The 72,089-nt window shown below is 34.7% G+C and overlaps 1 protein-coding gene, 1 long non-coding RNA gene and 1 other non-coding gene across 8 annotated transcripts; 2 read left to right on the forward strand and 1 right to left on the reverse strand.

Moving 5' to 3' along the window:
- The first annotated feature begins 10,154 nt into the window (after positions 1–10,154).
- Positions 10,155–30,452, forward strand: LOC107899494 (uncharacterized). Of its 6 annotated transcripts, XR_005912008.1 has the most exons (6): positions 10,155–10,296; positions 10,575–10,744; positions 10,862–11,365; positions 11,472–11,581; positions 26,354–30,137; positions 30,334–30,448. It is a non-coding gene; the product is annotated as an uncharacterized lncRNA (long non-coding RNA). The 6 variants fall into 6 exon arrangements; XR_005912007.1 differs by lacking the exons at positions 26,354–30,137; positions 30,334–30,448 and adding an exon at positions 16,485–16,756; XR_001684700.2 differs by lacking the exon at positions 10,155–10,296 and having other exon boundaries at positions 10,581–10,744; positions 11,472–11,591; positions 30,334–30,452.
- On the reverse strand, positions 26,998–27,104 carry LOC121216601 (small nucleolar RNA R71). Its single transcript, XR_005912782.1, has one exon. It is a non-coding gene; the product is annotated as a small nucleolar RNA R71 (small nucleolar RNA).
- A 16,153-nt stretch (positions 30,453–46,605) lies between the features above and the next one.
- Positions 46,606–49,562, forward strand: LOC121216025 (ras-related protein RABC2a). Its single transcript, XM_041091159.1, has 6 exons — positions 46,606–47,073; positions 47,176–47,244; positions 47,741–47,806; positions 48,229–48,350; positions 48,706–48,834; positions 49,187–49,562. Exons 1-6 carry the CDS (start codon positions 46,932–46,934, stop codon positions 49,295–49,297), a joined length of 639 nt encoding a protein of 212 aa, XP_040947093.1. The 5' UTR covers positions 46,606–46,931; the 3' UTR covers positions 49,298–49,562.
- The last annotated feature ends 22,527 nt before the right edge of the window (positions 49,563–72,089 follow it).

Here is a 72,089-nt window from a genome sequence, read left to right on the forward strand (position 1 = left end):
CAAGTTGCTCTCTATAAAGAATCCTGCTTTTACATAATTGATTCCACCATGTTAGTGCATAATTAATGAACTCAGCGACAGCGTATGCTACCTTTTTCTCATCAGAGTAATTGTAACAAGCAAAGACTGCTTCCATCTTTTCCTCCCAATCAAGGTAAGCATCAGGATCATTCTTCCCTGAGAAAGAAGGAAATTTTGGTTTGGGGGTGTCATTGTTTCGTTCCAACCTTTCTCTAGGTACATACTCGGACTCAAAGTCATCATCAAAAACATGGTCCTCCCTTCATTTAAAAGTTTGATCTCATGAATTTGATCGGCTTATAAAGGCTTCGTTCAACTTCTTGTAATTATCGGCAATGTATCTCTCTTGAGTTGTAAGTTTTGTATCAAGATACTCCCTTTGCTCTTGTAACATCTGGGTTATGCGATGTTCGAATTGAGTTTGCAACTTTTTCATCTCTTTTTGTAACAACTCGACCAAATGATCGTTCTCTCTTTTTTGCTCATCCTCTTCATTTTTACTAGTTTGGGATCTAGTGAGCGGCATGGTATCTGTGAAAGATCAAACAAACAGGAACAAGAAAGAAAAAATAATAATAACCTCACTCGTTAGCTCTCAAAAGAATAACTCTCTGAATGATTCAAAACTTGTAAATATGTTTGGAGAGGGTTACTAATCAAGATCAAATAACGGAGGTGCAAACTTCAAAGAAACAATGATGACCCTAATTGCTCTAAGAGGCCAATAAACTTGACGAGGCAAATTGTAATGGAGGCTACACGGATGAAGGAATTGTGCGTGCCTTTAGTATCTGCTAACACAAGAAGAAACAAAGTGCTAGAAAGCATAAGAGAAACAAAAAACGTAGACCTGCAACGATCCCTAACTCTAGAGTCAAAGAAAAGCTTTAATAAGAAGAACACTTAAGAAAACTCTACCCAATTTAAAAAAAAAATCGAAAACGTTTGGTGTCTTAAGATTTTCAAAAATTGAAGCTTTAATTATACTTGAGTCAAGAAAAGAAGAAGGAAAAGAAATTCAATTTTGAGAAAAATAAAATAAAAATAATAACAATAATAGGAAAAGAAGAAACCTACGTATGAAAGGTAGACAACTTTTTTTTGCGGTTTTTTTTGCGCTTTTTGCTTTTTCTTTTTTTTTGCGCTTTTTGCTTCTTTTTTTTAAAGAATAAGAGGAGGAAAAAAAATATCGACGAAACCGATGAGAAGTGTTTTTGGTATTTTGACTCGTTTCGGATATGATTTTAGCTTCAAAAATAACACCGAATGGCCTGAAACTGATATCAACTGATATCCCGGATCTAGACACAAGAGAAACACAAATTAGAAATAAAACTAGAATAAATAAAATTAGTTAAATAATAATAATAATAATAAAACGATAGATTTGCCCTATGGAACCCTTGGTTAACTTGTAACCAAAAACGCCAATGATTGAGCGGCTCCCTACGAAACCCCTAGAAGAAGAACCTCTAGAAACACCGATGAACGGGAAAGAAATTTGAATATTTGTAACTCCGAAATACCCTCGAAAGTAACAAACTCCAAACTAAATAGCAAGAGAAGAATCACTCTACTCTCAAAAATTTGCCTCACACAAATTTGGAAGAAAACAAATACTTTCTTTTTATTTATCCTCAATGTGTAGAAAGCAAGCCTATTTATAGGCAAATTACAAGAGTAATTGAATCCTAATAAAACTCTTTCAAGAGTAATTGAATCCTAATAAAACTCTTTCAAGAGTAATTGAGTCCTAATAAAACTCTTTAAAATTATCTAAGAAAATAAATAAATAATAACCTAACCAATAAAATTACTTAACTCATAAGTGATGTGTCCAACCAATGAGAATTAAGTAAATAATAATAATAAGATACATAAAAGATTAATCCACCAATTCATGGCTTTCACTATTCCAACATTGGTCCAGTGAATTGCATTCCCGTATTTGTCAATGTCACGAACATGATGACTTAAATTTGTAGCAACAAAATCTTGGACAAAAGCATTCACCTTTGATTTTAATTGTCGTGCCTTGCTTCGAGTGATTGGACCACTAGGAAAAACAACCCCTTGAGTGTCACCTCATTGGCTCGTATCAGTGGCCGACTCCTAAATTGGTAACTGAGGTAAGATCTTTCCATGGTTTAGCTAGTTTTTATAGACGATTTGTGAAAGATTTCTCTACTATTGCTGCCCCATTAACAGAGGTTATAAAGAAATCAGTGGGTTTTAAATGCGGTGAAACCCAAGAAAAGGCTTTTAGACCCTAAAAACTAAGTTATGTTCTACTCATCTTTTTAAATTACCTGATTTTACTAATACTTTTGAACTTGACTGTGATGCTTCAGGAATTGGAATTGGTGCCGTTTTAATGCAAGATAAGCAACCAATTGCTTCCCTTATGTGATAAAATATAAAACAGGTAAAGATAATGTAGTTGCCGATGCTTTGTCTAGACGATATGCTTTAATAACTATATTGAATGCTAAAGTCTTAGGTTTTGAACATATTAAAGAGTTATATGATGATGATACTGATTTTAGCCATATCTATAAGAATTGTGGACATACTACTTTTGAAAAGTTTTATCTTGTAGATGGCTTTCTTTTTCGTATAAACAGGTTATGCATACCAAAGTGTTCCATGAGAGACTTATTGATTCATGAGGCCCATAGTGGGGGTTTAATGGGACATTTTGGACTGGTCAAAACACTAGACATCTTTCAAGAACACTTCCATTGGCCACATATGAAGAAGGATGTCAAAAAGGTGTGTTCCAAGTGTATTACATGTAAACAAGCAAAATCTAAGGTAATGCCTCATGGCCTTTACATTCCTTTACCGATTCCTACTTCACCTTGGGTAGATTTATCCATGGATTTTATTCTAGGTTAGCCTCGAACTAAGAAATGAAGAGATAGTATATTTGTTGTTGTTGACAGGTTTTCAAAGATGGCACATTTTATTCCTTGTCACAAAACAGATGATGCTACACATGTGGCAGACTTATTCTTTAAAGAGGGGGTAAGACTTCATGGCATCCCTAAAACAATTGTTTCTAACAGAGATGTCAAATTCCTTAGCCACTTTTGGAAGGTATTGTGGAGTAAGCTTGGTATGAAATTACTTTATTCCACTACATGTCACCCCCAAACTGATGGCCAAAGTGAAGTAGTTAATCGGATCTTAGGGACATTATTACGATCTGTTGTGGGAAAGAACATTAGAAATTGGGAAGAATGCATACCATTTGTTGAATTTGCATATAATAGATCTATTCATTCTACAACTGGTTATTCTCCATTTGAACTTGTTTATGGCTTTAACCCACTAACAGTACTTGATCTTGCGCCATTACCACTTGAACACATTGTTAATTTAGATGGCGAACAGAAAGCTGAGTTGGTGAAATCCTTACATGAGAAGGTTAGGCAACGAATAGCCAAAACAAATGATGCCAACACCAACAAAGCAAACAAGGGGCGCAAATGGGTTATCCTAGAACCCGGAGATTGGGTTTGGATCAATATGAGGAAAGATCGATTTCCTACAAAAATAAAGTCCAAGTTGGTCCCAGGGGGCGATGGGCCTTTCCAAGTACTCGAACGAATCAACGACAATGCCTATAAAATTAATCTACCTGGTGAGTACAATGTAAGTTCTATTTTTAATGTGGCTGACTTGTCCCCATTTGATTTTTCAAATTCGAGGACGAATCTTTTTGAGGAAGGGGGAATGATACGAGTCACAAAGGCCCAACCCAAGCTCAAGAACGTGATGGACTCAAATTACCACAAGGCCCAATAACGAGGTCAAAGGCCCGACAAATACGTTCCAAACTAAATAGGACCATTCAGGAATTTGTTAGCAAGGCCTTAGATGTGTACACGAAAGAAAGAGAAAATCAAGATTCACTTTCTTGTTTTCAAGAAAATCAAGAAACCGAATCTTGGCCCAATCTTGCTGTTTGGAGCGATTTCAAGAATCAAGAAAATCAAGATTTCAAATCTTGGAAATCTTGGTCCAAGAAACCGAATCTTGCAGCCAAAACGCATTGGATCTCCATTACGAGCATCAACGAACCAATTTCGGAAGGAGATGGACTACAAGCCCAAGTTCTTGAAGGCAAGGCCCAATAAGAGGATTCCAAGTCCAACCAAGAAGTCAAACCATACTTAGTTGAAAATCAGGCCAAATTGTTAAAGTGGCCCAATTTGTAAAAAATTTAATTGTTGAATTTAATTTTTAGACTTTAGGAGTATTATATGTAAAAATTCGGCCCAAGCAGCCCATTAAAATGACTTTGCCGAATTTCCCTCTTAAATTTGTTAATTAGGTTTTCCTAATGAGATTAGGAAATAGTTATAAGGCCTATTTATAGGCATGGCATGCCACCCTTGTAAAACACATTTACAATTACATTACATTAAAATTTCAGATTTTTCCGAGTAGAAATTCTCTTTGAGTTTTCTCCAAGAATTCTCTCTTGAGTTTTCTTTAGAAGTGGTTTTAACAATCTTTTTGATTGTGGGAGCCATCTTCAGACTTCTTCTTGCCATTGTTCTTCATTGGAGGGGAGATTAGAGCTGTTTGAAGGGAGTTGTGAAATCTTTATCGATTTCAAGGCTTCGTAGGAGTTTATCTTTTATCCTTATTGCTTTTCATTTTCCTTTTAATTCTTGTTTGGTGTCGATTTCATCGTCTAACTTATTGACGATTTCTTATTACATTTCCAGTTTTTTCTTCAAAATTAAAGAGGCTGATCGACACTCTTTTGGCAGCAAGAACCATTCGTTCGTTCATCTTTTCCATTGATCTTGCTGACTTTTCCTCTCAATTCTGATTAAATTTGGTTTGTTGCAATTTAGAGTTTGATTTGCTATTTTGGAATTTAATCTTTTCAGATTCGGCTTGGAAAGTTCATAAATGTTCTTGATTATCGAAGATCATTCTTAATCCATAATTTCCCTCTTTCTTGTTGCACGATTCCTCATTCTAATTCATTTTTCATTTTTTTTGTGGTCTGCTGAATTAATTTTCTGTTTTGGTTCAATTGACAGAATCGGCTGAATTGGAGACTTTTTTGAAGCTTATTCACGAGTTCTTGACTTCCGAATTCCCTAATAATAAGTGTTTTGATTCTTGGTTTATTCTCTGCTATTTTAGGGTTCTTTAATTTCAGATCTGGGAATTCTAAAAGTTAATCTTTCTGCTTCATTTCAGATCTGATCATCTAGAGTTTTCGTAGGAGTTTCCCGTGACTTGACAACTCGATCTTGCTCCGCGCGCAACCCTCTATCAATTATGAAACAAAGGAATATGCTCTAAGTTAATTTATGTACGTAAAGTATCATAATTAACATGTCCGTGCCTATTATGCCATAAATTAAATGACTTAAGCATATAAACAGAAAAATAACAACATTCTTATTCATAGTTTTACTTTTACAAAGATAGCATTTAGTTTAATACATATCTCATTCCCACAAACATTTACCCTTTTTAAAGAATATTCTTCTTCATAGTTCTTGTGTATGTTAGGCACATAATTCAATATCAGACACTTCCTTGGAAATTTCTTTCACGACATTAGCCTCGTTAGCTCTAACTTTCTTTGAGATCCTACAATCGGATGACTTGTACCCCATCTTGTTGCAATTGAAGCATTTTCTTTGAAATTTTTACTTCTTGGAAACACCACCTTTTGGTCCTAGTTTAGACCCATTCTGCTGTTGTTTTCCCTTCTTGCAGTTTTTCTTGACTTCTATGATGTTTGCCCTAACAACATTGTCATTTGCTGCTTTGTTGAGCCTCTTTTCTGTACCTCTATTGTCTTCTTTAATCTGAAGTTTGACAATTAGGTCTTTCATTGGCATTTCCTTTCTTTTGTGCTTTACGTAATTCTTGAAGTCATTCCAAGTAGGAGGCAATTTCTCAATAATGGCTGCCACTTGGAAGGATTCACTTATTATCATCCCTTCAGTAAGAATTCCGTGAATGATCAGTTGAAGTTCTTGCACTTGATTCAAAACTAATTTAGAATCAACCATTACAAAATTCAAGAATTTAGCAACTAAGAACTTTTCAGTTCCAGCATCTTCGGCTTTGTATTTATGGTCCAACGATGTCCATAATTCCTTAGCTGTTTTCTTAACACTATACACTTCGTACAGTGCATCCGGCAATCCATTCAAGATGTAGTTTCGGCATAAGAAATCTGAATGTTTCCTAGCTTCAACAGCAGTGAAAGCAGTAGCTTCATCTACCTCACCCTCTTTAACAGTAAGAGGGTCATCTTTCAAAAATTTGGCCAAGTTCAACATGGTCAAATAAAACAACATTTTCTGTTGCCAAGTCTTGAAATTCTATCCCAAGAATTTTGCAGGTTTTTTGTTGTGGCTTACAGCAGCCGCCACTGGCAATACTGAGTTTTGGATCGAAGAATGCGTTTGAACCAAAGCTTCAAATTGCGAGTTAATTGAATTGATGGGAGTCTCCATTTTTTCTGTTCAGAAACAAAACTAGAATTAGAAAACTTATCAACTTTTGTTAAACGGCATGAATAAATCCCGAAACAGATTTTATTTTATTTAATTTCTCATTTTTGACAACAAAATCAAAATTTAATAAATTCGTTGAACGACGGGAATCAATCCCGAAACAGATTTTATTTTACTCGTTTTTGGAAATAAAAAAATTTGAATAAAATCGTTAAACGGCTGGAATCAATCCCGAAATGGATTTTATTTTACTCGTTTTTGGAAATAAAGCAAAATATAGAATAAAATCGTTAAATGGCAGGGATCAATCTTGAAACAGATTTTATTTTACTCGTTTTTGGAAATAAAACAAAATATGGAAAAAAATCGTTAAATGGCGGGAATCAATCCCGAAACGGATTTTATTTTACTCATTTTTGGAAATAAAATCAAAATAATGGAATAAAATTCATTGAACAGTGGGAATAAATCCCGAAATGGATTTTATTTACTTTTAATTTTGGAAACAAAATCGAATAAAATTTGTTAAACGGTAGGAAAAATCCCGAAACAAATTTTATTAGTTTTAATATTCATTTGATAAAAAAATAGAGGAAAAAGAAATCTGTTGAACGGCGAGAAATATCCCAAAATTGATTTATTTAATTTTTAAAACAAAATTGATTTTCAAAAAAAAAAATTCTTCGCCTTGGTGTCTCTTTTGTCTCGGATTAGAAAATTGTAAAAATAATTGGATCTGTCTTAAGATTGTTGGACAATACACATGTTGGTGAAACAAAATAGATAAATATAAATAAAATGTAAATGGAATAATTTATAATTAAATTGTGAAATATGAAAATCAAACAAAACCGTAAAACAAGGTTGAAATAAAGAAGAAAGAATAGGGATTTTATGAAACGTTAAGGCCTGTGAAACACGGTTTCCTTAATACAGATTCAATCGCTCCTATGGTACTTGGATTAATGTTAGTCGTGTAACACCCCTAACCCGTATCCGTCGTAGAATTAGGGTTATGAGGCATTACCGAACAAAACACAGTTTCGCATAGTCATTTATCAGTTTTATACACATGGTTATACCAACTTCTATATCCAATATCAATCATCCACCAAAATCATGTTAATTAAATTTTTTGCACATAGAGAACACGTAACCAGATAAAATTTTTCATGCTTTATTAGTTATAACACATATACAAACTAGCTTCAAAATTTCGACCATATTAATATAATCTATATAACCACATATTTGAATTTAATTAATATGCAACAAAGCCAAATTCCATGTATTAATTCAAATTAATGTTTGAACCACATAACCTTAATATTAATGGCATTCGTATATTCATTAGTTAAATATCAAACATAACATTTCATAATTTATGTACAAGCAAATAATAAGGCTATCCGAACCATATTACAAAAATTATTATGCAATTACATATGCGACTTTAGTAACATTACAACCTGGCCAAACATTCTATTGATGTATATAAATATGTATCATGCGCATCTTACCCTAAAAAAACAAAAAAAAACACATTAATCTAATGAACACATTTAACATTCCCTTGCACACCTAATTCGTATATATATATGTATATATATTTTTCATTGCAAACCAAATCAAAATAGCCAAACCACAAATGACCATATCATAAGTATCCCAAATTCACATGTTCAATGACTAACCAAATAACATATATTCAATCGTTTCAACATTCATATATTCGGTCCACAATTTCAAACTCATATGATCAAACCAAGCTACCAAAAAATATATCCATAATTTACCATCATCATTTGTACCTAAATAATCAATCCAAAATAATGACATAACATTATTTAACCTATGTTTCATATACCAAAAACACACTTTTAAAGTGAGCTATTTTCATAACCGATTATAGACCAAGCTTTTAATCACCTATTACGGAATTATAGTTCAAAACATTACAAGCATATATACAATGGAACCTTTCTCCATAATAAACTCAAGTAATAAGCAAATACCTAAGTGAACTAATCATAAGCCACATATATATATCTTTACTTCATACCGAAATCAAATACTAAACACACTACATAACATATACCATGATCGAAAATGCATAAACCTAAACATCATTAACAATCCACAATCAAAACACATTCGTATATCAATATTACCACACACATATATCACGACCAAAATTACTTAAACATTAGAACATTAGTATTAAGATTGAACCATTTTCGCATGGCTAAATATATACAAATTTGAAAACCAACCAAGACAAATGCTAGCCTATACATGCCATATGTTCAAAGTTTTAAGCTTTTAAAATACCAAAATAGCATTCGATAGTGTGACGGATTTCCTTGACGATCCCCGAGCTCATATCTTTCAAAATCTATAAAACACCAAAAGAACACACAAAGTAAGCTTAGAAAGCTTAGTAAGTTATAAGCAAATAAAATTATTTCAATAACATATATAATTCAATTTAACAAGGCCAATCAAGAAAATCTTTACCACATATACATTTATCATGCTTGCAAATTCATATAATCATGTAAGTACTTTACTTACCTTTACTTTCATGAACATTTAAATCGTATACTTTCCTGAGTCATTTAACTCAAATTCACATTCGGTCTCATCTTGACATTTCCCGTTGAACCGTTCAGAATCAATAAGGATACTTGGACAGTTCATAAAGCTCGTACAATGCCAACGTCCTAGACAGGGTCTTACACGAAAGTCTCAAATCAATGCCAACGTCCCAGACTTGGTATTACACCAAATCTCATATTGAAATCTTATGTCACGACATATGTATCCTAACTATTCCTATGGTTCGTACAGGGCTTTCGGACGTCGTAATTCGATCGATTCGAGCTCGATACAAGTCACACCATGCTTATAACAATTCAGTAATATGTAAAATATATGTACATTCCAATTCAGCATATTTAAAACATATACATTCAAAATTTACAACATTTATTTACTTATGAACTTACCTCGGACGAAGACGAACGGACCGGGATGACTATTCAACCATTTTTTATTTCCCCCGATCCAAATCCAGTTTCCTCTTTTCTTGATCTAAATTAATACATATTTGACTTGTTTAATCATATATTTATTCAAATTCATCCAAAAACACATAAATGGGCAAATTGCATTTTAGCCCCTAATATTTCACATTTTTCACAAATTAGTCCCTATTTCACAAAACACAAAATATTCAAAATTTCACCACACCCAAGCTTGGCCGAATTTCACTAAGGTCCCTAGCAACCCATTTCTTTCATTTATTTCACATTTTGACCCTTAAATTTTTGAAATTTACAATTTAATCCTTTTTTTGAAATTTTCGACTGGGTTAAAATTAAATTTGAAACAAAACTGTCCCTCGGGCTTCAGCCCAACAACTGAATCCTAAGAAAAAAAGAAAACCGCAAGAAACAGGCTAACAAACAGTTTAGCCCACTTAAGAGAAAAAGCAAGAAAAAAGAAAAATCAAAAACCCCCAGCCGAACGGTACAGTTGTCCTCATAAATTCTACTGACTTTTCTCTGCCCAAGACAACTGAAAAGTAAAAGCAAATCCCCTCAAATCTTTTGCTTTCTGAATGCTTTTACTACTGGCATTAACTCTTTCATTTCAATCGTCATTCCAAATGCCGACCCCCATCATCTTATCCCTTTTCCTTCTACTCTGAATAACCAAGGCGATTTGGCTCTGATTCATCACAGATCGATCGTGAAGTCTTTCCCACCAGGTACTGCTCCTCTCCTTTATGTAGTGATCTTTTTGCTAATCTATGCGCCTCCACATTTTCAGACCTTGGGATGAAATAGAATCTGACTTTTTGAAAGAACTTTTTTAAGCTTTGAATGTCACTGATTATTGCTCATATTTCTGATCTGTCTCGACTTCCACTTTGACATTTTGTTATCACTGTTCTTGAGTCTCCTATATTGTCAATAGTATGATATCCCAACTGGATCCCTAACCTTGTTGCTTGAAATCCTGCATGTGCTTCCGCTGCAAACGGAGACGCAACATTGTCATGAAGGATCGATTTTGCTTCAATGATTCTACCTTCCTCATTCTTAACAATAAGACCCGATGTAGATCTCTGGTTCTGTGAGTCAAAAGCCGCATAAAAAAAGATGGACTTATTTTCCCTTTGTACCCTCTGTTTGGGCCTTGCGCTGACTTCCAAGGTGATTACCCTTTCCTTTATACCTTCCAATTCGGAAATGTAACTTTTAATTTGTTTTGATATATCCCAACTGGTGCTATATTTATCTTCATATATTAGCTTGTTCCTACTTGTCCAGATTCCCCACAACCCGCAGCAAAATCCCATGCACTGTTCATTCGTCCCTACGCTGAAGATCCAGGAAAGCCAACTCCATAAATCAAAATGGTTATTGTTAAGTACCCAGGAGAAATTTAACTGACTCCAAATTTCTTTCACTATAGGGCACCTTTGGAAGACGTGGAAATTGTCTTCTTCTTCCTGACCGCATCTCGGACAAGGGTCTTCCGTCATAACTCTTTTCAGCTTAAGATTAGAAAAAGTAGGAATGTAATTCCACGCTATTTTCCATACTGTAATTTTAATTTTTGAAGGCATATGCAGATTCCATAGTTTCTTGTAAAAGTTTTTAGAATCGGCCTGTAAATAATCATTAGGATCCAGTGTAGACTCTTGTAATAGTTTATAGGCGCTTCTTACTGAAAAAATCCCAGTTGCCTCTCCTCTCCGTACTTGGATATCTTCGTGAATAGTCATTGAAAGCGGGATCTGCAGTATCTTCCTTGCAATATCCCTATTAAAGGTACTGATAATCAAATCTCTGTTCCATGTTCTACTTTCTTCATTTATTAAGTCAGCCACCACTCTAATGCTTCCACCACTGTTGTTGTTTTGTAATCTGTCTTCAGTCACTCCCGGCACCCATCGATCATTCCATATTGAGATATGGTCTCCTACCCCTACCCTCCAGCACAATCCATCCATCAAAAGTTTTTTTGTCGACCAAATACACCTCCAGGTAAGTGAAGGTATGTTACTTAACGAAGCATTCATGAAGTTCGTTCTCGGAAAATATTTAGCTTTTAAAACTCGGGCTAACAAAGAACTCGGATAATTAATAAGACGCCAACCTTGCTTAGCTAATAGTGCTATATTGAACTTGTCTAAATGTCTAAAGCCTAAACCACCCGATTCTTTTGGTAAGCAAATATCCTTCCATGCGCACCAATGTATCCCTTTTTTCCCCTTTTTTTTCGGCCACCAAAATTTTGCAATAATACTCTCTAATTCCTTACAAAACGATTTAGGGAGTAAAAAACAAGAAATTGCATATGTTGGTATAGATTGTAAAACTGCTTTGATGAAAATCTCCTTACCTCCTTATGAAAGATATTTGATGCTCTAGTTCTCAAAACGTTGCCTGAATCTGTCTTTCAAAATCTGAAACGCTGCCTTTTTCCTCCTTCCCACCAAGCTAGGTATCCCTAAGTAATTCTCCATATCATCTGATCTTCGCACCCCAAGAATTTGAGTAATTGTCTGTCTTTCTTCCTCCTGTGAATTGCTGCTGAAAAAAATCGTAGACTTCGAATAATTCACTTTCTGACCTGAACAAACTTCATAATGACGGAGAATCTGTTTTAAATAAATTGAGCTCATCTCTGTAGCTTTCCCAAACAACATACAATCATCTGCAAAAAGTAAATGTGAAACCTGTGGCCCCCTTCTGCTTGCTTTAACTCCTTTTACTTTGTTCTCCTGCCTTTCTAACTTCATGAGGCTAGATAAACCTTCTACACAGAATAGGAATAGGAATGGACTCAATGGGTCTCCGTGTCGTAGTCCTCTAGTGGGGGAAAAGCTTTCTCCAATATGTCCATTAAGAACCACCGAATAAGAAACTGAATTAACGCATCTGAATAGTGAAGCCACCCAATCAGCATCGAATCCATTTTCATCATCTCTTTCACAAAATTCCATTCAACCCTATCATACGCCTTACTCATATCTAGCTTGATTGCCATAAATCCTTTCTTCCCTACCCTCTTCTGTTTTAACGTATGGAGTAGTTCGTAAGCCAACAACACATTATCCGAGATCAACCTCCCAGGCACAAAAGCACTTTGTGCAGAATCAATGCACTTGTCTAGTACTTTTCGAATACGATTCGCAATAGCTTTAGCCATTAACTTGTATATGACATTACACAAACTAATGGGCCTAAACTGTGTCATATCCACTGGATTTGAAATTATAGGGATTAAAACAATATTTGTTTTATTGATAGGGCCAATCTCTATCCCTCCATTCAAATGATTGAGACAAAAATTAGTTACCTCTTCACCAATAATCGTCCAACATTTCTGATAAAATAATGCAGGAAAACCATCTTCCTCTGGTGCCTTTGTGGCTCCTAATTCCGATAAAGCCTGCTGTATCTCTTCCTTTGTATATCTCTCTTTTAGCATTAAATTGTCTTCATCTGATATACACTGAGAAACTCCAGATAAAACATGCTCATAATTAACTCTTCTCCCAGCCGAAAAAAGTTTTGGAAATATGTTCTGGCTATCATTTCCATTTCATTAAGATCATCCGTTTCCCACCTGTCATCATACTGCATTTTACATATCAAATTCCTCTGCTGCTTCTGTGCTGCTTGTTTGTGGAAAAAAGTTGTATTTTTATCCCCAAGGTTCAACCAGTCGACCCTCGCTCTTTGTTCCCAATACCCGTCTTTTTCAATCCCCAAATTCAGTTGGATTTTCGTATCAATCAGATCGACTAAATTAACTTCATCTCTTTCAGCCTCTAATAATGTGACCAATTTTGAGGATAACGATTTTTTCCTTCCTTCTCTAGATCTTCAAACTTGTCTGGCCCATTGCTCCAATCCCCATTTCATACTATTTAACTTGCTCAAGAACTCGCCCTCAGGATACTCTCAAATACTTTTCACCTCAATTAAGAATGATTCCTCTAGCACCCACCATGCTTCAAACTTGAAATCTTTTTGTATTCTTTCTCTACATTCCATTTTTGTATCAACCAATAAAGGACAATGATCAGAAAACGTATGCGGAAGGTGTTGAATCTAAAATTTAGGGAATTTTTGCAACGATTATTCATTCGCCACTCCCCATCTAACTGTTCTTGGATATTATTTTTAGGAAGATTCCCTCTTTCCCATGTAAACCAATTTCCAATGAATCCCAAATCAGATAAGCTGCTGTCCTCTAATGTCTTACGAAAAACTTCCATTCGTCCTTCCTCTCTTGGTAATGGACCTTTTTTCTCAAAACTATACATAATTTCGTTAAAATCTCCACAAACCATCCATGGTAACTCCCCAGCTGTGCCTAAGTGTCGTAATAGATTCCATGCCTTTGCTCTTTCTTATGGATATAGAGACCCATAAAAACCGGTAAACATCCATTTGCACCCTTCTTCAACTTCATCAATAATCACATCAATATGTCATTTTGAAAAATTTTGAAGCTGAACATTTTTCCCTGCTCTCCAGGCCAAACATAGCCCACCTCTAAAACCATCTGAACCAACATCAATGCCATTAAGAAACCCACAACTTCTAACTTTTTCCATATGACTGCTACTAATTTTTGTCTCCATAAAGAAGACTATATGGGGATTATACAACTTCAGCATATACCGAAGTCTTCGAATTCTCTGTGGACTCCCCAATCCACGGATATTCCAACTTAAAATTTTCATTGCGATCGGTTGGCTTGCCTCTTGGCAGCCGCTGATAAATGATGACTAACCTCCACAATTCTCTTGCTCCTTTACGCCAAAACGTTAGTCTCATCTTTGGCCAAGGCATCTTCCATCTCCCTTCTATATCTCTTTTTGCCCTCCTCCCCAACAATCACCTCATCTTCAATATCATGTTCCATTGAACTATTCTCCAAATTACCACTCCAGTTCCCATTACCTTTTGCTGTGTAATATTCCCTCCCCGTCAAATTTATTCCCAAAACTGGATCAAGAAATTCCCTACTGCCCCTACTTTCCATTAGACTGCTGTCATTTGCCCCCTATTATGCCTTTCCCCAGTACTTCCTCTCCCTTGTCCCTCACTTTCTTCTCGCAACCATACACTTGTCATTGTTTGAGCTCGACGAGATTGCGCTCTAAGTGATAAATCCCACCCCATCTCTTTAGCTTCCACACCTAGCACCATCCTTGCTTCATCGAACATATGAGCATTTTCCATGGCGCATTACTTGTTTTTTCCTTTTTAATGGACGCCTTATATCAATTTTGACACGAATCCTCATGAAGTTTCTACATTCTATCCCCATATTTGATCCATCATATTCCGTAAACTCCCCTATGGAATTCCCCATTTGAATTGCCAAATTTTCCGATACAAAACCGTTTGGGACATCATGTATTTGGACCCATGAAGGTGAGTGTATTAAAGGGATCATTAAAGGATCCTCTCCCCTTTGCAATTTATGGATGATCAATAAATGATTGTTAAAAGTCCAAGGTGAACCATTTAGAACCCTTTCGAGATTCATAATGTGAAAAAAATTGAAATAAATACCTTTTCTCCCCCGGATCTCTAATTTGGACTCCCTTCAGTGGATGCCACACGTTTGCCATTGTATTTCTCATTGCTGGAAAATAGACAATGCTCGCTGTTAAAAACGTCCTACCAATTGCGAAACTTCCACTTCTCCATTCGTTTCCACATCAGATTGAATTTGGAGAATTTCGTCTTCCTCCTCCAGCGACAATCCCACAAGTTCTCCCTCCATACTAACTCAGAGCCTTAGTAGAGTACGTAACAAGAAAACCTGGATAAAGCGATACCGTCACAACAAGATCAGAACCAAAAAACCAAGAAAACCCTAAAACTGCTAGAGAGAGCAGACAGACGTGCTAACTTAGCAGACTTTTTATTTCATCTTAATTAAACTTGACAATTTAACAACTTATATATTTTTTTCATCATCAAACAACAAAAACCACAAGCTATCATCAATTGAAAATCTTAAATACATCAATAAATTCAAAAATTTTAACATGGGCTAGCTAGTATACGAAGCAATGATCTCAAAAATATAAAAATTATCAAAACCGAGCAAAAACTAACCTTGAATCATGTTTGAACCAAGGTCGAATGTTCAAAAGCTTTAAAACCCGCTTTTTCTTTTCTTGTTTCGGTGAAAGAAAGATGAACCAATGCATGTTTTTTAATGTTTTATTATGTTGACATATTTTGCTAATTTTACAAAACTAACCTTTATAATTTAATATAAAAAAAGCATATATTTTAAACCCAAAACCGTCCACTCAAATAACCAAGGGACAGATAAACACTTAAGGACTTCATAATTAATTAATCATAGCAAATAAACACTTATTAGTATGCCACTGTTGCATTTTACACAATTAAGTCCTGTTATCAAATTAACTATCCAATCGATAAAATTAAATCACGAAATTTTTACACATCTCAATTAACATGCTATAAACACTAAAAATAATATTAAAATATTTTTATGACTTTAGATTTGTGGTCCCAAAATTATTGTTCTAACTAGGGTCTAAATTGGGCTGCTACAAGTCGAATGTCCCCAAGAATACAACAACAACAACAGTGATCAAAGTAGCAACATCTCTACAACAATTGAACAAACAAAGCCTTTTTCTAACAACGAAATGTTTGAAAATACGAAGAGGAAATGGAAGATTTTTGAGAGCAACAGAGTTTCGGTTCTATCTAAGCATGAAGAATGTTGAAATTTTGGAAAAAAAATTCCACAAAATTTGCCATTAAATCAATTTGATTAAAAGATTTAATCAAATTCATTGGAATCAAATTAATAAGATAAGTATCCTTATATAAGCAGAGAGGAAAATAAATTCATGTTGGGCTAAAATTTTTGTAGGCTTATTTGGGCTCGACCGATCTAAACATTTTGCGTTGCTTATGTCGTGCGAGTGTAGCATAACCCCGTCCGGTTTGGACCTGCAACCCCCTTCCCTACGCACAAGGCAAAGTTACAAACTTAGTCATTCAATTACCTTTCAAAAAGGTTCACATATATTAACACATCAAACTCTTTGGTATTTAACCAATGAGGGATCTAAGCTTTTATTTTTCCTCAACAATATTTTTAAGTTGTTTACTTTGAGCATCAATTTCTCATTCATCTTTCAACCATTTTGAGCATATGATATACCGTTATAAAGGTATTATGGAGTAGAATATGAAACTATAATTTAATGATTCAACTCTCTATCTTTACCTATTGAAAATATGCCTCAAAGTTCCAATAAAAGCATTTTTTTCTAACAAATTATCTTTTTGAAGCTTCACTTCTCTCTCTAAAATCACATAAACCCTAAACCAAAAATGATGGAAATAATGGTGAAATACATGAAAGAAGGTTGATTTCAACAAAACTTAAGGTTAAGTGTTAAGATTCTTTAAAAATCTTTTAGGGAAAAACATAAAAAAATGATGAAAAAGAAGAGAACTTCCTTAGGAAGAAGGTTGGTTGGCCAGCAGCTAGAAAAGGCTGATGGGGTTGATTTCCATTCTTTTCTTTCCTTTAAAAATCACACAAATGTCCTCCAAGAACACATAAAATTTCAAGTCTAATATCACTAATTGAAGCCCAATTTACATATACCCTAACCCAATGGTCTCAATTCAAGTCTAATATATCCAAGTAATATTTCCATCATAAAATATTTGAGAAATGGCCAATTTACTCTTTTGTGGCAAAATTATCATTTTACTCATTTTTTATTCTTTGTATGATTCTTTTCTCAACAATATGAATTTATTAATCTCAAATCTCATAATTCACTTATAATCTTTAATATAACTCCACATATGGTGAAAATTGCATCTGTTCTCTTTTCTTGAAAAAATTAAGAAATTTAAAATTTAGTCTTTATACTTTCCAATTTTCTAATTTGGTTCCAAAAGTGATTTTCACCCTACCAATACATATTCCAACTTATCGTACCAAGTCATCACTAATAACTTTTCTCAATTTGGTCATATTACACTTTAATCCCTAAAGTTTTTAAAGTTTACAATTTAGTCCTTTTTATGTTTTCATTTCTAAAATTCTTTTCACTAATTCCTATATCCAAAATCACTTTACTTCTATAAAAAAAGTACTTTATCTGACAACTTTTCAAATTTTCGTGGAAATTCACTTATTTAAATAGTGACACATGTCCTAAATTTTTGGATGTTACAAAAAAAGTAAAAAGAAAATGTCAACTAAGCATATTAAGTTGTGGTAGGAAGTTGTGTTTGTTGAAGTGGTCCGAAAGACCCCTACAACTGCCTCGACAACATTTTTCTTTACAATTTCCCATTTTGATATTTTGGTAAAACATCAAGTTACAAAACACTTATAATTAAAGTCTAAAAGTTGAAAAGCATCAAATCCAAAATACAGAACTCCCCTAAAAAACGAACTCATAAAATTAAAAATCTTTACTATTGCATTGCTCCCCTTTTTGACAAAACCCCAAAAAAAGGAGAGTCAGGCATCTTCTTCCTCTAGATCATGAATAAATTGCAAGTTCTTCAGAATTTGAGCTGTTCTCGCACGAGCTAGAAAAGATGTGGCATCTGAGGTACGCATGCATTTTAATATCCTCAATAATTAATTAAAAGAGAAACAAAAATAACAAAGAAAAAATCTCATCAAAACAATGGAGAAGTTCATCTTTTAATCTCTATTTATCATCTTCTTTTACCATTTAAACTAACTGTTTTTCACAAGTACGAAAATTCTAATAAAATTATTTAATTCTCGCCACTAAGCTTCCTCTTGATTCTTTTTTTTTCCACGGATTTTTCCTTGAACATTTTTAAACATTGTAAGTAAAATCTAGCCCAAAAATAATCATAAGTGTATTTAAATTTAAAATTTAAAATTTCAGTTTAATGCATGTACTAATCATAAAATAAAAATTGTTATAAAGGAAAACCTTCTTCCATTAAATGGATGCATTAACTCCTAAAACTTTTTTTTAACATTGATTTTCACTTGAAATAGCAATGAGGCGAGAATTAATCCTTTGAATGGTAATGGTGAAAAAAGAAGATAAATTTAGATTAAAATTAACTTGTCTCCATTGTTTGGAAAGAAAGTGGACAGAGTTTGTCGGCAGTTAACAAATGTTAAGCTCTTAATTCATGTTTGGTAAAAAGGAAAAGGAAATACAAAAAATAAGGCATGTTGTAATCTTAAACTGTAAATTTAATTGTGAGCAATGGCTAGAAAAAACGTGTACTCCCCTTTGGAACATATATATATATAAAAAATCAATTATTATTAGACAAACTTATAGTAGTTTTAAACATCTTAGCAACCATGGTGCATTTAATGGAAACAATTTCTCAGTTAGTCCTAATACGACTTTGTTTGTTCTAATTCCCAAGATTGTTGGCCCTAAGCGTCTCTCACAATTTCGTGCCATCGTCTGTGTAATATGCTCTACAAGATAATTACAAAGATCATTGTTAATCGGTTGAAAAACATCATGGCAAAACTTATCGTCCCACTCAAGTTAGTTTTGTATCAGTTAGATCCATAACAGTTAATATAGTAGTTGCCTAAGAAATGATTCACTCGATGCGCCTAAAGAAGGGTAAAAGGGGTTGGATAGCCATCAAGGTAATTTGGAAAAAGTTTATGATAGGGTCCGTTGGGATTTTCTAGAAAAGATTTTTATGGAAGATGTGCTTCTTAGCCGCTTGATTGGAATTGTTATGTATTGTGTTACTTAGATGTGCTTCTTAGCTGCTTGATTGGAATTGTTATGTATTGTGTTACTACCAGCTCTATGCAAGTGTTTTGGAATGGTTGTTTGGCTGATGAATTGTCTCCGCCTAAGGGGATACATCAGGGAGATGTTATGAATCTTGGCGTAGGATCTAGTCATAGGTTTAGACTTGAGAGAATTCTTGCTCTGAGCTATGGATAATCAGAAAGGTAGATTCGTCCTTGACTGAACAGCTTCTAAGAATAACATTTAGAATAAAATAATTGTTTTTTTTTTCAGTATTGGCAGGCTTTTATAGACTTTTCATAACAAAGGAAGGAGTCTTGATGACATAAACTAAATATCCCTAACTTATAAGATCTTGACTACCAAAACTAAAGTTTATAAATGAAACAAAAATAAAAATCTAATATAATAGAGGAAATAAATAAATTCTAATTTGATGTCGCCTCCATTTCTATTCCTTCATTCTCTGATATTGTTTTCCAATAAAGGCATCCACATCAATACTCCTCCTCTCGAAGTTGAGCTTATCCCAGGTGGCATCTTCTTGAGGACAACCTAGCCACTGCACTAACAGTTCTCGTCAACCTCGATTGAGCCTCCTACCGCATCTGGTTGAGGTCCCCTGTATTCTTTGAGCAAAAAAACATGGAACATATCATGTATCATATTGCATGCAGGTAACTCAAGCTGATAGGCCACTATTCCTATCTTGTTCAAGACCTTAAAAGGGCCAAAATACTTCAAGAGTAACTTGTGATGCTTCTGTTTAGTTATCGTTAACTGTCGATACCGCTGAAGCCATAACCATACCCAATCCCCGACTTCAAAATTCAACTCTCTATGCCCTAAATCACAACTGTTCTTCATTCATTGTTGAGCTCGTAAGAGCTTATCCCAAGCATTTTATAGAAGTGCACCCTTATCTTTTAGAGTCTTATCCACAACTTCAATCCTAGAAGAACCAACAAAGTAAGAGAGAAGCCATGGTGGATCCCTACCGTATACTAATTGGAAAGGGGTGGCACTTAGGGCGGTGTAATAAGAGTGTTTTAGCAATACTAAACCCATGGAACCCAATCAACCCACTATCGTGGATGATCACTAGAAAGGTATCACAAGTACATCTTTATTTTTTGATTAACAACCTCTATCTGGCCATCAGATTGGGGATAGTATGCTGAAGAAAAAGCTAGCTTAAAACCATTTTGATGAAATAATTCCTTCCAAAACAAACTGATGAAAACCTTATCACGATCCAAAATTATGGATTCAGGCAAGCCACGAAGTCGGAATACCTCTACAAAGAAGACAGTAGCAACAGATATAGTAGTAAATGGATGAGCCAAGGATAAAAAAATAAGCGTATTTCGATAGTCTGTCCACAACCACCATAAGTACAAATTTCCTTTTAACCTTGGATAAACCCTCCATAAAGTCCATAAAGATATCAACCCAAACTTGTTGTGGAATTGGAAGAGGATAAGGATATCCTCGGGCTGTAAATTCTATCATTTGTGGCGTTGGCACACTAAACAATTCTGCACAAGTTCTGAGGTTGCAAGCTTCATTCCTTTCCAATAAAAATCTTGATAGAGACGAGGCAATGTTTTCAGTCCCCCTTCATGAGCCATAGCATTTATGACAAAAATAATAGTGGAAATAAGTGGAGAGGTAAATTTGAAGAAAATCAACCCATCTTGCACAACCCAATCTAACCCCAATTCTCGTTGTATAATTCATTGTTGGAGTTGTAATAATTTTGGAGAAGCTTTCATTTCTTGTCGAACTGCATCAAGAATTTCAACTTGAGTGAAGGAAACAGTCATGAGATACGGTAATTCCTCATCGCTTCTATATAAAGCATCAGTAGCTCTATTCAACTTACCCGCTTTATACTCCACTAAAAATCAAGCCACATTAGTTTACTGATCTAATGTTGTTATGGGGATGCTGCAAATCACTAGTCTAATAGGTACTTAAGGCTGAAGATAGGGTCTTCAATAGGTTACTGTCTTTTCCAAACTACTGAATTATTACTCGTATGCAGCCAACTTAAGGTGTCAATTTGCAATATTGCGACTAAAACAGGCAATGAGGTATCCCTTTTGTTGTAGTACAGCCCCAAACCCATTCCTAGAAGCATCACATTCAACCCCAAATTCCTTCATAAAGTTGGGTAATTGCAAGATCAGGGATGTTGAAAGTGAAGTTTTTAATTAAGTGAAAGCAACATCAGCTTCCATAGTCTAGTTGAAGGCATTTTTCCTTAAAAGAGATGTTAAGGGTGTAGCCACTTTCCCATAATCCTTAATGAATATTCTATAATATCTTGCCAACCCAAGAAAGCCCCATAAAGCCATGGTAGATCGAGGAGTTGGCCAATCAGTGATAGCTTTAATTTTAGTGCAACTAGCCTCTACCCCATCACCATGTATGACATAACTAAGATAGGTTACCTGGAACTCACCAAAGAAACACTTGGATTTCTTTAAGAACATGTTATCCCATACGAGTTCAAAAACTAGTATTACATGATACATATGTTTAGTCCATGTTTTATTATATATTAATATGTCATCAAATAAGACTAAAACAAACTTACGCAAATAAGGGCAGAAAATTTCATTCATCTAACTCGAAATGTGGATGGGGTATTGGTAAGTCCGAACATGACAAGAAACTCAAAGCACCAATGGTGGGTTCAGAAGGTTGTCTTTTCCATATATGTAGTTGCCATTCTAATTCGACCAATAGTTTGTCCAAGACTGTGGTAGTTAAATTTTGTCCTTGCATCAGACTAAGTCATGGAACTTCATCTAGGAGTTGCCCTTGCCATAGTATCTCATTTCCATTTACTGTAAATTGCATAGTCAAGGAGTTGAAATCCCATAAAAGTATACTAAGAGTACACAATCATTTTACCCCTAAAATCTCATCAAACCCCTCTAGCAATATGATATAAAATAAGTTTGAAAGTTGTCATTTGCAACCACAAACTATACTAATTTGCAAATGCCTATGCTAGGCACTCGTTCTCCATTTGCGACACAGACTTGCAACCTAGTTTCTTTCCATACTTCTAATCCCAACTTTGGATTCAAACCTTCATGGAGGAAGTTATGCATATTGCCTGAATTAACAAGAACTAACATTTTTATTCTTGACACCTTTGCTTTCAGTTGCATAGTAGATGAATTACAAGTTCCGTTGATAGCATGTAGAGAAATTTCAAGATTATCTACCTCATTTTCATCTTGCTCGCCTTCATCACCTGGCACTCCTACCTAAAATAACCTTTTATATTTGTGTCCTATGGAATAAGACTCGTCACAATTATAGCACAGCCCTTTAGCCCTTTTTTCTGCCATTTCTACCCGTGTCAATCTATTAATAAATGGTATAGAAGACCCTATTTTGTTGTTTTTGTTTGTCCCCCTCCTTTTGCAAGTCTCTTATTCGTTGGAATGATTGAATTGTTGCCAATGCTTTAGGAAGTTGGCCAATTTAGGTTGGTTTGAGACGACATTTTGGAAGAGACCTTTTGTCTACATTTCAATGCTCGAGCCATATTTATTGTAACTCTAAGGTTTCCTGCTTGTTGCATCTCAATAACAATTCTAAGTTCTTCTGCCACCCGGCAGTAAAGAGGTCTACTTGTTGTCGAAGTTTAAGATTAGTAGTTCTGGCCAATAGTGATTCAAATTGGCGTTGATATTCTTCTACAATCCCAGTTTGTTTCAAGTAGGAAAGTTTCCTGAATGGGTTATTACTCATAGGTTGCCCAAACTTCACATGATAACACTTCTTGAAACGCCCCCAATCAAGACCACCCTCCTTTTCTTCCATTTGATCAAACCGCTGTTGCACTTCTTGTAAGAGATGAAATGCAATTGAGCCTACTTTTTTTCTTCATTAGTCCATTGATTGCCAAAGAATTTCTTGCATCTTTTCAGCCACCCTAAGGATCTCCAACACCATCATAAGTAGAAAATTTTATCGTAGAGTATCGTTGCACTGTGGATCCACCTTGTTACAAGTCAAAATTCCCCTTTTGCCTTCGTTGCCCTGTTCTTCACTATTTTTTTATATACCTTTTCGTTGTCTTTTGGACTGAAAGAGATAACTCAACCATCTGCTCTTCTAATGTTTGTTGCCTTATAACCAATTGTTCCATGAAAGCACCTAGTTTGGCTGCCAAAGTCTCTTCGTCACCCATGATAAAAGGCTTTGATACTAAGATGTTATGAGCCTTGGCGTAGGATCTAGTCACAAGTTTATACGTGAGAGAATTCTTGCTCCAACCTATGGTTAATCAAAGAGGTAGATTTGTCCTTGATTAAACTCCCTCCAAGAATAACGTTTATAAAAAAATTGCTCATTTTTTATTTATTCAATATTGGCAGCCTTTTATAGACTGTTAATGACAAAAGAAAGAGTCCTGATTGAAATAAAATAAATATCCCTAACTTATAAAATCTCAAGACTAAATTTTATAAAGGAAACAAAAATAAAAATTAATATAATAGAGGAAATAAATAAACTTTAATTTGTTTCTGTCTCTATTTCTATTCCTTCCTTCATTGATATTGTTTTCCAATAAAGGCATCCGCATCAGGAGATTCATTATCTCCATGTATTTTTATGTTGGGCAAAGAAAGGTTGACTCATAGTATATGTTAGGCAACTATTGATGGGAGTTGGAGATCTATTCTGCTTTCAAAGGAAGGTTATTGCCTTTCACATTCTTTGTTGTGGATATTTCTCAAGTTATGAAGGTGATAGAGATTTTCAGCAATTTTACTTGCTACTTTGTTCATAAAGTAAATGCTTAGAAAACTTAGATACTTTTCTCCCCAAACACTAGTAGGAATGTCCAAGATTCAATTGTATCTATGACAGGCTTCAAAAATGTCAACAACTTGGGCATCTATTTGATGATGCCATTGTTTCATGGATGGGTAACTACAAGCACTTGTCATTTTTTGGTGGATAAAGTTAGAGGTTATCTTAAAGGGTGGCTAAATTACTCTCAATGGCAGAGTGTGTCACCTTAGTTAAGTCTGTTTTGTTAGCTATTCCTAATTTTTTCATGCAAGTCTCGCTACTTCCAACTAGCATTTGTAAAAAGATTGAAAGAATAACTAGAGATTTTATTTGGGAGTTTTTGAATAATCAACGTAAAGTATCTTTAATTAGTTGGAAGAATGTTTGACAATTGATTAATAATGGAGGACTCAAGTTAAGGTGTTTGGAGGAGCAAAAAAAATCTTTGTTGATGAAATTGAAATATCAAATGGTAACTAATTCAGAGGTGTTATAGGTTCGGGTACTCAGAAACAAATGTAAGATGGAATCCCTTTGTCCATAGAGTGTTTTCTGCTCGAACTACTCTTATGTGTGGTGATTAATAACTCTTTAAAAGAGTTATACTTCATTCATTTAGACCTAGCTAATTGATTGTACTCAGGTACATTTAGTGGCATATTAGGACATTTTAGTAGTTTTTTATTATTTACATTAGGAGTTTGGACTGTGTTTACATGTTAGATACTTTTAATTGCGTATGGAAGGGTTGTGTTTGGTGGTTTGGTAGGTGTAGGATGAGGTGAAAGAAATAAAAGAGTGAAGGTTTGTCGTGACAACAGGTTGGACAATTTACCAACTTGTATGTCGTAACAATTTAGAAAGATGACTGAGTCAACACTCAACGCATACCAGTCTTAGCCCAACTTTACTTGTACCAAAAAATTCTGCCTAAAAAAGGGGGGAGAGGATATTGTGGGCTGTTGGAGCTATCCTAGAAAAAATGCTTATAAAAAGCCAAAGGAGGAAACCCTAAAAGGTGTGGAAATCCAAAGGCAACAATAAAGGGTAGTGGTTGAGTAGAGACAGAAAAAAGAAGCTGGAAGCAATCCCTCTCAGCCACCATAGGACACTGTACTACTGGATTGTGGATTGGTTTGGCGACAGTCATCTTCTTAAGTTCTTCCATTATTTCTTAATCTATTCTCCATTGAATTGAATTGATAAAAATGATGTTGGATGTTATTTTGAACTTGAATTTTAATCACCAACCTATGAATTAAATATCATAAGGTTGGGATTACATGATAAAATTTTATTTTTTTAATGGTTGAAGCATATATTTGATTTAATCTACTGTTTCATTCAATTTCTTTTATTTCCTAATTGTATACGTACATTCTTTAGATATAGATGAGTGTGCAGTATGCCCATAAACTGAATCTAATTCTGAAAAGGTTAGATTAGTTGGACTAAAATTGAATGATACAAGTGTGTATTCGACCGGATACCTATAGTAGACTCTAAATAAAGTAGTGTTTGTATATAATGAAGACAAAATAGTGCAGGATATTGTGCTAAGGCCTATAGACACTGGCCGGGTAACTTGAGATCTTGCTCTCGAAAGAAACAGGTCACTTTAGGTCTCTTCTGAGTAGCAGGTTAAGGACGATTTTGTTGAGGCATTATTGAAAGTAAAGGCAGAGTCTAAGTAATCTCAACTTTCCAATCAACACTGTATAACTTCTATCCTTTGCCGTAGTATCTTTGCCATAGCATTCTTAGTTATTTATTTATTCGCTCGCGTTCTATTCACGTAATTATTCTCATAATTGCCATTGTATTTTTACTCTTGCTTTGCCTTAACATTTTTCAATATTAGTCAGTATACATTTTGCACTTATCCTTATTTTTTTAATTTACCACCGCATACTTAACTCAATTTTTCCATAACATTAATTATTATCGTAACTTGACCATTTCTATACCTAATCTGATCCCTGTGGAGACGATCTCACTTATCACTTTATCACTTAATTCAACGTGTATACTTGTACAATTCGCATATCATATTCATACGTGATAATTTTTTGGCGTCGTTATTGGGAATCAACAATTTCGTGTAATTTAGTTTGGTTATTTTACTTAATTTCATTAGTTTATTTAACTTAGTTTAATTTAATTTCTACAGGTTTGCCATCAGTGCATGAGAAGACGTATTTCTGCTAACAAAGAATATCTTTTTGACCCAGAGATCGACAGAAATTTACGAATAAGGCAAAAAGAACTGCGAAAAATGGCTAGGAACAGGAATGATCTTGGCCTCAATGATAATTCAAATGGTCAATATGCTAATCCTCCTGTTCATAGGGTGATACCTGGTCTGAATGATAATTTGAATGGTCAGGGTGCTAATCTTCATGTTCGTGGGGTGATAGATGGTTGAGATAGACCAATTCGAGAGCATGTTGTGCCAATTTTGGATGACCTAAATCCAGGGATACTCAGACGACAAATACAGGCTCAACAGTTTGAGCTAAAATCGATAATGTTTCAAATGTTGCAAATAGGAGGACAATTTAGACAAGATGCTCTACGACTTAAGCTATTTCCACTAAAGATCCAAGATTGCATTTGTGACTTTTTCTAGAGGTTTGTGACTCGTTTAGACAACAGGGTGTTCCTGAAGATGCTCTACGACTTAAGCTATTTCCATATTATTTAAGAGATCATACGAGAGCATGGCTAAATACTTTGCCATCGGGAATAGTAGCCTCATGGAATGATCTTTGTCAGAGTTTTTTGCTACGGTATAATCTCTCAAATATGAATGCCAAGCTTAGAAATGACATCACATCTTTTCGGTAATTGGAAAATGAAACACTATATGAAGCTTAGGAACGATTTAAAGATTTAATTCAAAAATCTCTGATGCATGGATTTCAACACTAGACTCAAATGGAGATATTCTATAATGGGCTGAATGCACATATGAGGATGGTAGTTGATGCTTCTGCCAATGGTACCTTTTTGGGACGGGCAAGAGAGCTGTTGGTACTATGGAGTTGGATGCAATCACTTTGTTGACAGCCTAAGTATATGATTAAAACAATGAAAAGGCCTACTACAATCTAGAAGATAAAATATGCTAAACTATCGTGTGTTTTATTTTCGTAAAGATCATGTGTTTGATGAATTCCCATCAAATCCAACATCCGTGTGCTACATGGGTAATTTCAATCGGAACAATAACCCTTATTCTAACATGTATAATCTTGGGTGGAAGCAACACCCAAACCTTTGTTGGAATAATTAAGGTGTAGGGAATTTTAACAATACAACAAGACAGAATGTCATCAATGCACTGCCTAGTTATACTCAACCTATGCCGAGGCAAAATGTCCAGCAAGGTCAAGCATCGATTTCATCATCATCATCATTTATTGAAGCCTTGCTGAAGGAATATATGGCCAAGAAAGATGTTGTAATTCAGATTCAGGTTGGGTCTCTCCGACCTTCTGAGAATCAAGTGGGGTAGATAACAAATGCTTTAAATTCTAGACCACAAGGAGCATTGCCAAGTGATACCGAGAATTCAAGATCACAAGGGGATGAGCAGTGCAAGGCCATCACTCTTAGAAGTGAACTCAGATTGATGACGATGCTCAAGATGCCATGGCAGAAGAGGATGATTTTAAAAACAACTAGGTAAAGATCCCAGAGTCATCTGAAAAACATACTGAACCTAAAAAGGGTAAGCAGCAAAATGCTGTTGTAAAACCAGAACATGTTGTCAATAAGAATCTCATGACAAAACAATATCAGCAACCAGAAGGACGACCACCTTTACCTTTTCCTCAGCGATTTCATAATTCTAACTAGGATATTCAGATCAAAAGATTTTTGGAGGTTTTAAAGCTTCTCCAAATCAACATACTACTGGTTGAAGCTTTGGAGTAAAAGCCTAAATACGTGAAATTTATGAAAGATACATTGTCAAAGAAGCACAGATTGGGAGAATTTAAGATTGTCACTCTCACTAAAGCATGCATAGCAATGTTGACAAATAAATTACCTCCGAAGTTGAAGGACCCAGGGAGTTTCACTATCCCATATTCAATTGGAAATCATTATGTTGGTAAGGCGTTATGTGATCTAGGAGTGAGTATAAATCTAATACCTATGTATACTTTTAGGAAGCTAGGAATTGGAAAAGCAAGACCTACTATGGTTATGTTGCAACTGGCTGACCGATCCTACATGCATCCGGAAGGTAAAATTAAAGATGACCTAATAAGAGTAGATAAATTTATCTTTCCTGCGAATTTCCTTATTTTAGAATGTGAAGATGACCAAGAAGTCTCAATTATTCTTGGAAGACCTTTTCTTGCTACTAGTAGGACTTTAATTGATGTATAGAAATACGAGCTGACCATGAGGGTAAATGATCAATAGGTTACCTTCAATGTGTTTACTACTTTAAAATGTGTTGATGTTAATGATGAATGCCATGCCATTGGGTTGATAGAAACAACAATGGATGGGTTTACCAGATATTGCCACAATAATTCTGACAATGACGAAGATTCACTTGAGCAGAATGGTACACTAAGTTTTGAGGAATTTGGTGAATTTATGGAAGCCAAGAAAATAGTAGATAGATCAGGGAAGAGGTTTGAACCCTTGGATTTATCAAATCAACCTTTTAATCCTCCTAAACCTTCTATAGAGAAACTTCTTACACTAGAGTTAAACCCTTTGTCGCGGCATTTGAAGTATACATTTTGGGTGAAAACATCACTTTATCGGTAGTAAATTTTACGGAGCTAACACCCGAGAAAGACGTAAGGTTTTTAGAAGTTCTTCAGTGATTTAGGAAGGCATTGGGATGGACCCTACCTGATATAAAGGGAATTAGCCTTGCATTCTACATGCATAAGATTTTTTGGAGGACTACACTAGCAATTCCATTGAACAGCAAAAAACATTGAATTCGATCGTGAAAGAAGTTGTCAAGAAAGAATTTATTAAGTGGCTTAACGTTAGCATCATTTACCCGATTTCAGACAACTCATGGGTGAGTCTTGTGCAATGTGTACCCAAGAAAGAAAGTGTCACAGTGGTAAACAACAATGAGCTCATACCAACTCGCACTGTCACGAGATGAAAAGTATGTATGGATTACCGCAAGCTTGCCAAGATAACTAGGAATAACCATTTTCCCCTATCATTCATTGATCAAATGTTGGATAGATTAGCTAGGAAAGCTTTCTACTAATTTTTAAATGGTTATCCGGGATATAATAAGATTATCGTATCCCCCAATGACTAAGCGAAGGCAACATTCAAATGTCCATATGGTACTATTGCATTCAAACGGATGTCGTTCAGGTTATGTAATGCCTCAACAACTTTTCAACATTGTATGATGGTCATATTCTCTGACATGGTGGAAAAATTTCTTGAAGTCTTTATGGATGATTTTTCTATGTTCGAGAATGATTTTGAAGATAGTCTAAAAAATCTGGAATTGATTCTATGCCGCTGTGAAGAAACCAATCTTGTTTTAAATTGGGAGAAATGTCACTTCATGGTTCGTGAAGGAATTATCTTGGGGCATAGAATATCACAGAAAGGAATTGAAGTGGATAGAAAAAATTGAAGTGATAGAAAAATTGCCATCTCCCACCAGTGTCAAGGGTATTATAAGTTTTTTAGGACATGCAGGTTTTTATAGAAGATTCATTAATGATTTTTCAAAAGATATCTAAACCTTGTGCACTTTGTTGGAGCAAAATAGACCTTTCAAATTTCATGAACATTGTTTGGCAGTCTTTGAAGAATTAAAGAAAAAACTTATAGTAGCACCAATTATAGTAGCTCCGAAATGGACACTGCCTTTTGAACTCATGTGTGAAGCCAGTGATTATGTTGTGGGAGCCATGTTGGGGTAGAGGAAATATAAAATATTGCGGGTAATATACTTGGAAACACGAAAATATACACAGTTTTTCGTGCCCCTTTTAACTCAAATTCATGCAGTTTTGGTAAAATTCTTATTGAAAAATAAATAATAATTATAAAATAATTAAATTTAACTCAAATTATGAACATGTTGAATTTTACTTAATTTTATATCAAATTTTGATTAATTTTGATTATTTTCGACAGATTTACACAAAGGGCAAAAAACAGCTCGACAAACACTGCTAGAAGCGCAAAACCGAGAAGCAATTTTGAAGCATCAAGGCGAATTAATTTTTCAGCCTAAGATGGTCCAAATTATGTGTATTAATTCATAATATAATTAATTTTAATTTTAATCCAATTTAATTTTGGTTAAATAAAGTATTATTAATTAATTATGAAAAGGGGCCCAGTTGAGCTGAACCGAGAAAACCGATCCAACCGAGCACTGGACAGCCCAAAATTGTCCCACATGCTGACCCAATCAGCTTGTTTTTCTGATTATCTAGCTTGCAAAATTACCCTTGAAGACTCCTTCGATTTGCATTCAAACCCCTCCACTATTCATGCCTTTCAAGATTTGCCCCTACCTAAAAATAGCATGTTTGAAATCTTCAAACATGTCACATGTGTGGCCAGCCATGGGGGGAGTCTTTGGCTGCTAATTTTTGATATTTTTAGCAGCCTTCTCAACCTATAAACGCCCCCTTGTCTTCTCACTTTAAACACATCTCAAACCCATTCATTTCTTTACTTATTTCTCACTTTTATCTCTTAATTCCCTTCCATTGTTCTTCATTTTCTTCCCCTATCCCCTTGCCGATTTCACCTCTTGAAAAAGAGTCATTCAACCACCATTTGGAGCAGCATCCAAGTATTTGTTGAAGCCTCAGTTCAACAAGAAAAAGTGGAGAAGGAGGAGCGAAGCAAACTAGTCAAGCCTCGAAGAAACACCGGATTTGATTCTTGTTCATTATCCTTTTAATTTTATTGTTGTTGGTATGAACATGTCTATAAATATTTGTGATGTTGATATGTTTAATTTAATTAATATGGCTTAAATTTAATTTGTGTTAGGTTGATTTCATTTTGTCTACTTGAGTTATTAAAATTGTGTTTATGTTGTTATAGGCCTCGGTAAGATGTTTGATTAAGTAAAACCATGAATAAGTTATTCTTGCATTACAATTGTAAGGTAACTAATGAATTAATTATTTAAACGGATTGAAATTGTAATTAATTGATACAATACTAAATCTGTGCACGTTTAATCATCTAAGATAGCTAAGGGTTAAATTAGCAACGGTATCTAACGATACCTTATTCTTGAATAACTTGCAAGATTATTGTGATTAAACTGTTTCAAGGTAGAAACACATTGTTACCTCACATGATCTTTTATGTGCTTATGAAAATAGAATTAATTATTTGAATTGGCATAAAGATATGTACAAGAGATTATTTTGATTTCATAAGTATGTATGTGCATTAACACATTTGCGCTTATTAAAATTTCTTTAATCGGTTGAATTGACATAGAGATATAGTCAAGAGATAAATGGATTTTGGTAGGTGAGTATGTTCATAAGTTAGCAAATTACCGAGTTGCCATGAATTTATTCGTAACAACATGAACATGAGTTTAATAATTCTAAGTTAAGAAATGTAATTAATCTAACACAATTATGTCATCTTGATTAAAATAATCTTTTGAAATCGTGCATTGGAAATTTTATTTTATTTTTATTTATTTTACTTAATTAAAATCCTAATTTTTAATCACCTCTTCAAATCAAAATATTTTTCTTCACCAAAGAGTTTTTCAAACTGCATTCATAAGTAATTCTTTTCATAGTCCCTGTGGGTATGATAACTCGACATTTACTTGTCACTTTATTACTTGCTGCTATTGTGCAGACTTGCACATTTCCGTCGTTCCAATACTATGCTAGCAGAACTTTATCTGAAGCACAACATAACCACACCACCACAGAAAAGGATTTATTGGTTTTGGTGTTCGCATTTGATAAATTTCGTTCTTATCTAGTTGGTATAAAGGCTATAGTTTACACAGTTCACTCAGCTATTAGGTATCTAATGAACAAGAAAGATGTAAAGTTGAGGTTAATTAGGTGGATATTGTTTCTCCAAGAGTTTGACTTGGAAGTTAGAGAAGACGGAAATTTCTTCATGATGCCAAGCACTATTATTGGGATAAACATTTCTTGTTTAAACATTGTGCTGATCAAATTATTAGGAATTTTTTTCCTGATGATGAAATACATAGCATTCTACAGCATTTTCATTCAGCTCCATACGGAGGACATTTCAGAGGGATGAGAACTGTTGCCAAAGTACTTCAGTCAGGATTTTATTGGCCAAGTCTGTTCAATGATGCTCATGAATTCTATCACTCATGCAACCATTGTCAGAGAATAGAAATTCTATCTAGGAGACACGAAATGTCATTGCAAAGTATACTAGAGATTGAATTGTTTGATGTATGAGGAATAGACTTTATGGGTCCATTTCCACCGTTAGTGGGAAAGGTGTACATACTGTTAGCAGTGGACTATGTCTATAAGTGGGTCGAGGTTGTTGCCCTTCCTACTAATGATGCAAGGTCAATTATAAATTTTTTACACAAGAATAGTTTTACAAGATTTGGTACACCTAGAGCTATTATTAGTGATAAAGGATCTCATTTTGATTGTAAGTTGGTAGCTAATGCTTTGCAACAATATAGGGTGGAATATAAGATTGCCACAACATATCACCACCAAACAAATGGACAAGTTTTAAAAAAATGGTGAATCCTACTTATAAGGATTGGTCTACCAAATTGGATGAAGCTTTGTGGGAATATCATACCACATACAAAATGATGTTGGGGATGTCACCTTTTAAGCTTGTATATGGCAAGCCATGTCACCTTCTTGTTGAACTTAAGCACAAAGCATAAGTTGTACAAGGAAAAGACCAAGCGTTGGCACAATAAAAGAATCATGTCGCGGTAATTTGAACTAGGAAAATAGTTGTTATTTAACACTAGACTCAAAGTGTTTCCTAGTAAATTAAAGTCTCACTAGTCAGGTCCTTTCAAAGTAGCCCAAGTGTATCATCATGGAGCTGTTAATATCAAATGTTTGAAAATGTAGGTCACATTTAAATTTAATAGGAACTGCTTAAAACACTATTGGAGTGCCCATGTGGATCGAGACAAGCACTCCATTGATCTCTGAGATGTTTAAGCTAACAATTTCTTTCATTTGTCTTTCCTTTAATTACTTTACTTTTTTAATACTTATTTAATATTATTTCCATTTCTGTTTTTATTTTTGAATAGTTTTTTTTTTCCAGAGACAGAATAAAGAATATGAACTGAGCAATTGCGATAGTAAGTGAAGTTTGTCGTATCATTCTGACAAATTGGGAAATGGGTAACGTGAGGATGACCGGGCAGATAAGTCCAAGGGAGGGATTTGTTCTTTTGTTAGCTGGGCCAATTTTTGTTACTTGGCAAGCCCATAGAAGAGCAGTTAAACTTTTTGTTTATGGATTAGGGCACTTCACATTTCCACCCCAGAATCCTCTTAGTTTTCTTCTTTTTTCCTCCATGTCATGCAACTTCCCTAGCACGTTTCACTTTTGCTAAGCTGTTATCACTATCTCCCTTATTTTTCTCTCCTCAACTGCTCACGTCTCTTAAGTTTCCTTAAAGCTTTCATTTTTATTACTTTTTTTTCTCCAATCTCTCCTATCTTTTCTTCCACTACATTCTCCAATATTTCTTCTAGTTTTCTCCAATAGCTCGCGTCAAAATTGCTGAATCATCAAGGGCTAGTGCTAGGGGTGAGCAAAATTCGATTCAATTTTAAAAAACTCAATAAAAATTAAAATTTTGAATCAAATAGTTTGAGTTATTTGAGTTAATCAAGTTATTTGGATAACTCGAATAAAAAATTAAGTTTTTCAGTTTAAATCGAATATGAATTTACAATTTGAGTTATCCGAAAATTCGAAAAAGAAAAGGCAAAACTACGTCGTTTTGATAAATGTTTACCTTTTCTAAAGTTAAAAGTCAAAACCATTACATTAAAAGAAAAAAATATGTCATTTTGATAAATGTTTACTCTTTAAGTTAAAAGGAAAAATCATTATATTGTTTTTGTAGTTAAATAACCTTGTACTTCATCTATTAGTTAAAAAATCGGTTCATGTATACGCAACATTGAGTATAAATAATAGGATTTGTTAACTCAACTCGACTTGACTCAAAAATTTTTGACTTGATTCAATTCGATTCAGCAAAAATCCAAATTGAGTTCGATTTCTAAAATAGGATTCGTCAACTCGACTAAATCAAAGTTTTTTGACTCAATTTGCCTTGACTCAATTCGCCTTGACTCAATCGAATACTCACCCCTAGCTAGTTCTACTCAGCCAAAGATGTTCTTTAACAGTGCTGTAGCCACAAGATACAATTACAACATCGCGAAACCTCCTTTCTATTTTGAGCAAGGGTTCTTGTTTAAAGATGAACCATATATGGGATAGATGAATCTGTGTCATCCATAGTAGAAAAACATGGGTGGAATATTTTTTCTTTGCACCACGAAGATGTTTTAGGAAAATTTATTCAGGAACTTTATTCCCATGTTAACTCTTCAGGTTCCCCTTTTATCTACGTAAGAGGTACTTCCGTTCCTTTTGATGAAAACCATATTAATGCACAGTTTGGGCTTGCAGGTATGCAGGACAAACACATGTTGTTTGCTAAAAGTATTACCGCTGAAGATTTAGCCTAAGTATTGGAGGATTTATGTATCGAAGGAACATGATGGATTGTTTCTAGTCAAGAGTGTTATACTATTGAAAGGGCTTTGTTGAAGCCAATTTGGAAATTTTGGTATCATTTCTTGAGGAGTCAACTTATGCTGTCTACACACAATACAACTATTTTGAAAGAAATAATGTTTTTTTTTGCACTCTATTATCAAAAGGAGAAGGATTAATGTCAGGAGAATTATTTTTCAAGACGTACATCAGTGTGCTGAGAAGAATGTGAGTAGTTTAAACTTTCCCTCACTTATTACTGCTCTATGTTGAACCGCTCAAAATCCTCTCAATACGGAGCAAGATATCACCCCTAACAAGGGTGGGCTGACTAGGACCATCTTTGCCAAAATCCAAGGCACTTATGTTGTTGTGGCAACTTAGCATTGCCATGCCACTACTTCCTCTACTACGCATACTCCTACGATGGCGCCTCTAGTTTCTCGTAGCTCCTTTGAATAGCAAATAGTGCACTCATTGAAGCAGTTAGAGTAGAGGATATCCCTTTTTGAAATCCATCAATTTCACATGGCTGAGGAGATTACTTAGTCCTAGAAGCAAGAAACTGAATATTGGGCTTGTGTGAAGAGTAAGGATTTGGCTCTAAGGAAATCCCTACAAAATAATTTTACAAAGTCAATGCCAGAATTTGCTATCTTCACAGCCACCTTGCTCCTATTTGCTAATGCTGCCAAGGAGCCTACTCAAGCTGCTACCGAAGCACCTACTCAAACTGTTGCGGGAGAGCCCAAAAGGATGACATCCCTAAATACTGAGAAGAAAAAAGAAGGATAAAAGGTCAATAATGCCACCATTACTACCACTAAAGGGAAAAACCCTGTTCTACCTTCACCACCAGCTACTGTAACATTGATCGTCTGATCGATGAACTCACAAAAATTGACAAGGAAGAGGAAGAGATGACCCCTAAAAAGAGGAAGTGGCAATACAAAGTCAGTGCCCGAAAATCCACTCATCAAGTAGAATGAAGTATCTACATGCTAGTCCAAGCCAGTGAAGTTTTCTTTTTTGTTTCTTTCATGCATCTTGAATTTCATTTCTATTGCTATAGCATTTGTTGTAAAATTTCTCTTTAGTTGTTCTCTTATATATTTGATCATGCATTGAGGACAATGCATCCCTTATGTTAACGGATGTGTTGTGCATTTAGGTTGCATGTTATATTTAGTATGTATGATCATTTTAGCATAGTCATTTTAGTTTAGTTGAATCTGTTTTGCCACGATAATGTAACCATTACGTACTATTTGCCTATGAGGAGTACAATCTGTACTTATGATGTTCGATGATGAGCTTAGATTCTTCAATGCACCTAGAACATGTGACAATGGATTAGATAAATTTAACATAGAATTGGTTGCTTGAAAATTAATTTATAAAAGTAAGATGTCTTATATTCAATTTTTTCGAGTTGTAGTAAGTATCGTCTAATGAGCTTAGGGACTCTTAAAGCAAAAATTCAGTCATTTTGCCTTGGCATTATTAAATAAAGGATAGTGGGCACTCTAATGCTTAGCATTGACGAACAAGTCAACACCACTTTGTTTGCTCCATCGTGTTGTTGACTAGAAATATGAGTTTGAGTAAGAATGTATAATAGAAAGTAAATAAATTAGGGGCACTCCGCTATAGTAACAGGCTGAGTAACTAAGAAGGCAGTTGTCTGCACCATCCATCTTCTAATATAAAAGCCTTAGCTTCAAGAGTGATTTTTGTTTAAATTGTGACATGATTGAGTACTAGGTAATTCGGTGTATGCTCCATTCTGATTATCAAGTCAAAGAATATTGTGCCATGCTAAATCCCCTAATATCCAAATATTTGATTTAAAAAAAACATAAATGTAAATGGTTTATACAAGTATGATAAAAGCAAGAGTGACTTAAGTTTAGGTAACATATGAACTGAGTAAACTATGAGATATTTTGCTATGGCTAGAACATACATGGAACTTAGAAAATCTTATTTTTAAGGAGTAATTTTTTGCACTAACTTTGTTAAATCAAACCTTTGAAATTCAAACAGGTTTTTAACGAGAGATGATGGCTGAGAACTGATGTATATATTAGTCTTTGAATATATTGGCAGTACAAGATGGGTACATGCACTGGCAATACTACTGCATACATGCATTTATGAATATTTTGCTTGAGGACAAGCAATAACTCAGGTTTGGGGTGTGATAACTTGAAAAGAGTTATATTTCATTCCTTTAGACCTAGCTAATTGCTTGTACGTCGGTACATTTAGTGGCATGTTAGGACATTTTAGTAGTATTTTTATCAATTGCATTAGGAGCTTAGACTGTGTTTACATGTTAGATAATTTTAATTGTGTGTGGAAGGGTTGTGTTTGGTGGTTTGGCAGGTGTAAGATGTGGAAAAAGAAATAAATGAGTGAAGGTTTATCGGGGCAAAAGGTTGGACAATTTGCCACCTTGTATGCCGTGGTAATTTAGGAAGATAACAGTCAACACTGAACGCATACCAGTCTCAATCCAACTCTACTTGTACCAGAAAAATCTTGCTAAAAAATAAGAGAGGACATCGTGGGCTGTTGGAGCAATCTTAGAAAGAAAGGCTTATAAAAAGTCAAAGGAGGAAACCCTAGGGGGTGTGGAGACCCAGAGACAACAATAGAGGGTAGCAGCTGAGTAGAGATGGACAGAGGAAGCTAAAAGCAATCCCTCCCAGCCACCATAGGACACTGTGCTACTGGATTGTGGATTGGTTTGGCAACAATCGTCTTCCTAAGTTCTTACATTATTTCTTAATATGTTCTCCCTTGAGTTGAATTGATTAAAATGATGTTGGATGTTATTTTGAACTTGAATTTTAATCACCAATCCATGAATTAAATCTCATAGGGTTGGGATTATATGATGAAACTTTTATTTTCTTTAATTGTTGAATTCTATATTTGATTTAATCTACTGTTTCATTCAATTTCTTTTATTTCCTAATTGTATGCGTACATTCCTTAGACATAGATCAGTGTGCAGTATGCCCATAAACTGAATCTAATTCAGAAAATTTTGGATTAGTTGAACTGAAATTGAATGATACAAGTGGCTATTCGACCAAATACCAGCAGTAGACTCTAGATATAGAGCAGCATTTGTATAGAATGAAGACAAAATAGTGCAGGGTGTCGTGCTAAGGCCTATAGACACAAGCCAGGTAACTTGAGATCTTGCTCTCGAAAGAAACAAGTCACTTTAGGTCTCTTCTGAGTAGTAGGTTAAGTACGATTTTACTGAGGCATTATTGAAAGTAAAGGCAGAGTCTTAGTAATCTCAACCTTCCAATCAACATCATAGACCTTCTATCCTTTGTCGTAGTATCTTTGCCATAGCATTCTTAGTTATTCATTTATTCTCTCGCATTTTATTCACATAATTATTCTCATAATTTCCATTGCGTTTTTACTCTTGCTTTGCCATATTATTTTCCAATATTAGTCAGTATACGTTTTGCACTTATCCTTATTATTTTAATTTACCACTACGTATTTAACTCGATTTTTCCATAACATTAATCAGTTTCATAACTTGACCATTTTTATACCTAATTGGATCCCTGTGGAGACGATCTCACTTATCACTTTATTACATGATTCGACGTCTGTGCTTGCGCAATTCGCATATCATATTCTCACACGATAGTGATCCATCTCAAGAATATGGGAAGAGGTGAGTAGGAATGTTGTTTAGAGGGTAAGCGATGGTAAGGTGGTGAAATTTTGGACAGATTGGTGGGTTTCGAATATTAGCCCACTTTGGAATATCAAATATTCTTCACTTGGAATTAATAAGGAAGCTACTGCTAGTGAATTGGTTGATGTGAATAGGAATTGGGCATGAAATAAAATTTTGTTATAGCTGAATCATTCTCTTTTAAGGAGGATCTGAACTATTTTACCACCAAGAGATGGGGTTGAACCAAACTTTACCAGTTGGAAAGGAACAACAGATTTGGCTTTGTCAATGTCTAATGCTTATAAAACAATAGTTGGTGTAACACCCTCTATCTGACCCGTTTATCTAGTTCGGATATCGAATGCTAGAATTTTTTGAATGACTCAACAAGATTTCTTTTCTAAATTAAATTATATTCTTAATCAACTTATATTAACTAATGATACAACCTTAAAGCCTCATTTTCATAATAAACTACAAATTTATTTGGACCAAGGCTCGCAAATGTAAAACGACAACTACAACCCTAAGGCAGAGCCTTTATGGGTGCCCTTCTGTACACATGCAAGCTTCCGTAATCCACTTGGCTTCTAGCGTAGTTGGCTTGGTCCCTCTCGAGTTCCATATCCTTAATCAACCTGTGTGTAAGCAAAAAATTATAAGTTCGGGTGGACTTAGTGAGGTCTACTTAGGGAATTTAAGAAGAAATATGGAAGCATACAAATAAAATTTTAACTCTCTGATAATCACATGCAATATTTCTGGCATTCGATGGTTGGCGACTGCCCAAGTTATTTTTACGTTTTCGTCTTACCTAGATTTCCCTTATATTTCAACGGACTTTACTAGCCAACCAGCCTTAGCTTACATTTCCTTTTAAAAGAACTCGATTCAGGCTATCAAACCCTTTGGCTTGGCATTTCCATCATTTTAATATACGCATAAGACTGTGTCCCAGTGTAGACTTAAGCATGATTGTTTACTTTGTATGGGATCTACAGATTTCATGGTGGACTTCCTATGTTATTGTCTCAATGGGCTACCTTGTGTTTAGTGTCCCAATGAACAATCTCGTGTTTTATTTTTTATTAAACTATATTGGTTGGCATAGCCCGACTATGGTCTTACATCTCGAATTCTCTATGTTTATTATCCAATGGACTACCTCGTGTTTAACGTCTTGTTAGACTATCCCTGATGTCGTAGTGTCTTTTAGTTATGGTCTTACATAATATAACCTCATTTTTACTGTCCCGGCGGAATATTGAAGGATATCATAGCGTCTTTCAACCATGGTCTTAATTTTGTTTAGCCATACTAGTGTGTTTTCATGTGATGCCATAGCGTCTTTCAGCCATGGTCTTACTCATTTCTATCATGATACTATATCATCTTTCAGCTATGGTCATACTCATTTTAATGATGATGTTATAGCGTCATTCAGCTATGGCCATACTCAATTTAGGTGTGTAGCCTCCAATCGGTTCCATGACCAAGCCATAATCTTTCTTATGTACCCTTCCTTTCGCATTCTTTCCATTCCTCTATTTCAGTTTTCTTATACATTGATGTTCGAACGCCACAGTGTCCCCTCCACAAGGCCCGGAGCTTCGCTTATCACGGGTGCACACAGCAACACCATATGGCAATATATAATAGAATCAACCCTTTTCTCGTTCCAAACTTTGCATAACCCATAATTATTTACCCTTCTCATACCATGCATACACTAATCATACATACCATACAGATAAATATATTATGCTAGACAATCATCTACTAACACAATCAATATTAACATGACAATTTCTCATAGCAATATTTACCATCCAGAAGATAGAATGCAGACACTAACATTGTTTCATTATCCTTGACAACTTAGCTAGTCCAAATGATATAGCCTCCTTCGCCCTAGTAGCTAAGCACGACAACTATGTTTTGGTTAAACCAACGGTGGTAAATTTTTAGAAACCTAGAACCTTAAATTATACAGAGTCCATTACTCCTATAGACATTACCCTTCTTGCACAGAGTCCGCTTGGTGAGTTTGCCCCTTGAACTGCCCATTCTGTACCGCCACCTCTCCATCTTGGTCCAAGGCAACCTCTTACTTCTTCTAGCGAAATGTTAAGTTTTCTCCCTTGGTAGGGTCATTTTTTTGCAAGTCTGCCTCCTTTCTCCCCAACTAAGATTAGCCAACGTTAGGAGAAAGACATGTCCTAAGAGTTGAAAGAATATACTCTCCCCTATTCTTTCGAAGCTCGAAAACCAACTCTTAGAGTTGCTAGACTTCTACCAAATCAAGGTAGAGGAATCTTGTTTGCTTGGTTGTGTCATCCGTGACTGATGTCACGAGAACGAGACAAAACGAGATGAATTAGAGGTGGCCTTAGCCACTCAAAATCAAAAATAGGTTTAAATTCGCCAAGCCTAGGAGATCGTAGCTTGTTAGGCTTAAGAATTTGCCGAATCTACCTCCAGTTGGGAGTCCAAGCACAACTCCTTCAAAATGAAGCTTGAGAGTATGGTCCACCAATTGGAGGACCAAATCAAGGTGCAAGAGGAGCACCATTTGATGCACCTAGAGAGAATTTATAAGGAAAATAATTAAGTCTTGGAGCAATACAAAGAAAGGACCATAGATTATCTTTCCAAGCTGAAGTTCAATTACAACCCTCATGCCGAAGTTGTCGTGGGCCCTTTTGATGTGAGTCAAGTGGACTTCAACTGCCTGTGCCAATTTATCAATGAAAATCCAAGCTTTGACGAGATGAACCCCTATGGTGCTAACTGGGAAGAATTTTAGAAAAAATAGAAAGATTATGACAGTTTCTTCTTCCCATCCAATCCTAAGCCCTCTACTTCTGCTTCAATAAAGGAGATTATTGCTGAAAAGGAGGAAAACGCAGAAGATACAACTGATTTGCTTGTTGAGGATGATATTTGATTGCCCCTTTTGTATTTGTACTGGTTTTTCTCATCGCAATGAAAATTTTCATTCTTTTTCTTCCCTATATTATTTTTTTATCATTTTGACTATAATCCGCTAGTTCTGTACTTATCTTTGTCATGCTTACCATCTTTTATCCCTTCTCGATGGACTAAGCCAAATTTAATATAATCATGTGTATAGGGCCCATCTCGTAACTCCTATGTCCAGAGGATCGGCTAAATCGAAGCTCTGATACCACTAAATTTATAACACCATTTACCCGACTCGTTCGCTAGGTCTTAATATCAAATGTCACAATAACTTGAATGACTTAACAAGATTTCTTTTTTGAATTAAATTACATTTTTAATAAACTTATATTAACTAATGATACAACCTTAACGCTTCACTTTCATAATAAATTACAAATCTATTTGAACTAAGGCTAAAAAAATGTAAAATGGCAACTACAACCCTAAGGCGGAGCCTCTACGGGTGCCCCTATGGACACATGAAAACTTCTGTAATCCACTTTGCTTTTAGCGTAGTCTGGCTTGGTCCCTCTCGAGTTCCATATCCTTAATCAACCTGCGTGTAAGCAGAAAACTTATAAGTTCAAGCGAACTTAGTGAAATCTACTTAGGGAATTTATGAAGAAACATGGAAACATTCAAATCAGATTTTAACTCTCTAATAATCACATTTAACATTACTGACGGTCGACGTTTGGCAACTGCCAAGTGACTTCTATGTTTGCCTTTCCCAAATTTCTCTGCCCTCATGGCATTAGAGCATTAAGGCTCACTAGAGATGCGAATACCCTTACTCTTGATTAAATATCCCCATAGAAGGCTTTTTAATCATGCACAGTTCCTACCTTGGGAACTCAACAACTGCAAAGCCTGAAGCTTTGCTCATCACGGGTGCACACAGCAACACCGTATGGCAGTATATAATAGAATCACCCCTTTTTCTCGTTCATAATTTCGCCTAACCCATATTTAGTTACCCTTCTCATACCATGCATACACTAATCATACATACCATACAGATAAATATATCATGCTAGATAATCATCTACTAACATGATTAATATTTACATGACAATTTTTCATAGTAACATTTAGTATCCAAAAGATAGAATGCAGACACTAATATTGTTTCCTTATCCTTGACAACTTAGCTAGTCCAAATGCCAGAGCCTCCTTCGCCCTAGCAGCTAAGTACGACAACCATGTTTTAGGTAAACCAACAGTGGCAAATTCTTAAAAACCTAGAACCTTAAATTTTACAGAAGCTTTGAGAATCTTATTCTACTTCTTTCTTTAGTTCTTAAACATAGAGGAAGATGAGGAAACTTACCAGTTTCTCTATAACCCTTTACCAGCCTTAAACCCACACCTCTATTATTGCATGCCAAGCTTTATTGTCACATGCCAAGCTTTCTTCATCCGCATCCCCCTCCTTCTTCAGGACTTTTGAAGAAGTTGATGTTATGGGAGGAGAAAATTGTTATCAACAACATTCAGAAAATTCTGCCTCCAGCCATGCCTTATATATACTCCTTAGGCACGGTTCTCACTGATCATTTCCACCACCCATTCTTAATCATTTTGTCTCTTACTTTGGAACCAGTCGGTTCCATCCTAACCCAATTAGCATTAGAACCCAACTAATCAAAATTTAACCTCTTAAATTTCTAAATTACCCGTTGGGGTCCCGAAATTTGTCAATCCTCTCGATTTAGTCCTAGCTTCCTAAATTTCGAGTTAATAATGATATTCGGGTGTTACAGTTGGACATAGCTAGGGTGCAAGTAACTCTTGTTGTTAAGTTATTTGGGAACTGGATGCTACTTAAAAAGTGAGACATTTTTATAAGTGCTTGCCCTAGATAGGCTTTTAACAAACTCGAAAAGTTTCCAATGGGGAATGAGAATGGATGTTGCTTGTACTATGTGTGGCGCAACTCAAGAAAATGTTTTGCAGATAGTGAGGGACTGCATGGTCACTTCTTGGGTTAGGAGAAGGTTAGTTCCTCCATCATCTCAATGAATTTTCTTTGATTCTGAATTTGAAACTTGGTTATCTAGTAATCTTGCAAACTCTAAGATTGACGAAATTGTGAGAGTGCGTTGGAATACTTTGTTTGTATTGGCCTGTTGGAATCTTTAGGAATAGAGAAATGAGTTCATTTTCAGAGGCCCTCTTGTTCATCTATTGATATAATCAATCATAGTATCAGTTGGTCCCAACATGTTAAGAATAATCTGTTTTCTAAAGTAACTATTAGACCAAATGCTTGGATTCAAGTTGGGTGGAAGCCGCTACCTACAGGGTAGGTGAAAATCAATATTGATGGTGCGATGATTAATGATGGATCGGATGCTATTACAGTAGTCATTATTTAGGATGATGATGGTATGTGTCGGATAGGCTATAGTCGGAGATTTGGAGGATATGCACCTATGTAAGAGAAATTTTGGGTGATTTATAACGGTCTCTTGATTGCTTGGAATAAAAGATATAGGGGAGTGATGCTAGAAACTGATAGTGTGAGGGTTGTTAAATAGATTAAGGTAGGTAAATGAGAGTATAACCATGAACCTTTATTAAACTGCATTAGAATTTGCAGCAGAGATTGGGAACTGAAAATCTTTGATATATATAGGAAAGCCAATTATGTTGTAGATTGTTTATGCAAGATGTCACTGGGAGATTATTTTGTGCTACAATAGTGGATAAAACCACCCGACAACATGCTATCTACTTTGCTAGGTGACATGTTGTGAGTCACTACAGGCAGATTGTGTTCTTCATGAGATTAATTGTTCATGATTAACTTTGTTCATTTACCAAAAAAAACTTAGCAAACAGTGTTAGAAGGTTGCTACATGTCATTGTTTTTGTTAGTTTTAAATTTTTAATATAATATTGTTACACATAGTACCTTCACCAGAATATAGCTCCACCAACACACCTCTGCCAGGGGTAATATTCAATCAAAGCTTAGGGAACACAAAAGTCACCATCTCTGACAGTCAAATTACACCAATGGGATGATCATCATTGTTCACCTATATACCTTACAACCTAAGCAATGTCACATCGCTCATCTAACTAAGACCCTTGAAAGGATCAATGGGCTAGCAAGAGGTTGCAACATCTTTCCTTAATAGGTCCACTTGTATATAAACTCTCTCGCCTCTAAGATGAACACATACAATCTTCTCTCTCTCTCTAAACTTACTTACCATCTATCACAATTGTTATATGACTCTCTGCCCCTCTAAGATGAACTAATCTCCTTTCTTTATTGTCATCTCTTTCATGCCGATTATTTGGATCAACAAATATAATAATACATAGCTAAGGATAGGAATCAGGTGCCACAACTCAACCTTGACCCGAATTTTATACCTTGTGTTTCAAACGCATTTAAAAAAAAAAATCCATCCGTATGTGGTTGGATTGAGTCCCAACGTTAGATTCAAATATGCTACCGTTGGTATAAAAATTTACAAACTTCTCTTATGAAGTCTTTTTAATACCAATGAAAAAAAAGAGTAAATAGAAACAAATTTCTAATAATATATTGTATGCTAGCTGTTTATAAGGATTATATCATTCATGTCACGTCTATCATTGAAATAATCTATTGAAGTATAATCAAATTTCGAAATTTGAAATTAAGCTTCCTTTAGGACCAATGCTATTATAATGTTTATTGTATTTATTAGATAAAATGTAAAGTTTCTTTCTACCTTTCTTTTTCGTAAAACTGAAAACAAATTCTTGAGTTTTATGATAAATTCTAAAAATGAAAGTTTTGGAGAACCAAACCCTGAATGTTTAATTGCCAGTCTGGTGAATAAATATTAAAAATTGATAAATTCATGTTGGATTTTAAAATTGTTACAATAAAATTTAATTCGATGATAATATAAAATATGTTTTTCAAAGAAACAACGATGATGGCAATATGATGCATGATATAACAGGAAAAAAATTATTTTTGAAAATTTTGCATAATAAATATTAATATATTATTTTTTAAAACACAATTATAATTATAATCAGTATTAATAACACTCAACCCGTATTTAATAATTATACACAAAATCAATCATTAATGTTTTTTTTGTAATTTTTATTTATATAATTTTACATAAATATGTTTATGAGAAAATATTCATTACATCATAACTAGAATTTAAAATTTTCACAAGACGTACGATATAGTAAAAGTTTTTAAAAATAGATATATAAAAAAATTTGAAAACATAGCAAATTTATTTATTAGTGATTTTTATACAATATTGAGGGTAGGAGATAGGAGTTATATGATTTGAACTTGTGTTAAACGCATGATTGACAAAAATTTTAACCACCGTCCTATGCAAGCTTAATACATTAGTGTTTTATTTCATTTTTAGCTATTTATTTTTTGATAAAATATATTTTTAACTATTTATTGATAATATAACATTTTTTCGATGGAAGCAATCATCAAATAGGGAACGAGTAATTAGCTACAAATAGAGGTGAAACCAAAAAAAAATTTAAAAAACAAAAATCAAATTATATATTTTTACGAGGAATAAAATATAATTTTATCACTATATTTATATATATGTTTAAAGTTTTGATAGGATTTACAAACAATGTTGAATATAATATCAATCACTTGAATCTACACAAATTTTATCATTAAAACAATGACTTATTTGACAATTATATTTCTAAATATAACAAATTATCAATAAAATTATATTAAAATAGTTATTCTAGCATTATCTATTTATTGCATACAATTTCGTTTTGTCCCAAAGTAATTAAGGCATAAATCTTTGATTGTCCCAAGAAAGCACCTCTCCACCAGACGGTTGGAGCGTGCAAAACACTCTCCATTATTCCCGCGTGCCACGTGGGTACAATTCTTACATAATAATAATAATAATAATAATAAAATAAAAACAAAAACAAAAAAGGGAAAAGAATAACGTTGGTGTCAGTTGTGTTGTGTTCCACAGTTAGCCATTTTCTTTTAGCTTCTCTCTCAAACAAAGCATTCATTCGCTTCGCTCTTTCCTTTTCCTTTTCCTTTGTTTTCCTCTTTTAAAAACAAAAAAAAAATTCTTCCCTTATTTTTTTATTTTTTCCTTTATATATATATATATTAACTTTCTTTTTCACTGTACTTTTGATAGAAAGAAGCCATTCATTTCCTCACCCAAGGTTTTTTTTTTTTTGAGATCATCATTGGATACAACAGATACCTCGAAAAAGAAGTGGAAAAGTTCATAGAAAATTTGAAATGGGATCATCTTCAGGGCAAAGTAGTGGAAGTTATGATCTTTCATTCAAGATCTTGTTGATCGGAGACTCTGGTGTCGGCAAGAGTAGTTTGCTTGTTAGCTTCATTTCAGCTTCTGCGGAAGATCTAGCTCCCACCATTGGTCCGATTTTCTCTTTCTTTTTTTTTTCATTCATTTTTTCAATCCTGGATCTTTGATTAGTAAAAAATATGATTTGGGTTTTGCTTAAATCTAATGCTTTAGGTGTGGATTTTAAGATCAAGCTGTTAACTGTTGGTGGCAAGAGATTAAAGCTTACCATTTGGGATACTGGTATGAAATTCATGCTAATATTGTTTTATTTTTCATTTTAGTCTTTCAGTCTCAAATTAGAATTCTTTGTCAAAATCATTCAGTGTCTAATTGAAGTCAGTTGACTGTTTTTCCATTTTACCTTGGAGAGAGCTTACTTTTACCGACTTAATATGTTCATTAATACATTAGTATGACATTAGCATCATTGAAGTGTTTTTGTTAATGTGTGTTGATCTGCTATAGTTTTTCATGGCCCCAATTCTTTACTCTGCAATATCATCAAAATTTTCAGAAAATATATGTAAAATCATTCATGGTGAAAAGAGGTATACAATTGATAATATATTAATTTGTTGAAATGTGTTTCTGGGTTTTAACTTTGTTGTTAGCTTGATGTTGCTTCTTTAATGTTGTCCACTTTTTTTTTCATTTCTTCATGAAAGCACATTGAAATAATTGTCTTGCAACGTGGAGAAATCATGATTTATTTGTGAAACCAATATGCTTCTTGTAGCTGGACAGGAAAGGTTCAGAACCTTAACAAGCTCTTACTACAGGGGCGCTCAAGGGATCATTCTTGGTAAGTTCATGTTTCCGGCGTTATTCTACTTTCTTGATTTTGTTCAATGGAGCCTATCACCGGTTTCATCTCGCAAATTTCAGCTATCTGATATCATAGCAAAACGGTTTCTTAATCATGTGGCTGATAATAAGGTTAGTTTGATGATGCTTTTCTTCTTGGACTGGTCAAGAAGATGCATTGTGGCTTGATGGAGCTCTACTTTCTGCAATTTCATGCAGTTTTTATTTACGGCACATTGGCATTTGGTTCATCATTTCAAAATGGTGGACTGGATCCTAAAATTTATATTCTCGTCCTGAATAAATTATCAATTGCGATTCTTGTCGATTCCGTTCAAGGGGTTGTAGTACATATTATATGGTGTGCTCATGAATTAAATTGGCATAATTGTTTGACTTATTTCTTGGCTTTGGTTATAGTTTATGATGTAACACGGAGAGAGACCTTCACAAATTTGTCTGATGTTTGGGCCAAAGAAGTGGAGCTTTACTCTACCAATCAGGACTGTGTCAAGATGCTTGTAGGAAATAAAGTTGACAGAGTAAGCCTAGTGTCCTTCAAATCCTTTAGAACTAAAATTTGAAGATAAATCGACCCCATTCACACGTATCCGTTGAAAAGGTCAAGGATAGATGAGTTTATTGTGAAGAGCCAATTTCACACTCTTGTGGGACAAAGCTCCTTCATGTTGAAACCTCATGGAACAAAGTTGCGAAGAAAAATTTTACCAGTCATAAAGGGGCCATTGCACCCATTAATACTATAAGTTGCTTTGCCTTTCGTGTTATCCCCTATGGTCTTGATATTGCGTTTCTCTTTACTTGAGGACTTATTTTTGAATCATTTTCTGTTAATTTATAGTCTACTTCATTGTATCTGATTTGATTACATTTCAGGATTCCGAAAGGGATGTAACTAGAGAAGAAGGCGTTGCACTTGCAAAAGAGCTTGGATCCATGTTTCTTGAATGCAGTGCTAAAACAAGAGAAAACGTGGAGCAATGCTTTGAGGAGCTTGCATTGAAGGTAATTTGTTTCTATATGTATATAAACAGCAGTTTTGTTCTTCAAGTTTCCAGTAATATATACAACTATTTGCGTGTGGGTCAGTTCAAAAACTTTAACTATGCAGTGGGGTTATGTTTTATATACATCAATCATTAAGAATTGTAGTTTCTTAACGTTTGAACAGACACAATGATTCTTCATGAATCATGATGAAATCAATACGATGTGAATTTATCCAATTCTTTCCAACTGTTATATTACATAGGACAAAGCTGGTACCATGAACAAAGAACCTTTGAATGAGGGTGACAAAAATAAGAATGGCATAATCTCTTGTCTTGGTTCTGACCAGCTATGGATTTTCTTACAGATAATGGAAATTCCAAGCCTTTTGGAAGAAGGGTCTTCTGTAGGAAAGAGAAACATGTTAAAGCAGAAGCCAGAGTACCAGGCTTCTCCCGGCGGTGGTTGTTGCTCTTAAATTGCAGCGATATTTGAGTTGTTTTAACATGAAGCCATGTTTGGTGGCTTTAAGCTTCTACCTTAACTGGTTGTGAACAGATCATGTATATGATTTATTGGGTTTCCTATGGTGCTGTTTGCCATAGATTATTGTATCATCACCACTGGAATTTAACTTGTGTAAATTTGTTTGCCTTCTGCTTTTGTCTTGATTAAGTTTTAGCTTGTATTAAAAACCAGATTGATCGTCTTTCATTGATTAATTTGAGTAGATATTGTTTAAACCTGGATGCGATCTATTATTTTAAATTAAAAAATTATAAATTTTTATTTTTCTAGCGATGTAAAATTATCCATTAAATGTTTATAATTAACATTTCTTCTTTATTAACACATTGTTGATCTTACATAAGATTTTATCAATTTTAGTTTTGAGAAACTACAGGCCGGTTTCCTCTATTTTTTTTAAACATCATTAACACCAAAATGGAAAAAAATTTAGATACTGAAGTAGTACGGACCAAATCATGAACAAAGCCTAAACTTTCTAGAGTTGTGTGATTTTGGTAGTATACATAGAATTACTTATGCGGAATTGAAGTGGGATTTTAAATTTGATGAACCCCATTAATTTTTTTCCCTTTTGTTACACAATCTTTAATTGTAGAAGTCATAAACTTTGTAATAGATTTAATGAGTATGGTAAAGAGAAAATTTATTATTAAAGTAAATAATATAAACTGTACCACTTAATTTAGCCTGCTAAAATCTTACCCGCCAGGCATAAGCTTCTACGTTAATATATTGTTATTCAATCAGGTATGCGATTTCTTTGGGTTTTGTATACGGTTGTTGTTTGTAGTTAGATTTGCACCTGGTTGGACTATCCATTTAGGCTCGAAGGTCCGTTCGGAATTTGAGAATATTTGGGTAAAATAGACTTGTAAAATAGGCTTGGACAAAAAATTAGGCCCGTTTAATATGGTCTAAGTTCAGGCTTGAACATACAACGCCCGAGCACAGCCCAACTTACTCATTTTTAAGTTTGTAGTACTTTATATTATGTTATTTTTATATATTATGTAATTTACAACACATTAAAAAAATTTATACTAAATATATAATACTACTCTAATGTAAACATTAAAATAATGTTAAGATGATTATATAAAAATTTTCAATAAATAAATGTATAAAATTATTAAATATTAAAATAAAATAATACAAATATTTTTTATAAAAAATTAAAAATGTAATATAGGGAGGTTTAAAATAAGTTTAGGTTAGTCTTTTACAGATGTGAGCAGTTTGAACAAAATTTTAAACTAACATTTTAAGCTGAGTTGAACTTAAACAAATATAAAATATATTAATATTATGTTTAGGACCATGCAGCCCAAGTTTATTGTATCATTGCTGCCCAAATTAATTGTATTTTAGAATATACGTTGATTTCTTCATTAGTTAGATAAGTACAGTCAATTTTATCTGATGTAAACTTGTGAAAAATGCATTTTATACTGAGAGCATTTTTCATAAACACATTAATTAGATGATTAAATGTTTATGTTTTTACGTTTATAGTTCAAAATTAAGGGCAATTTACCATTAAAAGCCTAATTTTTTTTAAATTTATCGAAATGGGCCCGGTATTTTATTATTTACCGGAATGGGCCCTTTCCCCTAAATCGCGTTCACGTCAGCACGATTGTAACACCCCTAACCCGTCTCCGTCGCCGAATTAGGGTTACGAGGCATTACCGAACAAACACAACCATTTCTAAAACCAAACTGATCACAACATGAAAATTTAATTACTTTCGCATAGCTATTATAATTTACAATCAAAATGTAATTAACATCGTACTCAAATTTATACATGCCATAAGATTAAGTTCAAATATTTAACAAAATACCAAAAGAAGTCGATAGTGCGATGGACTATGCTGATGATCCCCGAGCTCGTAACGCGTCTCCAAAATCTATAAAATCAAATGGACGAAAACAAACAAAGTAAGCTTTTATAGCTTAGTAAGTCTATAGCATATCTAAAATACATATAAAAGAATCATATAATTCTTTAATAAAATTTATTGAAATCACAATTATCAATTATAATTACTAATCAAACATTGCTATATTAAGTTATTTTGTTTAAATCTAAATGGATGTGTATTTATCTGATACACATAAACGGACAAATATATATACATTATATGCATATAATCAATTTACTAACATAATCATTAACTGCATATATTGATTTCTATAGTACTTATTATTCGCACTTCATCGGATCCATTTAAATATAATTGTTCAAATACATATACCAAAAGCATAATTTTTATACTTATCAACTATAAGTGCCGAATGCACATATACACCTATACCCACCTATGCCGAATGCATACACATATACACACATATATATATCCAACAATTTCATTACAACCGATATATATATATACATACTTACTATTCACAAAGATTCGAACGATTATATAATCATCAACCACCTTGATACAATGTTCATAAACTTATCCATTTCATATAAACAAAATCATATATATTTATACCCAATACATAGAATCACTTAATTTAAACAGATTCAACGGCACTTAGCCTGCTAGGCTTATAGCCTGATTCCGATCACCGGCACGTAGCCTGCTAGGTTTATAACCTGATTCAGATCACCGGCACGTAGCCTGCTAGACTTAAAGTCTGAAAAATTCACTGGCATTAAGCCTGCTAGGTACAGAACCTGAATATCACAAATACGAGAATAATTTCTCATATAACCCTTACTGGCATTACACATGTTTAAAACATATACGTATAATTCATGTAGCATTAACCACATTTTCAAGAAATTGGCAGACCATAGCTCAGTTATACCTGTACTTACAATCCATACTTTTAGCTCAATACAAATAATTGTATATACGTTTATACCCATTCAAACCACACTTATTCCATAATATATAGTTCATACCTTAAATTCAATTCCAAAAATTTATACAATTATATACATATATATATTGAGACTTCATATACATATTTTCATAACTTCCATACTTCAATCAAATTCAAAAACCCTATATATTTATATACACATATATTCGAACAATATATAAATATCTTTAATTCATAACATTAGATTCAGTTCACAGTAATTGAAACATACCTTCGAACCACTTATATATATTCGCACCATATATATGTATTATACATACCTTTGCTTAAAATCAAGAATTTATACCTATGCAACATTCATACTTTAACTAATTTCAATAACTTATATATATATATATGTATATATATCCTAGCATTATATATACATATACATATACATGCTTATTCAAATATCAACTATACTCTTATACATTTCTTACCTTTATTTCAACCCATAAATCTATACAAGATTATACTTGTATATTCGAACATGCTATATATATAAATATCATCCATACTTCAAAATTTATTCAATCAATATATTTTTAAATATAGCTCAACACAAAATACAATTAGTATACATGTATAAATATTAACTTAATAACTTTTAATTGCTAATAGACTTACCTCGGATATCAGCGGACACGATCGACTATTCGATTACTTTCGTTTTTCCCCGATCCAAATTCGTTTTCTTCGTTTCTTGATCTAAACATAATCAAATTTAACCTTTTTATTCATCAAAACATTCAATTAAGTCCAAAAATACATAAATGGGAAAATTACCATTTTGCCCCTAACATTTTACACTTTTGCAATTTAGTCCTTTTTGCACAAAACACAAAATACACAAAATTTTCCCATACCACACAAGGGCCGAATATTCATGGTTCTCATACAAGTCCACACATTTCATTTATTTCACATTTTAGTCCCTCAAAAATTTATTTTCACAATTTAGCCCTAAATACTCAAATTCATCAAAAATCCCAAGACAAAACATGTTAATCTAAGACATATCTTCCATTATTCATCAACAAACATCACAAAACACAAATATTCATCAATGACATAACTCAAAATATTCATTAAAATCAGAAATTCAAGCATGGGTCGGGTAGTATTCAAAGCAACGATCTCAAAAACGTAAAAATTATCAAAAACCGAACAAAAACTAACCTTGAATTAAGCTTCAAAAGAAGGCCGAACCTAGCTTAGGTTTCTTTCTTTTTCTTTTCTCTAGTTTCGGTCAAAATAAGATGAAAAATGTGGCTTTTAATTTGTTTGTCTTTTAATATATTAACTTTATAATATAATATATTATTATAACCTTTATACATAATATAAAAACTATAATTTATAAGCATAATGCCATCCACTATCTTGAATAATGGCCTAATTTCCTATTAAGGACTTCAAATTATAAAGACATTAGCAAGTTAGCACTTTACTCATTAATTAGTCAATTTCACATTTTACGCGATTAAGTCCTTTTATTAAATTAAGCACACAAACAATAAAATTAATTCACGAAATTTTCACACATGTAAATTAACATATAATAAACACATGAAATAATATTAAAATATTTTTTTGATTCGGATTTGTGGTCTCGAAACCACTATTCCGATTAGGGTCAAAACCGGGTTGTTACAGCGATGTCAAGGGACGTGTCAGCAAATCGCGTCCACGTAAGCACGGTTTGTGTCCACGTCAGCAAAGTGCACTAACGTGGACGCGATTTGCTGACGTGTAGCGCGCTCTTGGGGACGCGATTTGCCCCGCGCGTGAACAGTGCAACGGTATTTTTTTTGACCGTTTCCCTCCCTCAACAGTCCAAAACAAAAATATAAATACCCCCACCCTTTTTTTTTTCACAAACTAATCCTCTCTCAAATTTCCTCTCAATTTCCTCTAAATTTCCTCTCAATTTGCTCTCAAATCCTTTCCAAATTTCTCTCAAATCCATATTTAATCTCAATTTGCTCTCAAGTTCCTATTAAATTTCTCTTAAATCCCTATTTTTAAATAATTTTTAAATTTTTTTTTTAAATTTTTTAAACCGTAAAAATTTGTACGATTTCAGCAATGGCTGGAGAATTGACTCATCTTGATAAGCAGCATATATTGGTGGAACAAATGAAAATGGTAAGCGTTAAATTTAATTTTTAAATATTATTTAAGAATTTTTTATTTATGCATTTTTAGATAATTATTAATTTAATATTTGTTATAAAAGTCTGTAGATCAGATATTGGAATGCAATATCCGGAATATGCATGCTCCTCCATCACCGTTGGTAGAGAACTACCTGCGGGAAGCGGGTTTTTGGTATGTGGCGACGGTAGGCCGGGGATGCAAGGTAGACCCGAAACTAATCAGTGCGTTGATCGAGAGGTGGAGACCCGAGACGCACACATTCCATCTTCCATGTGGAGAGTGCACTATTACTTTGGAAGATGTCAGTCTGCATTGGGATTGTCGGTGGATGGGTACCCAGTCACCGGGTCTGCCTAATCTAGCGATTGGGGAGCGGTGTGCTACGAGTTTTTGGGCTCTATTCCAGAGAAAATGGACGGAGGTAAGATCGAGATGGGCTGGTTACGAGACACATTCCCGGATCCGGATGAAGATTCAACTGAAATAGAAAGAATCTGATATGCTCAGGCATACATTCTTCAGTTAATTGGAGGTTATCTAATGCCGGACTCGTCACGGAGCTACGTACATCTAAGATGGCTGCTGAAACTCGTTGATTTTAGAGCAGTTAGTGAATTGAGTTGGGGGTCTGCCGTCTTGGCAACGTTATATCGAGAAATGTGCGGGGCAACGCAACCGAGGAAAGCAAAAATCAGAGGTTGCCTGTCACTACTGCCGTCATGGGCACGGTTTCACTTTCCATTTCTACGTCCTCGAGTGGACCACCCATATACATTCCCACTCATAACGAGGTAAATTTTATATTAGATTTTACAATTATTATGTAGATTTTAAAAAATAAAAGTATGCTAAAAAATTATTTAATTAGGTGGAACCATCCGGCAAGTCATGCTCGATTACCTACCTCTCTTGAAGATATACGGCTTCTATTAGACCAACAGTCGGAAGCACATGTAAGTATTAAATCAAATTGATATTTCCATCATTCGCTAGTCGATTGGTATTTAGTATTTAGTATTATGTATATAACTAATATTTCTATCACGTTCATATAGTTTCAATGGACACCATACGAGGATCTGGCAATTCGGGCAGTAATTCCGGAAGAGTTCTTACAAAGTCCAAACGCTTGGCACGCGAAAGTCGCGTTGATCAACTACGCGACCGTGGAAATGCACCAGTCAAACAGGATGTTACGGCAATTTGGATGTAGACAACTGATTCCCGTGGAACCTGAGGTGTTTGACGATCACCACAAAATCGACCTTCGGCAATTGAATACGGATTGGCCGAGATTCTGGTCTGAGTACATCCAAATGTGGGAAGATCGGTATGACTATATACCTAGTATAGAACCGGTCATCGTTCCGGAGTTAGCGTGCGTGCCGGAATACATGCCATGGTTTAGGATCCATGGCAAGCCGTATTTACAGCCGCTAGAGGAGAGACAACGACAATTACGTGTCCAAAGGGAAAGACGCGGGCCTTTAAATCCAAGACGACAAGACGACGACGCTAGCCCCTCAACGAGGCCCAGACATTCCCCCGGCCCATCATCAGCGACCATTCAATCACCAGGCCCAACGAGAGCACCGACACAGTCACCTGACCCAGCAGTTCAACCGATGATACCCATGCAACCGCCTTTTCAGATGATGCTAGGTGCGTTTCCTAGCCCTTTTATGTATCCTAACCCTTATATGTTTCCTTTTCCGAGTCCTATGGCAGGTTGGAGCCAATAGCCCAGTTCAGCTCCATTTCTTGTTACGTCGAGTGGACCGCCGATGTATAGGCCAGCGACGCACGAGGGATCGCAAGAGGGGTCGTCGAAGAGCTCTTCTTTTTCCCAATCCCCACCACCGTATGGGTTTCAAACACCGTCGCCGTTGGTGATGCAAACACCTCCACATTCACTATTCTATCAAGGTGGCTCATCGTCTCAACTCTAACAACCAGATGCCCTACCGGAAGAACCAGACTCCCCGCCAAAGGAACCACAACCGCCGCCGAAAGCTGGACAAATGAGGAATCCAACGCGTAACCGTCGACAGCCGCCATGTGGCACTGAATCCGACGAGCACGGACATTGATTTTGTACTTAAATTTATTTGTACAAATATTTTGAATATTTTGATATTATTTGATGTAATAAAATAGAAATTTTTTTGAGTTATTACTTAAAAACCCTAAACAAATTTATTAAAAATTTATAAATTTATACTTTATAATTAAATGCATAATTTAATTGACAAACCTTAAACCATTAACCTAAAAACCTTAACCCTAACCCTAACCCTTAACTTGAAAACCCTAACCCTTAAATTAAAAACCTTAAAACCTTAACTTAAAAACCATAAACCCTTAACCTAAAAACCCTAACCCTTAACTTAAAACCCAAAACCCTTAACTTAAAAACCCTAACCCTTTAACTTAAAACCCCAAAACTCTTAACTTAAAAACCCTAAACCCTTAATTTAAAAACCATAAACCATAAACCATAAACCCTTAACCTAAAAACCTTAACCCTTAACTTAAAAACCCTAAACCCTTAAATTAAAAACCCTAACCCCTTAACTTAAAAACCTTAACCCCTTAACTTAAAAACCATAAACCTTTAACTTAGAAATGATAAACCCTTAACTTAAAACCCATAACCCCTTAACTTAAAAACCCTAAACCCTTAAATTAAATACCCTAAACCTTTAACTTAAAACCCTAATACTTAACTTTGAAACCCTAACCCCTTAACTTAAAAACCTTAAACCCTTAAATTAAAAACCCTAAACCCATAAATTAAAAACCCAAAACCTTTAACTTAAAACCCCTAACCCTTAACTTAAAAACCATAAACCCTTAACTTAAAAACCATAACCCTTTAACTTAAAAACCCTAAACCCTTAAATTAAAAACCCTAACCCTTAACTTAAAACCCTAAACCCTTAAATTAAAAACCCTAAACCTTTAACTTAAAAACCCTAACCCTTTAACTTAAAAACCCTAAATTCTTAAATTAAAAACCTTAAACCCTTAAATTAAAAACCCTAACCCTTAACTTAAAAACCATAAACCCTTAAATTAAAAACCCTAAACCTTTAGCTTAAAAACCCTAACCCTTAACTTTAAAACCCTAACCTCTTAACTTAAAAATCTTAAACCTTTAAATTAAAAACCCTAAACCCTTAAATTAAAAACCTTAAACTTTTAACTTAAAAGCCCTAACCCTTAACTTTAAAACCCAAACCCTTAAACTTAAAAACACTAAACCCTTAAATTAAAAACACTAAACTTTAAATTAAAAACCCTAAACCCTTAACTTAAAAACCCTAAACCTTTAACTTAAAACCCTAACCCTTAACTTTAAAACCCTAAACCTTTAACTTAAAAACCGTAACCCTTAAATTAAAAACACTAAACCCTTAACTTTAAAACTGTAACTCTTAAATAAAAAACCCTAACACTTAACTTAAAAACCCTAACCCTTAACTTAAATATAATTTGATAATTTTACTAACCATTAATACAATTAACAGTTAATAATTTTACATTCACATAATGTTGGATTTGGAAAAAAAATTTGACTGGTACTAACAATTAATAATTTGATATAATTTGTTAATTTTACTAACAATTAATACAATTATCAATTAATAATTGAAAAAATATAATTTTTTTACAATTTCATTCAACTATTGCGATTAGGGCATGATCGACTTGTATGACCTGGATTCCCACACCATCCGCACAACTTCTATTGACTGGCTGTTTCTCAGATATCCATATTGTTACGTATTCTAGTCAAGCAAGGTCGACTCTTTGGTTTGCGATGCAATTCTCTATCCGGTAACAGCTTAAAAGGAGCAAGAGATACGGGCGGCCACTTACGTTCATCTGGGACCGGTGGGAAAATGTGTCTCCAGACGTTGTACATGTTTTCTAATTTGTACACTTCGTCCACATAGCTCATCGAATCCAGACGGAGATTCTGACAAGATACAATAACATGAGAGCATGGATAACGAAGTGCGTCAAACATCCCACAGTCGCAAGTCCTATTTTGCAAGTGTACATGATATTGCCCGCCAACAACACCTTGGTGCGGTCTATCAAACTCTGTCACGCGAAACCATAAGTTGTCTCGATCGTGACACACTGTGTGCATGGTGTTTGCCCGCGCCTTGGCCTTGTTAATTTCTTGAACTACCTTACTACACCATACATGGCCTCCCTACATCTGGCCTGCATAACTTGCTGCTCGCTTTGGAAATAGCGCCGCCAAACGAAAATATGTCTCTCGCACAACCGCACACTTCGCCTCAAACTTATCAGATTTGGATTTAACGACGTGGTAGTTAACGCCGTTTTTGATGCTATGTTGTTTCAAAGCACCAATAAAACTATCATTGTTGGTAAACTGATTACTAACTTCAAATTCACCCGAATCTAACCCTGAACTTGTACGATCACACAACCGGTGTGGTAGATCTAGAAACTCAAACACATCATCTGCAGACATATCGACATTATGCATGTGGGTTGGAGGTGAGTATGCTCTGAGTCGTGGATTTTCTTCTTCATCTGAACTCCTTTTAGCATCTTTAGGTTCTGTTGGAATACGCTCTGGTTCAGAAAATAAGCCAACTTCTGCACCATCGGGCCCGGGCTCTTGAGGTGTATCCACATCGGAGTCAACTTTTAACCCACAATCATCTGCAGCGTACGAGGTCCCCTCACCGGTTGACGTCATAGGGAGTACACCATCCCTTCTTCTAGGAATTTCATAACGTCCCCAATTGAATGTAGATTGCCAACCACTAGAACTTGATGTCGTTCCCCAGTACGTATTTCCAGCATCAAGCATCGAGCTACCGACGTACATGTCTCATCCACCGACAGAGTGTCTTACGGGGGATGTGCATTCAACAACGCTACCAAACATGGGCTGTTTCGTATTTTGTAACCCGCTAACCGAATGTCGGCCAGGGGTCATGTATGCATCTCGAACACTGGTCGCAAGTACATCATTTGGTGATGTAAATTGTATATATAACTCAATATAAGGTGCTCCACTAGCAAGATGAGTCTGCACTATTGCCTCCAAGTTACGAGCACATTTTTATGTCGAACGAGTCATATGTCACCGGATCAACAGAAGAACAGAATCGATACGTAATAGATAGAACTTTCATTGTCGTCGTTCCAAAAATTTTACGCCTAATTCTTTTACGAAGTTCTGTCAAATCCATGTTCTGGTTAAAAACCAGTCGCACCGTATCTTCTGACAAAAAAACAACACCATTCTCGGTGTGACAAACCTCACCATCATAGTAAATAACAGCACTAATACGTTCACTCATATTTGAAACTCTGACCTTCTTAGCCTCTCTAAATTGTTTCTACTGTGACTTATGCATTCTGAGAACACTTTTTGCCTCATTTATAGCCTCAGCCCAAGCATGCTACTGTAGCAAAAGCGGGTCCATGTGGGTGCGATTTCACAAATTCTTCTTATAAAGCATCCTGCTAGAAGCGATTTTATACTATTTTCTCAGAAACGTCAAGTCGAAATTATTTTTCCAGGACCTACTGTAGCAAAAGCACGTCCATGAGGACGCAATTTCACAAATTCTTCTCAAATAGCATCCTGCTTACAACATTGTTTTATACTATTTGCTCAGAAACGTCAACTCGAAATTATTTTTTTAGGACCTACTGTAGCAAAAGAGCGTCCACGTGGGCACGATTACACAAATTCTTCTCATAAAGCATCCTGCTATAAGCGATTTTATACTATTTGCTCAGAAACGTCAAGTCGAAATTATTTTTCTCATAAAGCTTCCACGAGGGCGCGATTTCACAAATTCTTCTCATAAAGCATCCTGCTTGAAGCGTTTTTTAAACTATTTGCTCAGAAACATCAACTCGAAATTATTTCTTCGAGGACCAACTATAGCAAAAGTGCGTCCACGAGGGCACGATTTCACAAATTCTTCTCATAACGCATCCTGGTTGAAGCGTTTTTTAAACTATTTGCTCAGAAACGTCAATTTGAAATTATTTTTCCAGGACCTACTTTAGCAAAAGCGCGTACACGTGGGCGCGACTTCAAAAAGCCTTCTGATAAATCATCCTGCTTTGATTTTATCTTAAAAACCCATAAACACGAAACATAATCCAATTTTGAATAAATTTTAATTAATTTAATTACGAAACCCTAAATCTTAATCCCTTATTTGTTTAATTTTTTCTCTAAAAACCCTAAAAATCCTAACCTGGGAAACACAGTGAAATCATGTCCCCACGGGCGCGCACGTGGCTGCAAATCGCGTCCACGTCAGCGCGCTTTGCTAACGTGGAAACAAACCGCGCTTACGTGGACGTGATTTGCTACCACGTCAGCAAACTACGCTGACGTGGACGCGATTTGCTGACACGTTTCCTGACATCGCGCTGATGTGGACGCGATTTAGGGGAAAAGGGCCCATTCCGATAAATAATAAAATATCGGGCCTATTTCGGTAAATTTAAAAAAAATTGGCTTTTTTGGTATTTTACCCCAAAATTAATTCTTAGTTTTAATATTTTAGATTTTTTTATTCATGTTGTTCAACGCTTTTTTTATTTTAATTTTGTTTCAATTTTTTTCTTATTTTAATTTTAATATTTTAATTAAAGCTTTTAATTAATTATTTCAAGATTTTTTTTAAATTTATTTTTAATTCATATTTTTATTAATAAATCTTTTATTTATAAAAACAAAATTATATAATGAAATATATATTTATTTATCATTATGCTAAATATATTTTTTAATTAATAACTTCTTTATTTATAGAAATAAAATAATAACTATGTAATTATATAATTCCAAAATTATATTTTTTTATATATATCATTATGTTAAATATTTATTTTTCCATCCTAACCTACAATGTAGGCAAAAATATAATGATATTTGAAATAATTAATTGAAATATTTTACATATAAAAATAATTATTTACTAACAATAATTATTTTTGAAATAAATAATTAATTTTATAATATTAGAGTTTACTATACCCACAATGTATGTGGAAAAAATAAATATTTGACATGTAAAAGTTATGAATTAAGAAAATATATTAGAAAAATAGCTGATGTTTTTAAAAAATAAAATATATTTAACACAATGATGTATTTATATAATAATTTTTAATTACAAAGTTATTATTTTGTTTCTATAAATAAAAGAGTTATTAATTAAAAATATGAATTAAAATAAAATTTAAAAAAAAACTTGAAAACAACATGTTTATAAACTAAAATCATTAATTAAAAATTAGAAAATAAAAATAAAAAAATCTTGTAACAATATGAATTAAATTAATTTAAAACTTTAATTAAAAATTAAAATAAAAAAGCTTAAACAAAATTAAAATAAAAAGCTTCAAACAACATGAATAAAAAAAAGATCTAAAATGCTAAAGGCAAGAATCAATCTTGAATTGAAGGTTCAGAAGCACTAGCACTTAATCATCTAATCGGAGATGGTGACATGTTAATAGAAAACACTTCTAAAAAACATGTGCCCACAAAGTACTTTCAAGCCACCTAATAAAAATCGAATTATTTTTCTAAATAATGAAAAAAATAAGTATATATTCCTAAATTTTTTTCTCCTAAAATTTGCATTTACCCCTAATTTTTCCAACAAAATTAAAAATATTCAAGACTATTATATTTATTGTCGAAACCATTTTTTATTTTGAAAAAATGGGGTCGACTTTTAAAACGAAAATGGAGTCGCCACCAATCCTTTTTATTTAGGTGTGACCGAGTCACCTCATAATTCAATCATTTTAATAAAAGTTTAAATTTACTAAAACGATATATATTTTTGGTCTGCACAATCCAGAAAAAACGGGTTCGGGAGTTGGTTACGTGCGAGGAAGGATTAGCACCTCGTAATGCCCAAAATTGGTACCTAATTGATTAATTAATGTATTATTGTCAAAAAATTAAAAATTCGAAAAAGAATAAAAAAATACGATCCCTTTTGTTAAAATCACTTAAAAATAAAAACGTATTTAACGTCAACCGAGAAAAAGAATTATACCCCTTTAGTTAGGATATAATCTTGAATCCCGAAACGGGAATATTCACCTAAAAATTTAATTTTTAAATTTTGATTATCTTGGTTTTAGAAAAAAAATCATATTCCGTAAGTTGGAACACGATCCTTTTTTAATTTCCGGGATAATTTTAAAAATATATTCTTTTGAAAAGTGGTTCGCATATTCGGATTTATCGAAAAATCAGAATCCCGTAAGTTAGGGAACGACTTCTCGAATTCCAAAAATACGAAATATTATCCTCGATTTTAAATTTTATTTTTTTACAAATTTGGATAAAAAATGCAATATTCGAAACATCACATGAATAAAATGTTACATAATAAATATGATAACATCAATTTACGAAAATCATATAACGCACTATTTTAACATTGATAAAAAAGGATAATAAGATCAAAGCATGCACATAAAATAACTATACCAGAAAAACAAAACAAATAAATAAATAAAATAATTTCATAAATAATGAAAGGGAAAACAGTTTGTGAACATATTAAAAATAGAGAATTAAATTAGAACGCAACAAAATTTAAATACACAATTTGGCATAAAATATATAAATAATTAAAATAATGAAAACAATATAATAATAATAATAATAATAATAATAATAGTAACGAAGTTCAAGAATAAAAATAAAATAAAACAAAATAAAACAAGATTCAACATAAAAATCATGGTGAAATAATAAAAATAAAAGAGTAAATAAAAAAACATAAAACACAACCCATAACAAGACAATATCAAATTTAAAAGTACAAGAGAATAAATAAATAAATATACAAATGAATGTTGAGGAAAATAATTTATACAATTAATTAAGTCAGCATAAGAATAAACTAATTAAAAGACTATATTGAAATCAGAATAAAATTTAAGGCAAAATTCATCATAAATTTAAAAATAAAATCGAAATAGGACTGAAATGAAAAGCGCGTGAAGAAAAGGGGGCCTAATAGGAAATAAACTCATTTCCTGGACACGTGTCACCTCCTCAGGGGATTAGCGCGCCAGGGACTAAATTGAAAATCGGAAAAAACATGAGGTCCAATTTAAAAATAAAAGAAAAAGTACGAAAAAGACTAAATTGAAACTGACCGAAAATGTGGAAGGGCCTGAAGTGCAAATATACCCCTCATTGAAAACACGCGGATCCTCTGCAGCGGGTCGGGTCAATGCACGGGTCAAGGGTGAAACGACGTCATTTTGGGCATCAGAAGCCAATCCCAAAACGACGTCGTTTTGGGGTGTCTATATAAGTTAAAAAACCTTAAAAATCATTTGTAGCCTCCTTTTTTAAAAAAAAAACTCTCTTTTCTCTCAACTCTCTCTTAGCCCTCCCCTTCCGGCCAACGTCCGTCGGCGACGGCGTCGCCACCCGCGGTGGTCGGAAAATGAAAAGTCACTATTTTTTTGGTTTTTTCAATCCCCGGACCCATGGAACGCCGATTTTCATCGGAATCGGCACCTCCTCCGCAACAAAGGTACGATTTTTAACCTTTTTATTTTCGTTTTCTTTAAAATAAATAAATAATAAATAAGCCGAAATAAAAAACTACCTTTATAAGATCAGTATTTGACTTGTTTTTTCCTGTTTTCTTTTATTTCTCATTAAAAAAATACATAGAATCGGGGCCTTTTATAGCCCGAAATTTTCCTACTTTTTCTACTTTTACACTGTGTTTGTGTTGGTATTGGACTCTCCTAGTTTGTTTTACAGGCAGACGTGGCGGAGGGCTTGTTCAGAGTCGTGCGGCGGCTCATGTGCGAGGGCAGAGGCTGGGCCCTAATTGTTGCGGCACTGGGCAGTATGCGGCTAGGGTTTCTGCTTCTGAAAATTTTGTTTTGGGCCACATTGAAATTGGGCTAGGGTTTAGATTAGGTCTTGGTGTAATTTGAATTTGGGTTTGTAATCGGGCTTGGGCTTAGGCTGGTACGTTGGGTTTATTATTTTTTGTAATTTGGACTGTTATGGACTTGGTTTTAATATTAAAATTTGGTTTTTATTTTTGGTGTTTATTAGGCCGGGCAATAATTGGATATTACAGTTGCCCCTCTTTGCTCGTTGTCGTGTAACAGGAATGGAGTAAAGACTTTAAAATGACCAATTTTGCCTAATCTCCTAGACCTTGGTGTTCTTCTTCTTCAACTAGCCTCATTCCATCCCACTGCGTCTTCAAAGGTATAGGAATTGGTGCTTCGATCCACTCCACTACAACGTCAGGGAGATAGGACTTGTACCTTGTGGCTTCTCAAAAGAACAAAATTTGCTATCTTTAGTCTACTCCACTGCAACTTCAGGGAAATAAGACTTGTAGCTTCAACTTATTCTGCTGCAACTTTAAAGATAAGTCTGATACGATTTGCTCTACTGCAACTTCATAGGATTGGTTTCTTCTGTCCGCTCCACTGCAACTTTAGGGAGATAAGACTGGATGCGATCTACTCTACTGCAACTTCAGAGAGATAAGATCTGTTGTTTTAATCCGCTCCATTGCAACTTCAGGGAGATAGGATTAGCTTCTTCTGTCTGCTCCACTGTAACTTCAGGGAGATAAGATTCGTCATCTTCAATCTGCCCCACTGCAACTTCAGGGGGATAAGATCTGTTTGCTTAGTCTGCTATGCTGCAACTTCAGAGTGATAAGACTAGATGCGATCTGCTCTCTGCAACTTCAGAGAGATAAGATCTATCATTTTAATCCGCTCCACTACAACTTCAGGGATATAGGATTATTGGCTTTAATCTACTCCACTGCAACTTTAAGGAGATAAGGCTTGCCATCTTCAATCCGCTCCACTGCAACTTCAGGGAGATAGGATTATTGGCTTCAATCTGCTCCGCTGCAACTTCAGGGAGATAAGACTTGCCATCTTCAATCCGCTCCACTTCAACTTCAGGGAAATAGGATTTGTGGTTTTACCGATCTGTTCTCAGAGGAACATAACCTGTATGAACCTAATTATGCCTAGTGATTTTGGTGTCATAATCAGAATGACTCAAATACTCCTAACTAGACGTGTATGAATGACATTTGAATGAATGTAGAATGCCATTTTTTCCAATAATGATCTCGTTTAAGTTGTCATTACTCAAAGTTTATTAAATTTTTTTCATTGACGTGCTACAACGCTTTCTTGCTCGGCTAGCGTCTCTAGAGAAACACTTAGTCTGATTGCCCCTACTAAAAACCTCAAAGTTCCATCCACTAGGATGCAAAATTTGTACCATCTTTCTCCTACCGTAACTCAAGGGTAGAAAAATCTGACCTTTTCTCAAACCTCTCTTATCGCAGTCCAAGGATAAAGAATGTGAAGCTCTTTGGTCCTTTTCGTCATTTGAATGCTTATGCACAAATGAAGACTTCTCTTCTCCAAGAGTAACCTCCTCCTATTATTCGGTGATCATTACTTGCTTGTTCATTTAAACTTTGTCACCAACACGACATATTCTCATTTTATTCAACAAAATTCAAAGTGATAGTCTTAATTTAGACTTTTCCTTCTTAGATTTCCAACCTTTGAACTTGGTGTGTTTTAAACAATAGTCTTGTTTCAGGTTACTGTATTATTTAGAAACTTCTAGAGTAATATGAAAAACCTCATTTATGAAAGTTTTATTAGTCCATTAATCATTATTCTAATGCAACATGCTTGAAAAAGGCTGAATAAGAAATGAATTGATTTGGGCATGGCTCGAAATGATTAAATTATCGAAGATGATAATAGAAAAAGAATTGATTGAGAACAAGTATCTTGAAAAGAACAAAGTATTCCAAGAACAACAAAGAATAAAATATTCCAAGAACAGCAAGTAATATGAAGACCAGGTGCCTCAGATATCACAACTTCAACTTCTCTGTACAAACTTCTAAGAACCGTTTTGATTTTGACATGTGTTTAGGAGATCTACAGAACTTTGTCGATGCCCCAAGATGTCGCCTACCCTTTCCTGTTGATTCAGGTATAGCGAGATCACCACATGCCCCATTCTCGATCAAAATTTGAGTCGCTCTTTTCAGGTTTTCAACTCAAATCCCCTTTGGTCTCAAGGTGCCCTTTGCGGGTTTTCACCTTGGCCTCTCCTCTCTTTTTTTTTTAGACTCAAAGTACCCTTTGCGAGTTTTCACCTTAGTCTCTTTTTAGGATTCAAAGTTCTCTACTCCTTTTAGGCAAAGTACCTCTTGACTGCATCCGAGTTTACAGGGTTTGGCAAGTTTTTACCATCCATCTCACTCAAGATTAAAGCTCCACCGAAAAATGCCTTCTTTACAACATATGGGCCTTCCTAATTTTGCATCCATTTTTCTCTAAAATCCTTTTGTATAGGAAGGATCTTTTTAAACACTAGGTCCCCCTCGTGGAATTCTTTTGGATGAACCTTTTTGTTGTAGGCCCGCATCATTCGTCTTTGATACATCTGACCGTGCTGAATAGCTTTTAGCCTTTTTTCCTCTATTAAGTTCAACTGTTCATATTGAGATTGGACCCATTCTGCTTCATCCAACTTTAACTCCGCCAATACCCAGAGAGAAGGGATTTCAACCTTAATTGGTAAAACTGCTTCCATTCCATAAACCTGAGAGAAAGGTGTCGCCTCGGTCGAAGTCCTAATAGATTTTTTATAATCAAAGAGGGCAAATAGTAATTTCTCATGCTAGTCTTTGTAAGTCTCAGTCATTTTCCTCATAATTTTCTTGATATTTTTATTAGCTGCTTCTACCGCGCCATTCATCTTTGAGCGGTATGGCGACGAGTTATGATGTTTGATCTTGAATTGACTGCAGACCTCCACTATTGTGCTATTGTTCAAACTCAGCGCATTATCGGATATGATCCTCTCGGGCATTCCATATCGACATATGATCTCATTTTTCAAGAATCTGCTAACTGCTGACTTCGTGACATTTGCATATGAAGCAGCTTCCACCCACTTGGTAAAGTAATCAATAACCATAAAGATGAAACGATGCCCATTAGAAGTTTTCAGCGATATTGGCCTAATGACGTCCATACCCCACATAGAGAAAGGCCATGGAGAAGTCATAACATGAAGAGGTAAAGGAGGTGCATGTATCTTATCACCATAAATTTGGCATTTATGGCACTTTTAGCATAATTGATGCAATCTCTTTCCATAGTGAACCAGTAGTACCCAAATATCATGATCTGCCTGATCATTGTGAAACCATTTGCATGTGTTCCGCAGATACCCTCATGGACCTCTTCTAGTATTTTTCTAGCTTCCACTGCATCCACATATCTTAATAGTACCTGATCCCTCCCTTTTTTGTATAGGATTTCCCCGTCTAGGATATAGTCAATGGCTATTCTTCTCAATACTCTCTTATCATTCTCTGTCGCCTGATCTGGATACTCACGATTTTTCACATATTGCAATATATTCAGGTACCAAGGATGGTCATCTTTTTCCTTTTCTTCAATACTATAGCAATGAGCCGGGGTTTCAGAAATACTCATTTGAATAGGCTTCATGTCCTCTAACTTGTTCACTTGAATCATAGAGGCTAAGGTGGCCAACGCGTCAGCCATCTGGTTTTCGTCTCCTGGGAGATAACAAAAAGTGATGTCATCAAACTCGTCCATTAATTCAAGACCCATCTTTCGATAATTATCAATTTAGGGTCTCTTGTTTCCCATTCTCCTTTGAGTTGATATATCACCAATGCGGAATCCCCATACACTTTTAGCACTTTGATTTTACGTTCAATAGTTGCACGAATGCCCATAATGCATGCTTCATATTCTGCCATATTGTTCGTGCAATCAAAATCCAATTTGCTAGCAATAGGATAATGATCTCCGCTTGGAGATACTAAGACTGCCCCAATTCCGTTACCCATAGCATTTGAGGCTCCATCAAAGTTTAGCTTCCACGTATGATCTATTTGGGAATTTCCTTCAGTGGTTGCCACATACATCAAGTCTTCGTTTGGAAAATCAAAGTTCAAAGGCTCATAATCTTCCAAGCCTCTACTAGCTAGAAAGTCAGGTATTCCACTTCCTTTCATGACCTTTTGGTTCACATACACTATGTCAAATTCAGAAAGTAAAGTCTGCCATCTAACCATTCTCCCGTTCAAAGTAGTCAACTCCATCATATACTTTAAAAGGATCTAACTTTGAAATTAACCAAGTCGTGTGATACAACATGTATTGTCGTAATCTCCGTGTTGTCCAAACCAAAGTACAACATAATTTTTCAATAAATGAGTACCTCGTTTCACAATAAGTAAATTTCTTGCTGAGATAATGTATTGCCCTTTCTTTCCTTCCTGCTTCCTTATGTTAGCCTAACACGTACCCCATGGAATTGTCCAACACCGTTAAATACAATATTAATGGCCTATCTGGACTAGGCGTGATAGCATTGGAGGATTGGACAAGTACTGTCTGATTTTGTCAAAAGCCCTCCGACATTCTTCATTCCATACACCTGGATTATGTTTCCTCAAAAGATGGAATATGGGGTCACATTTCTCAGTTAGGTGTGAAATGAACCAGGCAATGTAATTCCGTCTTCCAAGAAAACCTCAAACTTCCTTCTGAGTGTTTGGTGGAGGTAAATCTCATATTTCCTTGACTTAGTCTGGGTCAACCTCAATTCTTTTTTCACTGACTATGAAACTTAGCAATTTCCCTGGTCTGACTCCAAAGGTGCATTTTGTTGGATTAAGCTTGAGCTGGAACTTTCTCAGTCTCAAAAATAATTTCCTCTTCAGTTTTGGATTTTTCAATCATATCATCGACATACACCTCAATCTCCTTGTACATCATGTCATGAAACAAGGTCACCATGGCTCTTTTATAAGTTCCTCCCGCATTCTTTAATTCAAAGGGCATCACTTTATAACAAAACGTTCCCTACAAAGTGATGAATGTGGTCTTTCCCATATCTTCTGGATGCATATTTATTTGATTGTATCTAGAAAAGCCATCCATGAAAGAAAATAGTGAATAGCTTGCCGTATTATCCACCAGAGTATCAATGTGAGGCAACGGGAAATTGTCTTTTGGACTAGCCTTGTTCAAGTCCCTGTAATCCACACACATTCGCACCTTCCCATCTTTTTTAGGGACAAGGACAATGTTGGCTACCCATTCCGAATATTTGACCTCTTGCAAGAACCCATCATCGAATTGCTTTTTGACTTTTTCTTTTATCTTTAGCACAATATCAGCCCTCATTCTCCTGTGCTTTTGTTGAACTGGCTTACGATCTTCTTTTATAGGAAGACGGTGAACCACAATATTAGTACTTAACCTGAGCATATCCTGGTATGACCATGTGAAGACATCTTTGAATTCACGAAATAATTCAATGAGGTTTTGTTTCGTCTTTACGGTAATGTCAGTTTCTATCTTTACCTCCTTTTCGTCCTCTAGGCTCACCATTTCCAATGATTCTTTGTGAGGTAGGATTTGCTTATCCTCTTGTTCTACCATTCTCAACAAGTCCGGAGATACACCACAGTCTATGTCATCTTCAAAATCCCGAGATCCCTCTAAACACCTGTCTTGCTCAAAAGGAGATTCTGAGCCTGAAGCAGTGTCACTCATATCATTGATACCCAGGGACCTATGATAGATGCCAAAGAATATATAAAGAATGTATGAATTTATGAATAATTCTTTGTAAGATATGGTTATGAATAAATAAAAGAATGACGTGGAAGAAAGTCCAAAAGAATAAAATAATATTGGCTCAAACAAAAATGTATTTTATTAGAATAATGATGTTCAGACACAAGCCTATTTCACTAAGAAATTTCTATCATTTTTAGGCTAAAAATAACAAGAATGTTCTAAACATTACTCTGGATAAGCTCTAAAAACTACAGGGATTACCTCCGCAGTCCAATTGTTCAACTCGCTCCCAGGTTCATAAAGGCGAATCCCTAACAAGGTCCTTTCTTCAGCTGAGTCTATGGCATTGATGTGGACATTTTCTGGTATTTCTTCAATACTTTCCTTTTTGGGCCTCCTTCGCTCAGGATGAATGAACCCCCTGATACAAAGATCATAGATATGTGGGGAAAAGTCATAGGCTCCCACTTAACTTCATCCCCATTCAGGCGTGCCCTTCTTCTTTCCTGCCTTTTTTTCATTTCCTTTCTCTTCTGTTTTATGTCTGGTCTATAGCCTAAGCCAAAATGATCAAACTTGTCTTTCAGCATTAGTGCCTCAATTCCTCCTTGAAGATATCTTCCTAATCCTTTTCCCGGTAAACCCCTTCTTCCGACCATCAATTGAAGACCCATTTTTGTAATATTGGATATTTTGGCACTGGGATTCTACTATCCTCAGTAATAAATGTTGCATTCACGAACTCTAAGGATCTGAACGAACATTCTACTACTTCCTCATTGGTCTCCACATATGGTGCATCACAAGTTATTGACGCGATAATACCCTTTTCGGTATTTATTGTCACCAACCGTCCATTTGATACTAATTTTAACTTCTAATGCAGTGGTGAAGGTACAGCCCCTGCCGAGTGTATCCAAGGCATTCTCAAAAAACAGTTATAGGAAGGCTTGATATCCATTACAAGGAAGTCCACCTCATAAGTAGTTGGGCCAATCAACAATGGTATCTCAATTCTTCCCATAACCTTCCTTTCTGTTCCATCAAATGCCCTCACTATATTCTGACATGTCTTCATATGTGAGCTATCCACAGGCAGTCTATTAAGAGTGGATAAGGGCAATACATTTAATGCGGATCCATTATCAATCAAAACCCCCGACAATGTGTACCCTTTGTATCGAGTAGTAATGTGCAAAGCCTTAGTGGATCCCATACCCCCAGACGGTATTTCGTCATCATTGAAGAAAATAAAATTATCGGCACTTATATTATTGACCAATCGATCCAACTTGTTGACGAAAATATCATTAGCCACATATGTTTCGTTCAACACCTTCATTAACGCACTTCGATGAACCTCTGAACTCAAGAGCAAAGCTAACACAGATATGCGAGCTGGTTTATGCAGCTGTTCCACAACACTATACTCACTATGTTTCAAAATTTTCAAAACTTCTTTGGCTTCTTCTTCTTTTATTGGCTCATTAATCAATGGCTTAAATTCAACTGCCCTCTTCTTCTTTTGCTTTGCCGTCAAAATTTTCCCTTCTGCCGATTCTGCTCGAGCATTTATCAAATCGTACTGCTTCCCACTACGCGTATAAGAACCCGCCTTTTGATTTCCTTTTGTAATACTGATCGAAGCTTCCCCTCCCGGGATTGTTACATTGCACTCATAATTCTAATAGACCTTTTTACTGTCTTTATATGAGAAATTTACTGGTTTCTGAATCACGATTTTTGGTATCACCTATGCCCCTACCTCGTTAATCTTAGGGCAGGAGATGATAATCACAGGATGATCTACTTTCGAAATCCTCGTCATTGGCTCTGACACGCATATGCTTCATTTTTCCTTCGTTTTTTCATAAAACTCAATTTCTTTATTATCCATCATGCTCTAGACCAGAACTCTAAACTCTTCACATCTTTGGATTTCGTGCCCCACCTCATGATGGAACTCACAATAATTTTTA

Source organism: Gossypium hirsutum, chromosome D04, assembly GCF_007990345.1.
Source record: "Gossypium hirsutum isolate 1008001.06 chromosome D04, Gossypium_hirsutum_v2.1, whole genome shotgun sequence".
Lineage (NCBI taxonomy): Eukaryota > Viridiplantae > Streptophyta > Magnoliopsida > Malvales > Malvaceae > Gossypium > Gossypium hirsutum.

What these genes read in the sequence shown, in the direction of transcription:
- LOC121216025 (XM_041091159.1), top strand. Translation starts at nt 46,932, where the DNA reads ATGGGATCATCTTCAGGGCAAAGTAGTGGAAGTTATGATCTTTCATTC. An exon ending in CGCTCAAGGGATCATTCTTG is followed by an intron (nt 47,807 to 48,228) that starts GTAAGTTCATGT and finishes CTTTGGTTATAG; the next exon opens with TTTATGATGTAACACGGAGA. An exon ending in TTGAGGAGCTTGCATTGAAG is followed by an intron (nt 48,835 to 49,186) that starts GTAATTTGTTTC and finishes ATTTTCTTACAG; the next exon opens with ATAATGGAAATTCCAAGCCT.